Below are 57,823 nucleotides of genomic sequence, written 5' to 3'. Positions count from 1 at the left end.
TGCCAACTATAAGTGAGTATACCCAACTGGTGTGAAAAAAGAAGAGAGGAACCCCTATCCTACATCTCCGTATTATCTCAGGGGGCTCCGTGACGCTGTGTAGAAAAGAAGTCTCCAGTTCCAAAATGTAAAAATCTTCAAACTTTATTCCATCATATAAAAGCTAGGATATCAACATCCAGTAAAACAGTAAGCCTATGCATTTCGGGGTTATGGCATGACTAAGGGGTTGCACCCTGAAACGCGTAAATAGCCTATCTTACGGGATGTGGATATCCTTGTTTTTTATATGATGGAATAAAGTTTGAAGAATTATACATTTTGGAACTGGAGACTTCTCTTCTACACAGCTGCTTGCAGTCACCAGGGATCGGCCTGGTTGTCTAATGTCTACTGTGCTCCACACTAAAGGAACCCACCTGACTCCTGCACATGGTGAGCTGGCTTTGCTTGTATGTTTGGACTTTAGGCTCCCATACTCTGGTCTATATATTGGAACTGCGACTAAATTTCTGCCAGATGCAACTGCACCAGCGATTTCCAATGTTGGAATATGGGACCTCGCTCAACTCTGCCTTACTGTGGCTGGATGTGATTCTGTGGTGTGGTGGATGACTGGTCACTTGCCAGATGGTGAATTCTGAGTCCACTAGTGTAGTGGGTAGTCAGGGAATAGCTCAGGTAGGTGTTATGCTGTCGTGATGCCAGTGCCAATTGGGCACACATGGTTGGTGGCACACCTGCTTTTAGTTAAGTGAAGCTGGCTATAACCTTTCCCCTGTGGTCAGTGACCTGGCAGGCTTTGAGGGGGTCCCTTGAATGCTTATCACGGTGGTCCGGAGTGGAGTTATGACCCACCCGTACTATTGGTACTGCCACCTACAGAAAGGGGAGATGACTCAAGGAAGGTGCAATGGTTGTGTAGCTGCTTAGTTAAGAATCACAGAGTCCCATTACAATAAATAAACTCTTATTTACTGAAGGAATATTTGATATAAGGATATACAATAGACTTCTGACTTGATCATATATTTTAGACTTTGGACACAAGATCTGTACTGAGAGCTTGTAAAGTAGTGCAGCCGATCTGACTGAGTTGCGTGCTGAGAGGTAGAAGAGGTTCAGAGAAGTAGAAAGGATGATGTCAAGAGAGTCCCAACCCAATGTAATACTGTGCTCTGCCAGAACTTGAGAAGTAGACAAAGTAGAATACTTGAGAGTAGAGAGAATTCTTGTGCCCGTGCTTTGACTTTTTGGTCTTTGCTCCACCTATTGCTTCCAAGTGTTGGGTGACCCGTCCTAGAGGGTGACACAATCCCCAGATCTTGTTACCTGAGTTGAACAGAGTGTTCAGAGTTCTCTGGTTACACCCACGATGCGAGATAGAGTACGTAGGCTTCTAGCAACTTTGCTCTATCCGGATCAGTTTATCTTTCTTCAATATACTGTCCTGCACCTTTAGACTTGTTCACGGTGTGGGCTGGAACGTTCTCTGACTTGTCCTTGTGTGAAAGTGCTGCTTTCAAGAAAAAGGTGTCTAAGTCTCCCATAAAAGTCTGCTCTGTTCAATGTCTAGACTAAGAGGGACATTAATTAAGTCTGGCGTTTTTTATGCCGGGCTTACAAATGTCCCCGCAGCTACGGAGCTCAGGGGATTTATGAAGAGGTGTACTGCCTCTACATAAATCCCCTGTGCACGGAGCCAGTCAGTGTGAAAATTTAGAAACCTACGCCAGCTCAGAGCTGGCGTAGGTTTCAGTATAATTTTTCAGCTGGAAAAATGTTAAATGCGGCACACACAGAGGCCGCGCCCCCTCTGTGTGCTGTTGCACCCTCCCTAATGCTCCCTCCCCACCCCCCTGGCATAGGTGGTGCAGATGGGGCAGATGTGAAAAAAATATTTGCAAAAATACCTTTTGCAAATATTTTTACGTCCCATCTGCCCCATCTGCGCCTAAAAAAGACATTTTTGCCTTTTTATACATGTCCCTCCTCTGGGGTCCTGGCAGGAGCCAGGGCCCAACTTGACTGCTGTAGAGACTGTGCTGGCTTGCGTCCTTCCTCTACAGAAACCAGAGTAAGACTCACTAAGTGTGTGGCTACACCTCCACTCCCCATGTGACTTCCTTCTACAGCATATGTAACATGTGCTGTGAGTGGGTGAGAAGAGAGTGCAAGAGAAGAAAGGAGATAGGCAGAGAAGAGAAAGAGCTCTTGGTGCACAATTCACAGAAAAAATAACCCTTTAGTTACCTACAGCTGTGCAATACTTAGGTATACAATACACATAATAGCCACATCTAGTGGTAAAACTTAGGTATTACTTAATTACCACTGCTACTTGAAGTACAGGCTTTTGCGAGGGATGTAAAGAGAAGTAACACCCGTGGTGGGACACCACAGTACTACTAGGCTGAGCCACCCCATAGGTTCTTTTCTTCTATCTCTAGTAGCATTGCCCTGTGGCATTGTCTTAGGTCTATACAGAAAGTCTTCAGCAGCACCAGAAATAATAGTGTGGGTGCACGTTTCACCAAACCGGACCCAGCTTTGTATAAAGTACCAGAATAGACGAAGGAGACCGCGCTTCCAAGGAAATTTCACTTTTAATCACATTTGATTAAAAGTGAAATTTCCTTGGCTTGTCCTTGGTCTGCTACACACTGACCTCGGAGGACATTATCAATCAACCCTGTCGGACTGGGGTAGCTGGGGCCCACCAGAGAAAATGATTCTAGGGGCCCACCAATGAAGAACCAGTAAGATACGACATGTCAGTCTATGTTAGTACAGGTTTTAAAGCTGGGGGCCCACCGGAGGATCCTCCGGTCCTCTGGTGGGCCAAACCGACACTGGAAATTTATACTTACTATGTCAATAAAGTTGATAAGTTCCCCGGGAACAGAGGGGCCCCCAATAATGCGGCTTCCCCGAGCAACAACTGCAAAATAGAAAATAAAGCAGCAGAATTCTGAGGCCATGATATCATATGTAGAATCCTGATGACAATACAGTGTACTGGATGGGTGACTGGCAGGAGAAGGGGCTCCCAACAATAATGGAGACACTTACCAAAGAAGCTGGAGAAGACCCCAAGGAGGAGAACGGTGATGGCCTTCATGGTGGAGATGAGTGGATATAACCTCAGCTCAGCCGCACATACCCTGCACCGGGTGATGCCGCCGTATATATACAGCCAGGATACAGCACAGGTTGGTGACTTGGCAAACAATAAAGAACACCGAGATCCTAACCTGAAGCTTCAAGGTGTTTGCTGAAATTTGTCAGATGATCTTAATACCTAGAAACAATGTTCCTCGTATGATGTTTGCTTTAGTGCCGATTTTGTGAATGATCTCCCTTTATATAATCTACAGATTACATATATACTGTATATATCGCTCCACAGCTTCAGGACAATGAGAAATGACACGATTTTGACAATAAAATTTCTGTACATTACGTTAATGGGAAATACAGTGTAGCTGTTGTTGGTGACTATGATATGTAGAAACATTTAATTGTGGGAGTCCTGTATCCCTGGCTGATCAGAAGGGGCGGCTGCCCTTTCCGATTGCTGTAGCCCTTCACTACCTACCAGACACAGCTCTGTACATGAGGTAGAGACGGTACCTGTTATTGCAGTAGGGATAGGGGACTCTGCCCATGAGGGCTTACAATCTACAAGGTGAGAGGAGGGGAAAGTAGGAGAGGGGCATCTCGTTGAAGTGAATGAGATGAGCCGCTATCCGATGCACAACACGTCCAGGTAAACAGTAAAGGGGACATAGAACACAGCTGCCCCTGATCAGCCAGGGGTAGGGATTGGCCTATGTCTCTCTTAGATGCTAACATTGCACAATAAAGAACTCCAAGGGGAGCAGAAGAGGTCTTATCTGTTCAGCTTCCTGGTGACCACTTCCACCCTCTACACATCTTGGAGGTATACCTGAAGGGTGCCAGTCACGATCATTGTGTGTGGGCAAATTCACCCCTCAATATTGGCAGGCCTTTCAAAAGTTTTGAGTCTTTAGGGTTTGGGTACTGAATCTATTAAGTCATTTATAAGCCCATAGAGCCCGTATCCTGCAATCAGAGGGACCTAGTGCCAAGCTAGAAAGTGACAACCACAAGTTTCTTCCTAGTGTCTCTAGAGATCAAAGGGGTCTCAATACTGAGACACCAAGTGATCAAAGCCTTTGACATGTCTATGTGACATAAGACGCCTATACTGACCATACTGACATGTATCACTGTATCTGGATAGTCCAGTTTTTGGATTCCCAACCACCTACAATGGCCGCAAACAGACTACAGAGGGCTGAGCCCAAAAACACTAGTAAGTATGCAAATAAGGGCAATGGCACACCAATATAGAAAGGATAAATATCTTTATTTAACAAATCACAGAGTATAAAGAAAAAACACTTGGAAAAGGTTAAAAACACTTAAAAAGCATGACAGGAGACCATGATTGTAGTCATGTACTCAGAGCCAATAGTGGAGAGTAATCTACTCCAGAAACAAATCTCCAACCCCCTCCAACACCAATATGTAAATCCCTGTTAGCCACAGGGTAGTCGATCTCAAAAAAGCACATAAACAGAAAAAGCGCACACATGTGAAAGGAAAGAAAATAAATAACGATAATAAGAAATGTGTGACAAGCACAACAGAACAAAACGAGGACTACCATGCGACACCTAGATGTAATGAAGTGCAAGAGATCAAAACAAAATGTGTGGACAAAACAGGGGGGGGGGGGGGAAGAGGCAAGTAACCAGTAGCTATGGCTCAATGATGTCCCACGCGTTCCGTCCTGCTCCCAGGACTTCCTCAGGAAGTCCTGGGAGCAGGACGGAGCAGGACGGAGCAGGACGGAACGCGTGGGACATCATTGAGCCATAGCTACTGGTTACTTGCCTCTTCCCCCCCCCCCCCTGTTTTGTCCACACATTTTGTTTTGATCTCTTGCACTTCATTACATCTAGGTGTCGCATGGTAGTCCTCGTTTTGTTCTGTTGTGCTTGTCACACATTTCTTATTATCGTTATTTATTTTCTTTCCTTTCACATGTGTGCGCTTTTTCTGTTTATGTGCTTTTTTGAGATCGACTACCCTGTGGCTAACAGGGATTTACATATTGGTGTTGGAGGGGGTTGGAGATTTGTTTCTGGAGTAGATTACTCTCCACTATTGGCTCTGAGTACATGACTACAATCATGGTCTCCTGTCATGCTTTTTAAGTGTTTTTAACCTTTTCCAAGTGTTTTTTCTTTATACTCTGTGATTTGTTAAATAAAGATATTTATCCTTTCTATATTGGTGTGCCATTGCCCTTATTTGCATACTTACTAGTGTTTTTGGGCTCAGTATTCTGTTTGGTATGCGGGCTCTGTGCACCCACTTCTCTTTTTGATATTTACATATATTCTGAATATTTAGAGCAGTGCATCTCCAGCCTTTGTTTCTCAGAGACTACAGAGGGCTGGAAACCCTTGTTCTGAAGATAGGTGATGTCCCAGTGGTGAAACCCACATCTAGGGGGCTGTGGATATGCTATAAGTGTCTTAAATGGGTATTACTCCTTTAGGGCAAAATTTGACCCATTCCTGCAGCGGTTAAAACTAGAGATGAGCGAACCAAATTTCCCGAACCAAGATTCTTTACGAACTTTGCAAAAAGTTTGGTTTGCGAACTAACTGAATTTTTTTGAAAAGTTTGTACGAACCCAGTCCAAAATGGGGGCTGCACATGCCACATTACCCCACATCAAAAGCCCGGGTGAAAGCGGTTATCAATAACCCCTTGCAGCACTATATTCTTCTATCTATCTATCTATCTATCTATCTATCTATCTATCTATCTATCTATAAGAGAGAAAGAGGGCAAGTCAGCTCCTGTACAGTGAACTTAACACATATATTTACACCAGTTGGAAAGAGATGGGGGGGTGGGGGGGGGGGGTAGATTAGGTATCAGGGACAGACAAAAGATATTGTGAGGGTAGTAGTGTAAGTATGATTGTGGTGGATCTTGTGGAACTGCCTCCTCATCGCAGCTGGACTTAATAGCCTCCCTGTACCTGGGCGGTGGTGACGCCGATGTCATGTCTAGTGATGATTGAACAGCAAAATGTTCGGGTTCAAGTCGAACCTCGAACAGTAGTGATGTTCAGTTCGAGGTTCGGCTCGAACTCGAACCCCATTAAAGTCAATCTGAGATGTTCGGGTTAATTTTTATACCAATACAGGTGAGGAGAAGCTGGAATTACCATCCAGAAGAATAAACTGGATACATGGAACAACTTAGTGAAGAAAATTTGGCTCTAAGAATGACAGAAAAAACTATTTAAGAGGGTAAAATACTTTATTTCTTTTAATGGATAACTGAGGTGGCAGAGTTGAGATAGTGACATAACAGAGCTGAGGTAGTAAAGTAGTGATGTAGCAGAGGTGAGGTAGTAAGATAGTGACATAGTTGAGTCGGCAGAGATGTAGCAGAGTTGAGGCGGTAGTGACGTAGCAGAGTTGAGGTGGCAGTGAAGTTGTAGGTCACTCAGCTTTCCTAGCATGTTGTATAGTAGTCAGTATAATAGCGGTAACCCAGCTTTCCTAGCATATTGTAAAGTAGTCAGTATAATGGCGGTCACCCCGCTTTCCTGGCATCTTGAATAGTAGTATTATGGAGGGTGCCAGCTTTCCTAACATCTTGTTTAGTAGCCAGTATATGGAGATCACCCAGCTTTCCTAGCATACTGTATTAGTAGTTAGTATAATGGAGGTCACCCAGCTTTCCCAGCATCTTGTATAGTAGTCAGTATATAGAGGTCACCCAGATTCACTAGCATCTTGTATAGTAGTCAGTATATGGAGGTCACCCAGCTTTCCTAGCATCCTGTATAGTAGTTGGTATAATGGAGGTCACCCAGCTTTCCCAGCATCTTGTATAGTAGTCAGTATATGGAGGTCAGGCAGCTTTCCTAGCATCTTGTATAGTAGTCAGTATATGGAGGTCACCCAGCTTTCCTAGCATCCTGTATAGTAGTTGGTATAATGGAGGTCACCCAGCTTTCCCAGCATCTTGTATAGTAGTCAGTATATGGAGGTCAGGCAGCTTTCCTAGCATCTTGTATAGTAGTCAGTATATGGAGGTCACCCACCTCTCCTAGCATCTTGAACAGTAGTCAGTATAATGTTGGTCACCCAGCTGTCCTAGCATCTTGTATAGTTGTCAGTATATGGAGGTCACCCATCTTTCCTAGCATCTAATATAGTAGTCAGTATAATGGAGGTCACCCAGTTTTCCCAGCATCTTGTATAGTAGGCAGTATAACGGAGGTCACCCAGCTTTCCCAGCATCTTGTATAGTAGTCAGTATATGGAGGTTACCCAGCTATGTTATTGGAAAGATGGAAAGCTATTAATGCAAAAAATGATTTTTATGGGGAGTAGCCCTGTGATAATTACACCTTTTGCCATTGAGAAAGATTTAGCAACAGAGAGAACTCTATTCCTGGATATATATCTGTATGACTATAACACATGGTGTATATATATATATATATATATATATATATATATTTATTTGTTTAGTTGCAGTTGCTATTACAATGAAAAAAGTGGAAAAAAAATCAAAGTGCAAAAATGAAAAAAAAAATGAATAAAAAAATAAATATATATAAATAATAATAATAATAATAACATAGTGAATAAAAGTGCAAAAATAGTGAAAAAAAAAATATTGAAAAAAAAAAGTTGAGGAGGATGCGGCAGCACTTGATTGCACCCAGGCCAGTATTGTTGAGAGGAGACAAGTTGAGGAGCAGGAGGAGGCAGCAGCTGATTGCACCCAGGCCAGTATTGTTGAGAGGAGACAAGTTGAGGAGCAGGAGGAGGCAGCAGCTGATTGCACCCAGGCCAGTATTGTTGAGAACAGACAAGTTGAGGAGGAGGAGGCGGCAGCACTTGACTACACCCAGGTTTTGCTGCTATACGTTACTTCACCTATAACAGCTTATGAGAAACAAACTTTTTTTGGTGCCGCTAAACAAAGTTGACAGCACCCAGCAAAGCAGCAATGTGTAGCGTGTACTTTCAGTCACGGGACAGGAGCTGGTTCAGTGCTACCTGTCCTCTTTTCTCACTTTTCTCTCCCTATTTCTTTTTTTATCTCCCTAACTCTCCCTAGTAGTGATGAGCGAATACTGTTCGATTAAATAGATATTTGATCGAATAGTAAGGTATTCGATCTATCGAATATTATCAAATAGTTCGCCGAATATTCGATAAGCGTTCAAATCCCCCAGCTTCCGTTTTTTTTACCTCCAAGTGGTCGAATAGATGTTTTTCAATAATCGAATACTTGTTCTCATAGACTTTAATGGAATCGAATATTCGATTGAATTTTCAGGAGATATTCGTACGAATATTGAAAATTCAAATATTTCACTCTTCGCTCATCACTACTCCCTAGATCTCACAATTTTTTTTATTTAGATGCCTATCTCTACCTACCTACCTATCTTGATTTCTCAGCCTTTTTCCCTATGTATCACCTTATCTTCTATATCTAGCTTTCCCTGGATCTTGCTATTTTTTCCTCTCTCCTACTTCTCTCACTAACACTTTCTATTCCTTCTCTATCTCTCCCTGTATCTATCTCTTTTCCCTCTTTATCTACTGATAGAGAGGGAAAAGATTTCCTCTCTCTCTCTCTGAAGTCTTGCAACAAAGCTTTACCAAACCCAAGTATTGCTGTCTATAGAGAGGAATATGCTAAGTCAATGCTTGTCCCTAAGTCCCTGAGCTTAACTTAACCTCTCTCAAACAGTTCAAACACTAGTCATATCTTCATATTCTCATTAGGTCCTGCCCAAAGCGTTGGTGGAGGGCCTGACTCAGGGTTGTCAACTTGTGGGGGAGCACCTTGCATCATGATGCCAACAGGTCGCCATACTTGTGTATTTTCCTATTGACTTTCAGACAGACAAAAACATTAAAAGCACCTTTTTTGCAAAAAAAAAAAAAAAAAGTTTAAGTGCGGTTCACTTAACCTCTTAAGGGCGGAGCCCAAAATGGCCTTAAGGACAGGACCACATTTCAGGAATATGAAATGTGTCACTTTATCTATTAATAACTTGGGGATGCTTTTACCTATCCGGCTGATTCTGAGATTGTTTTCTCGTGACATGTTATACTTTATATTTCTGGTAAATTTGAGTCGATACTTGTAGCCTCTCTTTATGAAAAACCCCAAAATAACGAGAAAATTGCATTTTTCCAACTTTGAAATTTTCAGCTTGCAAGAAAAATAGTTCTAGCACATAAATTAGATAGGAAATAGCATTAGCAACATGTCTACTTTATGTTGGCGCCATTTATTAAACTTGCCTTCAATTTTTTAAGACAATAGAAAGCTTCAAAGTTTAGCAGCATTTTTCCAAATATTCGCAAGAATTTCAAAATCAGATTTTGCAAGGGACCAGTTCACGTTTGAAGTGTATTTGAGGGGACTTTATGTTTTTCATACAGAAAACCTATTTCCAGAGAAAGGCACCACAATTTTTAGCCCCATTTCTGCAGTTTATAATCCTGGAAAAAGACTTTAACAGACATTTCCATCACAGCCATAAACCAATTGACCACAGAACTTAATGTGCTGATCTCTTCTACTTTATTGGCTGTGAGACATGGAGGGAAGGGAAATCATGAAGAATATGAGAATATGAGAATATGATGGGTCAGGAGAGAAGAGGAAACAAATCATCAGAGGGGAAATCCATCCTGAGGACTCGGCCTGTCCTGGTCTGGAATCCATTGTGGGGGCTGGAAGACAAAGTGAAAATTCAGAAATTAGTCACTTATTTACTATTAAAAATTAGAAAAGCTGTTTGGGTCACATTGTGGGTGTGGTTTATGTGGTTGTATCTACCGCCATGTAGGTGAAGTTTATATGGGTATGTTTCATGTAAGTGTGGATATGGGTGTGGTCATGATCACCTGACTGGAAGGGCACTCACACCCCAGTGAGCAGAGGAAGGAGGTTGCACGTGTTGCTGTCACTTTTGTAGCCTGAGCAGCACAACAGGCTTCACTAGAGAACTGAGACCTACAGGTACAGTGGGACTAGTATCCCCAGTAGTGATGCTCAAGGAGTGTGGCCCATAAGTTTTTGGATTAAAGTTTACCCATCATAATAAACGACAGGTAAATTGACATGTGATGCCAAAAGTTTTGAACTGTCCACGTCTGTGTTCAGACCCGTTGCGATAGGGAGCTAAGCGTGGTCCTTTCCCGTCACTCGATAAGTCAGACTCATAGTGCAAGTCTATGGAGCCTGATTCTTTATTCCTCACACAGAGCGGGGAGCGGACGTGCTGATCGGTACAGATCTCAGGTACACTCAGACCCGGACTGTTCAAAACTTTTGGCATTTTTATGACATGTTAAAAGTTTCCTATAATGACAGTGACACTTAGAATTAAAGCATGAGCTAAAGAAAGAAGAAGGGTCGACCCTACTGCCCTGGTGATGGTAGAATACCCCAGTGTGGATCCATAAGCTCCAGCAGATTCGGCCTTAATATCTAAATGAGCCTCGGGTGATGGAAACAACTGACTAGTATACAGCATGGCTGTCTACAAAATACTACTTTTTTCCATGTCACCAAAAAGACATCTAATATGGAGTCCAATATGGTGGAGGTAAAATGTGGCTGCACGCCAGAAGGCCACCAATCCCAGCTGACAGACTTATAGCAGCTTTATAGGAAATAATACAACAGCATCCATAGATAGTACAAGGTCTTTATCAAGCAGACATAATGGGTTTAGCATTGCACTAGGTATGTATTTTTGATAAAGACCCTGATGGATCAAGAAATCGCACTTATGTATCATTGGATCTTTTCTTTGACGTCACTGAGATATTTCAAAACTTTGTGCCTGTCTATGTTGCATTGTTCACATCCTGGAATGAGCAGGGCGAGACGCTTGGTGCAATGTGCCTTTCTCTCCCCGCTCTGTGTCTGTGTGAGCGAGACTGCCCCATAGACTTTAATTATGTTTAGGTCACATGGCTCACAAGTCGGGAGAGAAAATGCTACGTGTAGACTTCTCTCGATTCGTTCTCCTCACCTGTTGCGGTCTGAAGAGTCACGACAAGACCCTGATCAATATAAACTCTTTCTCTGGTGACAGTGGCCATATGCAGTAAGTAAATTGACAAAACCACATCTCTTCCTGCACCTTCTGATCTTGACTTGTCATCTGGTGATTTAGGACTAAGACTTGATACCATTCCCACTAATGGTGTACCATAAAATGCCCAAATAAAATCCTTATACATATAGTTTAAGGTACTGTACTTAATACCTCTCACATTTTTCTGCTGTTTCGGGGGATTTGCCCTCTTCCCAAGAGTCTTTTGGAATTGACCTTCTGGGAGTATTGAGACGTTTGGTTACAATGGAGAATGCATACATGAAAATTAATGATAGAGTCAGGTGTCGAAATGTAAATCTGTAGCCTCCATGTAGACGTGTCCCCGGGTCACCGTACTAGTGACCAGCGCTGCCCCCCGCCCCACCATGCCGAACATGTGTAAGCGTTATATTAGATAATAATTGTGAATAAATAATCAGATTTTTACCTGGATTTGGAAGTGAAATTTAGTGTTTATAATTGTTTGGAGTATTTCTTCTGCTGTTGAAAAAACATTGCCAGAAGCTTCTCCTACACTCCGGGATTGGATAGGAATTAGATCTCCAAGTTCAGGAATTAGTGCGTCCTGTAGAAACAATATCCACCACACACGTTATGTTATTCAGGTAGCAGAGTTGAGTTTGTTTTTTACAGAACTTTCCGAGACATTACAATGTGCCCCCTTTCCTGGAGGCTGCCAGGGACTAGTTTTAACCATTGGTGAACAAAGGGGCAACCATCCCTATGGGCACAATGTCATTCATGGTGGCCTAGTTGACAGATCAGAGTGGTGGGAGAGGAGGAGAAATCTGGGGAAGAAGGTTTTCGTTTTCCCAGAAACTGCATTAGGCCATGTTCACATATCGTAAGAGACCGGCCGGTACTGCAGTACTAGCTAGATGATATTTCATGCCGCAGAGTTCTGATGGGGGCGCATCTGTGCCCGCTCGCATAAGAACTACCCACAGCACACTATGAAGCTTGAGGCCGCAGCCGCTCGCTCCATAGTGTGCACTGACATGGTTTTCCAAGGCCACTATTCACTGAATAGCGGCTGCAGAAAACTGACATGTCAGTTCTTTGCGGCACTGCCGGGGATCCCGGCCAAAGCGTATACACTCCGGACGGGATCCCATAAAGAAACAGGACGTAGTTTTACAAAAAGATACAGTGTGTGAACATAGCTTTATACTGTATATCTTTATAAAGACATGACTCTACTAACCTTCACAGAGCAATAGAATTACAGGAATTATCTAGTCTTAAAAATATGGCTGTCTTCTTCTGCTACAAACAGCACTACTCCATTGAAGTGAATGGAGCTGAATTGTAATACAACCTGAGGACAGTATGCAAGAAAGTAGCTATGTTTTTCTAATCTTGAATCACCCCTTTAACGTGAATCTACCACCAGATACTTTGCTTTGTGTTTTTTACATGAACAGACCAGGGCCAACGCAGGGTTTCTGGTGCTGCAGTCCTTTTTTTTGAAACGCTGCTCTGTTCCCGCACACGGCGATGGTATATTTCCGAGCACTGGCCGGACATGAAGCACTGGGGGTAGGCCCGCCGCCCCCCCCATGTGACAAAACACCCTTCCCTCTGTGACGCTGCTTCTAGAATCAATGAGAGAGGAGGGGAGATCGTCACACTGGGGGTCAGTGGGCTCGCCTTCAGTGCTTCATGCCATCCGGTGCTTTGGAATAAACCGGCGCTGTGCACCAAAACTGGGTGGCATTTAAAACAGCTCCGGTCTGTTCATGTAAAAAAAAAAAAAAAAAACACAAAGCGAATTGCCTAGTGGTACATTCACTTTAAGTGAATACATTTTGGCTTCTTGTAGCCACCACAAGGAGAAGCCAACTAGCACCTCACTGTGTGTTATCTGTTTCGTCTTACTCTGTTAGTTGTGCTACCCCCGTGGTTTGCACCTTTATGTAACGTTTTTAATCCATGTAATTATTAGTGCTTGGAGCTACAGTCCCTGAGAAGTATTTAAAATTGCCAAGGACTGCCAGGACTACCATTGCCTAGGAAGAAGGAAAAAGGGAGAGTTATCTAGCCATTGGTGATAGGCTAAACAACATGGAAAGAAAGGAGAAAAGAAGTCTCCAGTTCCAAAATGTAAAAATCTTTAAACTTTATACCATCATATAAAAAACAAGGACATGCACATCCAGTAAAATAGTAAGCCTATGCATTTCGGGGTGTGACCCCTTAGTTATGGCATCACTAAGGGGTTGCACCCTGAAATGCGTAAATGGCCTATTTTACTGGATGTGCATGTCCTTGTTTTTTATATGATGGAATAAAGTTTGAAGATTTATACATTTTGGATTTAGAGACTCCTCTTCTACACAGCTGCTTGCAGTCACCGGGGATCGGCCTGGCTGTTTAATGTCTACTGTGCTCTACGCTAAAGGAACCCACCTGACTCCTGCACATGGTGAGCTGGCTTTGCTTGTATGTTTGGACGCTAGGCTCCCATACTCTGGTCAACCACTGTCTATATGTTGGAACTGCGACTAAATTTCTGCCAGATGAAACTGCATCAGCGATTTACAATGTGGGAATATGGGACCTTCCTCAACTCTGCCTTATTGTATGTGGTACTACTAGGCTGAGCCTCCCCGCAGGTTCTGTTCTATCTCTAGTGGCATTGCCTAAGGGCCCTATTCCACCGGACGATTATCGGTCAAATCTAAACGATAATTGTTCAGTTGAAATGAAGTTAACGATTAACGACCGAACGAGAAATCATTGATCGCTTTATAGGACCTGGACCTATTTTTATCGTTGCTCGTTCGCAAAACGTTCGCATTGAATAAGACATCATTCGGTCGTTCGCAATAGATACAAACGCAATAGCGAATAAATAGCGAAGAAAAAAAACGATCGCAATTACAATCGTAAGTAACGATGATTGTTCCATGGAAATGAGTGAACGTTTTAAGGTAGTTAATGATAATGCAAACGATAATCGTCCGGTGGAATAGGGCCCTTAGGTCTGCTACACACCGACCTCAGCTGTCAGTATCAGTCCCCCCTGACCGTGTGTACAATATAGACATTTATACTTACTGGGTCAATAGGGTCTCCAGGAACAGAGGATTCCCAGATAATGAGGATTCCCCGAGCAACAGCTGCAAAATAGAAAATAAATGTAATGACCAGTCAGGTACAAGAGCAGAGACAGACAAGTGAGCCCTGAACTGACCCAATCCAGTGGCCCTACCTACTTACCACAATCTGCCCTAGATGACAGCGGGTAACTTGGAGACGTTCCCTACACTGAATAGGTGAAACACAAGACAAAACAAACACAATAAAGAAATCAGTCAGTAATCCAGGTCATACACTGTCAGGTAGCAGAGGTACTGAGTCACAAAGCCAAAGCAAGGTCAGAAGACAGACAGGAGATCAGGGCAAGCAGCAAACAAGGAAGGTCCCGGAACAAGCCAAAAGGTCAGAAACAGGAGACAATCACAAAACAGAGAGCTGATACACACCAAAATACCCAGCAACTCCTGCAGACACAGACTGTGTTATATGAGGAACCAGGGAACTGGTCCAGCCCCTAATCTCCAACCAGAGACACCTGGAACACACACAGACTGGGAGCAAACCTGCCAGTCACAGAACACAAGCCAAACCATGGTTAACCCTGCGATTGCCAGAGAACACAACAGAGGCAACCTGAGCAGAGAAATAGGCCAGTGTACAGACTACCCAGTGCATAACAAATTTTTACCATCAGCGGCGTCTTGTCCGCGCGCCCTGAGCCCAGGAGACCGGTGCTGATGCAAAGTCAGGTAAGTTGCTAACAATAAAGCAGCAGAATTCTAAGGCCATGATATTGTATGTAGAATCCTGACGACAATACAGTGTACTGGATGGGTGACTGGCAGGAGAAGGGGCTCCCAACAATAATGTAGACACTTACCAAGGAAGCTGGAGAAGACCCCAAGGAGGAGAACGGTGATGGCCTTCATGGTGGAGATGAGTGGATATAACCTCAGCTCAGCCACACATACCCTGCACCGGGTGATGCCGCCGTATATATATACAGCCAGGATACAGCGCAGGTTGGTGACTTGGCAAACAATAAAGGACACCAAGATCCTAACCTGAAGCTTCAAGGTGTTTGCTGCAATTTATCAGATGATCTTAATCCCTAGGAACAATGTTCCTTGTATGATGTTTGCTTTAATGACGGTTTTGTAAGTGATCTCCCGTTATATAATCTACAGATTACATATATACTGTATATACTGCTGCAGAGCTTCAGGGCAATAAGAAATGCCAGGATTTTGACAATAAAATTTCTGTACATTACGTTAATGGGAAATACAGAGTAGGTGTTGTTGGTGACTATTATATGTAGAAACATTTAATTTTGTGCCGCAATATAGCCACTATCTGATGCACAACACGTCCAGGTAAACAGTGAAGGGGACGTCGCACACAGTTGTCTCTTCAAAAAACTGATCAGCCAGGAGTAGGGATTGGCCTCTATGTCTCTCTTAGATGCTAACATTGCACAATGAAGGACTCCAAGGGGAGCAGAAGAGGTCTTATTTGGCTTCCTGGTGATGACTTCCACCCTCTACACATCTTGGAGGTATACCTGAAGGGTGCCAGTCATAATCATTGTGTGTGGGCAAATTTACCCCTCAACACTGGCAGGCCTTTCAAAAGATTTGAGTCTTTGGGGTTTGGGTACTGAATCTATTAAGTCATTTATAAGCCCATAGAGCCCGTATCCTGCAATCAGAGGGACCTAATGCCAAGCTAGGAAGTGACAACCGTGATATTCTTCCTAGTGTATCAAAAGATTGAAGGGGTCCCAACACTGAGACACCAACTGTATAACTGTCCCACGATAGTCCAGTTTTTGGATTCCCGACCCCCTACAATGGCCTCAAACAGACCACAGAGGGCTGAAAACCCTTGTTCTAAAAATATTTGATGGTCCCTGTTGTGAAACCTGCATTTAGGGGGGCTTTGGATACGCTATAAGTGTTTTAAATGGTTATTACTCTTTTAGGGAAAAATTTGACCCATTCCTGAAGCGCTTAAAACTAGAGATGAGCGAACCAAAGTTGGTGTTCGATTCGAGGTCCAACTCGAACTTGAACTCGAACCCTATTAAAGTCAATAGGAGATGTTCTGGTTAATTTTTATACCAATACAGATGAGGAGAAGCTGAAATTGCCATCCAGAAGAATAAACTGGATACATGGAACCACTTAGTGAAGAAAATTTGGCTCTAAGAATGACAGAAAAAAAAATGTAAGAGAGTAAAACACTTAATTCCTTTCAATGCATAACTGAGGTAGCAGAGTTGAGATAGTGACATATCAGAGCTGAGGTAGTAAAGTAGTGATATAGCAGAGTTGAGGTAGTAAGGTAGTAACGTAGCAGAGTTAAGTTGGTAGTGATGTAGCAGAGATGAGGCAGCAGTGACGAGGCAGCAGTGACGTAGCAGAGTTGAGGCGGCAGTGACGCCAGTTGTAGGTCACTCAGATTTACTAGCATGTTGTACAGTAGTCAGTATAATGCAGGTCACTTAACTTTCCTAGCATCTTGTATAATGGAGGTCACCCAGCTTTCCCAGCATCTTGTATCGTAGTCAGTATATGGAGGTCACCCAGCTTTCCTAACATCTTGTATAGTAATCAGTATATGGAGGTCACACAGCTTTCCTAACATCTTGTATAGTAGTCAGTATATGGTGGTCAACCAGCTTTCCTAGCATCTTGTATAGTAGTCAATATATGGTGGTCAACCAGCTTTCCTAGCATCTTGTATAGTAGTCAGTATATGGTGGTCAACCAGCTTTCCTAGCATCTTGCATAGTAGTCAGTATAATGGCAGTCACCCAGCTTTGATATTGGAAAGATATAAAGCTATTAATTCAAAAAATCTGCATGACTATAACACACGGTATATATCTATCTGTATGACAACAACACAGTATATATATATATATATATATACATATATCTGTATGACTATAACACACTGTATATATATCTGTATGACTATAACACACTGTATATATATCTGTATGACTATATTCCACGGTATATATATATCTGTATGACGGTGTATTTGAATGGTATACCCCCCCAAAAAACTGGCAAAAATGAACTTTTACCAACTCAGGACAAATGTAACTAAGCAACTCCTATGTATGTCCACAACCAGAGAATGGTGGCACTACTGTTCCCAGCAATCCTCTTGCTCACAGTCCGTAAACAGCAATAAAATCAGGTGGTGCTAGCTTAAAAAAAATGTATGATTGATAGATGTGTATGACAGATGGGGAGATGGTTTTTATACTATTAGTCAGCAATAAAAACTGACAAAAATAGACTTTTGGGCACTGAGTGTGAATAAAAAAATAATGGAGGTCACCCAGCTTTCCCAGCATCTTGTATAGTAGTCAGTATAATGGAGGTCACCCAGCTTTCCCAGCATCTTGTATAGTAGTCAGTATAATGGAGGTCACCCAGCTTTCCCAGCATCTTGTATAGTAGGCAGTATAATGGCAGTCACCCAGCTTTCCAGCATCTTGTATAGTAGTCAGTATAATGGAGGTCACCCAGCTTTCCCAGCATCTTGTATAGTAGTCAGTATAATGGCGGTCACCCAGCTTTCCAGCATCTTGTATAGTAGGCAGTATAATGGCGGTCACCCAGCTTTCCCAGCATCTTGTATAGTAGTCAGTATAATGGAGGTCACCCAGCTTTCCCAGCATCTTGTATAGTAGTCAGTATAATGGCGGTCACCCAGCTTTCCAGCATCTTGTATAGTAGGCAGTATAATGGAGGTTACCCAGCTTTGATATTAGAAAGATGGAAAGCTATTAATGCGAAAAATGATTTTTATGTTTAACACCCCTGTGAACATTACACTTTTTGCCATTGAGAAAGATTTAGCAACAGAGAGAACTCTATTTCCTGGCTATATATCTGTATGACAATAGCACACGAGATATATATCTATAACACACACAGTATATTTCTGTATGGCAATAGCACACGGTAAATATATAAAAATAAATATATATCTCTGTATGACTATAACACACGGTACATATCTGCATGACTATAACACAATATATATCTGTATGACTATAACACATGGTATATATATATCTATATGACTAACACACGGTATATATTTATCTTTATGACTATAACACACGGTGTATTTGAACGATATTTCATCCCCAAAACTGACTAAAATGAATTTTTAACAACTCAGGATAAATGTAACTAAGCAACTCCTGTGTTTGATCGATTGATGCGCATGACATATGGGGAGATGGTTTTTATACTATTATTCAGCAATAAAAACTGACAAAAATTGACTTTTGAGCACTGAGTGTGAATAAGAAAATAATGGAGGTCACCCAGCTTTCCCAGCATCCTGTATAGTAGTCAGTATAATGAAGGTCACCCAGCTTCCCCAGCATCCTGTATAGTAGTCAGTATAATGGAGGTCACCCAGCTTTCCCAGCATCCTGTATAGTAGTCAGTATAATGGAGGTCACCCAGCTTTGATATTGGAAAGATGGAAAGCTATTAATGCAAAAAAAAAAAAATTTTTTGTGGGGAATACCCCTGTGAAAATTAGACTTTTTGCCATTGAGAAAGATTAAGCAAGAGAGAACTCTATTCCTGGATATACTGTATATCTGTGTGACAAAAACGCGCAGTATACATCTATCTGTATGACTATAACACACTATATATATATATATATATATATATATATATATATATATATACTTGTATGACTATAACACACGGTATATATTTATCTGTATGACTATAACACGGTATATATCTGAATGACAAAAACACACGGTATATACAGTATCTGTATGACTATGACACATGGTTTATACATATATATTTATATATCTATATCTGTATGACTATAACACACGGTATATATTTATCTGTATGACTATAATAAACAGTATATATATGTAACGATTGGAGTCGTGGATCCACTGGACCGTCACTAGCGATGGCGTAAGGCGCACCAGGGAGCGGAGTCTAAGGGGCCGCTGGTCTTCACCAGAGCCCACCGCAAGGCAGGATGGACTTGCTGCGGCAGGTGACCCCCAGGTCGCTACCCCTGGCTTGGCTTGCTAGTGACGGTGGACGAGGTGTAGCAGGAACAGTAGGCAAGCAGTCAGACAGGCAGGTAGGCAGCTGGATACAGGGAACCGCAGGTGGCAGAAACAATGTGCAGGAACAATGGATACAACAGGTAGCTGGGCCTGAACACACTAGGAAGCATGCAGAGGCTCCAACACCTGTGGTGGGGCAGGGCTGCAATTTATAGGAGAGCCTCAGAGCGGCAGCCAATTATTATAGGCACACTGACCCTTTAAATTATAGCAGAGCCGGCGCGTGCGCTCCCTAGGAGACAGGGACGAGCGCGTGGAGCTGACAGGGAGCTGGAGGAGGAGGAGCCCCGGCACAGAGCAGGAAATGGTGCAGCAGCGGCGTGGAGAGAGGCATGTGCCGCGGCTGCGGATGTGACAATATATCTGTATGACTATAACACACGGTATATATATACATATATATATATATATATCTGTATGGCTATAACACACGGTATATATATATCTGTATGACTATAATACACAGTGTATTTGAACGATATTTCACCTCCCAAACTGACAAAAATGAACTTTTACCAACTCAGGATAAATGTAACTAAGCAACTCCTATGTATGTCCACAACCAGAGAATGGTGGCACTACTGTTCCCAGCAATCCTCTTGCTCACAGTCCGTAAACAGCAATAAAATCAGGTGGTGCTAGCTTAAAAAAAATATATAGGCACATATATAGTATTGCAAGCAGAGAAGGAAGATGAAACTGCACTCACCCGTTTAAAATTTCTTCATCTTTATTAGCACATCGTAGTAAAAATTGGACAAGGTGCAGACACAGCGGCGGCAGACGCCATGGAGGTGAGGTTACAGGCTGTTTCACGCCCTTACGGCGCTTCTACGGACCAACCTCCTTCAGGACGTCATCACGTAGCTTAAATAGACTAACTATTAGTGCCGTCAGTATCGTGAACACAATAATAAAAAACACAAACGTATACACACAATTTAAATGTGACAACATTATACTCAATGAGTTACAACAAGAGACTGCGATCTATCGTTCAAGCCTCCTGGGCCCTCTGCCTCCGTACGAATGATCCATGACAGCTCCGTTTTCAACAAGGTTTTTCGTCTGTCTTGTCCTGCTTTGGCTTGAACCCTTTCTATGCCAGCAAAGGTCAAGACAGAGTAATCATTACCATGACTCTCCTGCATGTGATTAATTAGCCGAGTAGCTCCTACCCCAGTCTTCAGGGAGTATATATGTTCCCTGAATCTGGTACACATGGCTCTTTTGGTTTGGCCGATATAAAATCGGCCACACGGGCAACAAATACAATAGATCACATAATTAGGCTTACAACATATAAACTCCAGCATTTGTTTATAGTACTGCAGATCTGTGGGGCCATCGGAGATAACTTAAACGTAAACGTAAATCTATTGTTCTTTTTATTTCGCTTGCGGTTAGAAGTACCTGAGAGGAGGAGGTTTCCATCTTTCATTTTAGCTCTTTGACATGCTTCATCAAGTAGTGCTCTCGGGTATCCTCTCTGAAGAGCTAAAATGAAAGATAGAAACCTCCTCCTCTCGAATTAAATTTTTCTTGAACAGTTCGATCAACACAAGTCATGTCTTCATATCCTCATTAGGTCCTGCCCAACAGGATTCCAACAGGTCGCCATACTTTAGTGTTTTTTCCTATTGACTTCCAGACACACAAAAACATTAAAAGCACCTTTTTCACGAAAAAAAAAACAAACTGTTATTTTAAGTGCGGTTCATTTAACCTCTTAAGGACGGAGCCCAAAATGGCCATAAGGACCGGAGCAAATTTCAGGAATATGAAATGTGTCACTTTATCCCTGCTTTTACCTATCCGGCTGATCCTGAAATTGTTTTCTTGTGACATGTTATACTTTATATTTCTGGTAAATTTGAGACAATACTTGTAGCCTATCTTTATGAAAAAAACCAAAATAACGTGAAAAATTGTGGAGAATTGCATTTTTCTAACTAAATTAGATAGGAAATAGCATTAGCAACATGTCTACTTTATGTTGGCGGCATTTATTAAACTTGCCTTCAATTTTTTAAGACAATAGAAAGCTTCAAAGTTTAGCAGCATTTTTCCAAATATTCGCAAGAATTTCAAAATTAGATTTTGCAAGGGATCAGTTCACGTTTGAAGTGTATTTGAGGGGACTTTATGTTATGAAGCCCCATAAAGCACCCCATTTCAGAAACTGCACCCCCCAAACTATTTAAAATCAGTTCCAGAAAGTTTTTTTAACCCTTTAGGTGAGTCACAAAAATAAAAACTTAAGTGTCTAAGAAAATTGAAAATTTCAATTTTCTTTGCAGAAATTATATTATGATCCAATATCTTTCCTAATAGAAAACCTATTTCCAGAGAAAGGCACCACAATTGTTATTGCCCTGTTTCTGCAGTTTATAATCCTGGAAAAAGCCTTTAACAACATTTACAACACAGCCATAAACCAAGTGACCACAGAACACAATGTGCTGATCTCTTCCACTTTATTGGTTGTGAGACATGGAGGGAAGGGAAATCATGGAGAGAGAATATGATGGGTCAGGAGAGAAGAGGAAACAAATCATCAGAGGGGAAATCCATCCTGAGGACTCGGCCTGTCCTGGTCAGGAATCCATTGTGCGGCCTGGAAGACAAAATGAAAATTCAGAGATTAGTCACTTATTTACTATTAAAAATTAGAAAAGCTGTTTGGGTCACATTGTGGGTGTGGTTTATGTGGTTGTGGGCTATGTAGGTGTGGTTTATATGGGCGTGGTTCATGTAAGTGTGTATATGGGCGTGGTCTATGTATGTGTGAATATGGGTGTGGTCATGATCACCTGACTGGAAGGGCACTCACACCCCAGTGAGCAGAGGAAAGTGGTTGCACATGTTGCTGTCACTTTTGTATCCTGAGCAGCACAACAGGCTTCACTAGAGAACTGAGACCTACAGGTACAGTGGGACTAGTATCCCCAATAGTGATGCTCAAGGAGTGTGGCCCAAAAACTTTTGCATTAAAGTTTACCCATCATAATAAATGACAGGTAAATTGACATGTGATGCCAAAAGTTTTGATCGGTCCGTCTGTGTTCAGACCCGTTGCGATAGGGAGCTAAGCGTGGTCCTTTCCCGCCCCTCACTCGATAAGTCAGACTCATAGTGTAAGTCTATGGACTCTTTTTTCCTCACACAGGTACAGGTCTCAGGTACACTTGGACTGTTCAAAACTTTTGGCATATCTCTATGACGTTAAAAGTTTCCTATAGTGACAGTGACACTTAGAATTAAAGCATGAGCTAAAGAAAGAAGAAGGGTCGACCCTACTGCCCTGGTGATGGTAGAATACCCCAGTCTGGATCCATAAGCTCCAGCAGATCTGGCCTTAATACCTAAATGAGCCTCGGGTGATGGAAACAACTGACTAGTATACAGCATGGCTGTCTACAAAAAACTACTTTTTCCATGTCACCAAAAAGACATCTAATATGGTGGAGTCCAATTTGGTGGAGGTAAAATGTGGCTGCACGCCAGAAGGCCACCAATCCCAGCTGACATCCTTATAGCAGCTTTATAGGAAATAATACAACAGCATCCATAGATAGTGCAGGGTCTTTATCAAGCAGACATAATGGCTTCAGCATTGCACTAGGTATGTATTTTTTATAAAGACCCTGATGGGTCAAGAAATCGCACTTATGTATCATTGGATCTTTTCTTCTTTGACGTCACTGAGATATTTCAAAACTTTGTACCTGTCTATGTTGAACTGTTCACATCCTGGAATGAGCAGTGCGAGACGCTTGGTGCAATATGCCTTTCTCTCCCTGCTCTGTGTCTGTGTGAGCGAGACTGCCCCATAGACTTTAATTATGTTTATGTCATGTGGCTCACAAGTCGGGAGAGAATGCGCTAGGTGTAGAGTTCTCTCGATCCGTTCTCCTCACCTGTTGCGGTCTGAACACTCCCGACAACCCTGATCAATATAAACTTTCATTTTCTTTGGTGACAGTGGCCATATAAGTAAATTGCCAAAACCACATCTCTTCCTGCACCTTCTGATCTTGACTTGTCATCTGGTGATTCAGGACTAAGACCCTTCCACCTGCCACCTGCATTTCTTGGTTTTCACACATTGATGCCATTCCCACTAATGGTGTACCATAAAATGCCCAAATAAAATCCTTATACAAATAGTTTAAGGTACTTGGCACCTCTCACATTTTTCTGCTGGTTCGGGGGATTTGCCCTCTTCCCAAGAGTCTTTTGGAATTGACATTCTGGGAGTATTGAGAAGTTTGGTTACAATGGAAAATGCATACATGAAGACTACCGGGAAATTAATGATAGATTGAGGTGTCGAAACGTCCTAAATTTGTAGCCTCCATGTAGAGGTGTCCCCGGGTTACACTACTAGTGACCAGCGCTGCCCCCTGCACCACCATGCGGTCTGTATATTCTCAGCAGATTTACTGGTAATAATACTGAACATGTGTAATCGTTGTATCAGATAATAACTGTGAATTAATAATCAGATTTTTACCTGAATTTGGAAATGAAATCAGCCGCCAGTTGTTTGGAGTATTCCTGCTGGTGTTGGTAAAACCTTGTTGTCATCAACATCTTCATCTCTCTCAGACTGGATAGGAGATATATCCTTAAAAACAATATTCACCACATACGTTTTTTTATTCAGGCGGCAGAGCTGAGTTTGTTTTTTGCAGAACTTTCCGAGACATTACAATGTGCCCCCATTCCTGGAGGCCGCCATAGACTAGTTTTAACCACTGGTGAACAAAGGGGCAACCATTCCTATGCGCACAGTGTCATTCATGGTGGCCTAGTTGGCAGATCAGAGTGGTGGGAGACTATGAGAAATTGGGGGAAGAAGGTTTTTGTTTTCCCAGGAACTGCATTAGGCCCCGTTCCCACTGAGCAAAGCTAGCGGAATTCCGCGATGGAATTGTCCGCCGCGGAATGCCGTTAGCCTCCCGCTCATAATGGGATACTGTAAATCTTTAAAAGACATGACTCTACTAACCTTCACAGAGCAATAGAATTAAAGGAATTATCCAGGCTTAAAAACATGGCTGCCTTCTTCTGCTACAAACAGCACTACTCCATTGAAGTGAATGGAGCTGAATTGTAATACAACACACAACCTGGGGACAGGATGCAAGAAAGTAGCTATGTTTTTCTAATCTTGGTCCGGTCACGGTCCTTTTTTTGAAACACTGCTGTGTTCCTGCACACGGCACCGGATGGCATGAAGCACTTTATTCCATCAGGTGCTCGGGAATAGATTGGCGCTGTGCACGGAAACTGGGGTATTTAAAAAAAAGGACTGCGCTACCGGCATCTCAATGCCAGTCCCTGTCTATCCATGTAAAAAAACACAAAGCGATCTAACTGGTGGTACATTTACTTTAAGTGTATAAATTTTGGCTTTTCGTAGCCACCACAAGTCAGGTCAGGTCAAGTGAGTTACGTCCTTACATTAGCTAAGAGCTTACAATGGGAGAAAGCACTAGAATTTTGGAGATCTTTTACTTTCTTCCCCGGGGGCGCTTGAAGCTACAGTCCCTGAGAAGTATTGAAAATTACCCAGGATTACCAGGACTACCATTGCCCCGGAAGAAGGAAAAAAGAAAGAGGCTGAACAACATGCCCCATTGCATTCTAGGACCTACTGGGTCTGGGTATCAGGCCGGGCCTAATTATAACACATGGTCGGAAAGCTACACCTCATGTTTTCTGCACCCTGTAGATATGAGCATTGCCAACTATAAGAGAGTAGAACCCCCACCCTACATCTCAGTATTATCTCAGGGGGCTCCGTTACACTGTGTTGAAAGGAAGTCTCCAATTTCAAAATGTAAAAATCTTCAAACTTTATTCTATCATATAAAAAGCTAGGACATCAACATCCAGTAAATTAGTAAGCCTACGCATTTCGGGGTGTGACCCCTTAGTTATGGCATGACTAAGAAGTTGAACCTTAAATGCATAGGCTTACTATTTTACTGGATGTTGATGTCCTAGCTTTTATATGATGGAATAAAGTTTGAAGATATTTACATTTTGGAACTGGAGACTACACATCTACACATCTACACATCTGCTTGCAGTCACCGGGGATCGGCCTGGCTGTTTAATGTCTACTGTGCTCCACACTAAAGGAACCCACCTGACTTCTGCACATGGTGAGCTGGCTTTGCTTGTATGTTTGGACTTAAGGCTCCCATACTCTGGTCAACCACTGTCTATATGTTGGAACTGCGACTAAATTTCTGCCAGGTACAATGGCACCAGCGATTTACAATGTGAGAATGTGAGACCTCCCTCAACTCTGCCTTACAGGGGCTGGATGTGGTACTACTAGGCTGAGCCTCCCCGCAGGTTCTGTTCTCCTATCTCTAGTGGTTGCCTTAGGGTCCTATTCCACGGGCCGAGGAGGGCCCAATCAACGATGTAAACGAGCGGCGATCTGCGGTCTGGCCCTAAATGAACGATCAGCCGATGACACGATCATCGGCTGATCATTCTCTCTATTTCACCGAACGATAATCTGCCGAATCGGGCCAAATAGGGCCAATCCGGACGATTATCGTTACTGTGGAATAGGGCCCTTAGGTCTGCTACACACCGACCTCAGCTGTCATTATCAGTCCACCCCGACCTAGTGTGTACAATATAGACATTTATACTTACTGTTTTGATAACCTGGCTAAATATTCTAAATATGGGCTCCACGATAATGCGATATCCCAGAGCAACAACTGCAAAATAGAAAATAAAGCATCAGAATTCAAAGGCCATGATATTGTAGTGACCCACCAGGCACTACAAAGTTTTATCTGCAATATGACATGTGCTCTGTATAAAGTAACTGTATAATGCTTTATCATTGGTGTCCAGCAGGTGGCAGTGCATTGCCAACATGTTGACAGTGAGCATTGGGACCCAGCAGCCCTCCACCTCAAGTGGGTTGCCTAGGCAACAGTAGGAGGTCTGACAGGTCCTGAGAGGAGTTGAGTAGATGTAGTCGGTGAGGAGGAGCAGACAGTGCTCTCCATCATAGTCAGATATAAGCAGTCGTGTGCTGACTAAAACCTTCAAGTAAGTGAAGTAACCTGCTGAGTGCAGAGCAGGCAAAGCAAGGAGAGAGAGGAGAGATTCTAACCAGCCAGATAAAGGCTATAACCACTAAGGCAGAGGGAACCCAACGCTCACTTCATGCAGCCTGACTGGAGAGTGACTGAACACCATTCCAATGTGCTGTATTACTGTGTAAACCAGAAAGTAAAGTCCCTCAGTTATATCACCGTCTATTCATTGTCTCCAATCACTGGAAACCAACCACCTCATTGCTGTGACGACCGCCCGGGGCCTTAGGAGAGCCAGGACCGCTAAGGTAGGAGTAAAGCACCGTGACACTATTGCCCCTGACAACACCACCGGCACCCTATCTGGTCCTAATAGAGCCTCCAGTCCACCGTGCGGACGTTGCAAAATGGCGTCACGAAACAGGATCGAGACTTCTGCGCCTTGATCCATCAGTACCCTACTAATATCCAGGGGTGCCCCCCTGACAGAGACTGAGATTAGAAACCCCAAAAGTGACTTTTACCTGCTTAAAACAGCTGAATACTGCATTCACTAATTCACACTGGCAGAAGAGGGGTTAATCGGCCATTTTAAGAGATTAGACTGCCCTCCTGCTGCCCATATATGGAGAGAGGCTGTGTGCTGGACTGTGGTATTACATGCTGTGTCTGTGTGGATTGCTTACAAGTCGCCCTGTGAATAAAATCTATGCTAAAGCCCCCTCTATAAGTGTCTCTTACAGAAATAAGGGTTCAGCAAGCTGCTTGACCAGAGGAGCCAACCTTCTTCAAGGGGGAGCACAAAAATACAGCCGGCATTGTGTGAAAGGAACCCAGCTAGGCTGTACACTCAGCAAGCTCCTAAGTCCCTGGAGTCCAGGATTTCATGCTGTGGACACATGAGTGAGTACTATTGGGGGAATAAAGCAGGGAAAAGTCTGTTTGAAGTATTAGCTATCTCCCTGAGTGGCCACATTTTCCATAAACAAGTTGCTGCATTTATTATTAAAGGCGCCACGTCCCACTTTCCTGCCCGTTGCCCATAGCAACGCTCCCAAAAAATATAAGTTAGCTCAATTTAAATCTGCTAGGCTGGTGCAGAATGTTGAGGACAATGTCGGACAGCGAAGACAACACCCAAGTGGGCCACAGCAGTTCTTCAGCTCCCATTACACCCATCTGCATTATGCAAATAAGTATGCCATACTATCCAGGTGCATCATGGTATCCTCATTATGATGGAACACCTCGTACCCTTCAAGAATTTAGAGAAAAAATGCAAAGTCATTTTAAACTGTGCTCTGTTACTGAAGAACAGAAAGTTGAAATTTTGATCAACCAACTACAAGGACCTGCACTCCGTGAGGTCAAGTCCTGGCCTGGACATGAGCGACAAAACAATAAACAGATTCTAGACCGACTGAGTGTTATCTTTGAGTCTAGAACTGCTTCTGAGCTGAAGAAGCGTTTCTTTGGGATGAGACAACGCCCCAAGGAGTCGCTTAGAGACTATTCCCTGACCCTGCAGGAAGCATGACGAGCTGTTATTTGGGTCGATCCTCATGAAGCAGTAGGTCAAGATCAAACCCTTCGTGAACAGTTTATTGAAGGTGTGTTAGACAAGACTTACAGGAGCCAGTTGAAAATGTTGTCTGTACAACATCCAAATGCTTCTTTCCTAGAATTTAAAGAACTAGCCATAGAAATACTAGAGGAGAAATCTCTGCCAGAATGGCAAGAAGATAACAGAAGTGTGACGACTCCCATACCAGCACCTGTAAGTCTGATGGTTGAACAGAGTGCTCAGTCCCCGACTGCTCAAGTCTCACATTGCGCTAAAGCTATGGAAAAAGTAGAGAATGAAGCAACACTGGCTAACCAAATATCAAACCTCACTGAAGCAATGGAAAGAATGATGAAGCGGATGGATCGACTAGAAAACCCCTCTAGACAAGGAAGAGAAAGTCCTCCCATACGGAACCGAGAGCGACCACCACCACCTACAAGAGAAAGACAGTGGCAACCACCGGTTAGACTCTCAGATACCTGGTATCAGAGTACCAGAGGATTACAGTGTAAATATTGTCACCGCAAAGGGCACCGTGAGGAAGATTGCTGGCAGTTAAACGACAATCCCCTGAGGCTGCGGGACACCCCTCAGGTGGAGAGGCGATAGGTCCCAGAGAAGATCCAGATTCACAATCCTGGCTGTCCGAACTAAGTATCGGTGATGACACCACCTCCACTGAACAGATTCAAGGTGTGCTGGAGGTAGCCAAGCAACATCATCAAGTCTTCAGCAAACATCCTATGGACTATGGACAGACCAGTTTAATCCAGCATACCATACTAACCGGTACGCATCCTCCTATCAGGGAGAGATACCGGCCTGTGCCTCCTGCCATGTACCAACAAGTGAAGAAAATGGTCCAAGATATGAAAACCACCAACATTGTCCAGGATAGCCACAGTCCCTGGGCTGCTCCCCTAGTCCTAGTAAGGAAGAAGGACGGAACAATCCGCTTCTGTGTGGACTATCGTAAGGTCAACAACATAACGCATAAGGATGCCTATCCATTGCCTCGGATAGAGGAGTCACTTGCAGCTTTAGGCTCTGCAGCCTTCTTCTCAACTCTGGATCTGACCAGTGGCTACTGGCAAGTTCCCATGGCACCAGAGGACAAAGAGAAAACCGCCTTTACTACCCCGATGGGCCTCTTTGAATTCAACTACATGCCATTCGGGCTCTGCAATGCTCCCGGAACTTTTCAGAGATTGATGGCGAGATGTCTAGGACATTGGAACTTTGAGACAGTCCTATTGTACTTGGATGACGTAATAGTGTACTCCAAAACCTATGAAGAACACCTACAGCATCTGGCGGAAGTGCTTGAAAATCTTGCGCGGCATGGGTTGAAAGTTAAGCCTTCAAAGTGTTACTTGTTGAAACCACAAGTGAAATACCTTGGTCATGTTGTGAGTGCCGCTGGCGTGCAATCTGACCCAGACAAGATAGCTCCTGTGAAGAATTGGCCTGCACCTGGAACAGTCAAGGAAGTTAAGCGTTTCCTTGGGTTCGCTAGCTATTACAGAAGATTCATTCCAAAATTTGCCCAGATAGCTAGTCCTCTCCAAGAGCTCCTCAAAGGGAATCCTAAAGATCGTCAGAATTCACGGATCCCTGTGGAATGGACTAGTGAGAGAGAAGCTGCATTCCAGCAATTAAAAGGCAAGCTTACTGAACCACCGATACTGGGATATCCGGACTATAGCCTGCCCTTCTGTCTATACACTGATGCCAGTAAGAAAGGCCTTGGAGCAGTGCTCTCCCAGACACAGAATGGAACCGAAAGAGTAATCGCTAACGCAAGTCGATCATTGAGAGAACCTGAGCAAAATGATCAAAACTATAGCTCCTTTAAGTTAGAGCTTCTTGCTTTGGTATGGGCAGTGACTGAAAAATTCAAAGACTATCTAGCAGCTTCTACATTCACTGCCTACACGGACAATAACCCATTGGCGCACTTGAACTCAGCTCGCTTGGGAGCCCTAGAACAAAGGTGGGCTTCTCGACTAGCTAGTTTCAACTTTACCATCAAATACCGGTCTGGTAAGGCCAATGACAATGCTGATGCTTTGTCCAGATTACCCGCAGAGAAGGAACTTAAATCCATTGATGAGCAGTGGGAAGATGTGGAAATGCCCGCTTTCTACGCTCGATTTGCACGGCAAGAGGCTCAACAGATAAAGCATAATGCTCTCAGTAGTCCCCAGCAGAGTGATCTTGTTCCTCCAGTTGAAAAAGAATGCTGGCTAAAGCTTCAGGCGGAAAGCAGAGTAATCGGTGAACTATTGGATTACTTCTCCAGTGGGCGAGTTCCAGAGAGAATCCGAAAACACAGAGCCGACACAGAACTGACACTGCTTTGGCGACTGAGAAAATCCCTCTTCATGTTGAGAGGTTTGCTTTATCGCAGAATTCTAGACCCAGTCACTTATGAACAAGTCTTCCAAGTGGTGATACCCAGAAGAGATGCCAAAATCGTCCTGGACATGTATCATGACCAATCTGGCCACTTTGGAGTTCAAAAGACAGAAACTACCATCCGAAAAAGATTCTTTTGGGTCAATATGAGAGCTGACATTGAGGATTAGTGTCGTAAGTGCCCCACTTGTGTAGTGAACAAGAGTGAAAGACAGGATCAGCGTGCACCACTCCATCCAATTGTGAGTAAAAGTCCCCTTGAAATTCTAGCCATTGACCATGTGAAAATTGGACCAAGCCGATCTGGATACACCCATGTCTTAACCATGGTTGATCATTACACCCAATTTGTTGTAGCTGTTCCTGTAAAAGATCTTACTGCCAAAACTACAGCTGCCACCTTGTGGAAAAGCTTCATCCTACCCTATGGCAGCCCTGACAAGATTCTCACTGACAAAGGATCTTCTTTTGAATCTGAGCTGTTCCAAGAGTTGTGTGCTCTGTACAGTTGCAAAAAAAACTGAGGACAACAGCATACCACCCTCAAGGAAACAGATTATGTGAGAAAGTGAACCAAATCCTGATTAACAGAGTCAAAACCCTCTCCACAGAGAAGGCGGCAGATTAACCAAAGTTTCTTCCAGAACTAGTGTTCCTTTACAACAATATTTCCCATTGTTCCACAGGATACACTCCTTACTATCTAATGTTTGGAAGACATGGAAGACTACCTGTAGACGTTGCTCAAGACATCTCCATGCCAGATTCAGAACCTCTTCTTCCTCAATCAGATTGGGTTAAAGAACATCAGAGACGTCTAGAAGATGCCAAAGAAATTGTTGACTCTAGAATTGAGAAAGCTCAACAAAAACAGAAGCAGGATTATGATCTACATGCCTGTGCTGAACCCTTTCAAACAGGAGATTCCGTATGGTTGAAAAACAATCATCCTACTAGTAAGCTAGATAGCCATTGGGAGCGTGAACCGTACATTGTGCAAAATATTCTTTCTCCAGAAGTGTACGAAATTTATCGTGAAAATCACGGTACTCAGCGAGTACATGGCAACAGGCTAAAGAAATGTTTGAGGGAACCTGATCCTCAACCGCATTCAAGTAAAGAGCCTGAACCTTTTGCACAAGCATCAACCCCTCAGCAAAGTACCACTACTGAAGTACTCCCTGGATTAGATCCGTTCCAGTGGTTCCTCCAACCTCATATCAAGATACTGGTTCAAGGGCCTGCAAACCCTACTTCAGTGGAGACCCAACAGAGTCCTCTGCCTATGCCTCCTTTACCAACTGAAAATATTGACACTCCAGAGAACTTCTCTACTTCGCTTCATGGCTTGGAAGAAGAAGGTACAGAACCAGAAGGAAGTAACCAAAACACTTTGCGAAGATCCCGAAGGGAGAATCAAGGAAAGCTTCCCGCTCGTCTGAGAGATTATGAACTGTTACCACCGCCAAGGAAGTTATCCTGTGCAACAAAGACTTTCTTGATTTAAGCTAATAACAAGTAAAAGACTCCACATCTGCTCAGGATATTACCCCAGTTGCGCCATGTTTGCGCCAAAGTCCCTTGCTTTTCCCCTTCTCATGTTCAGATGAACTGTTCATTATCCCTGAAAGGAACTTACTCTATGGATCGCAGTCATCGCCTTGTGGATTACAATTATTTATATTTTTGTGTTTTTCCTATGGAATAACTTATTTTTGAGAACTATGCTATTCCCAGGATGTTCTTGTTGATGCAACGTTCAAGTTGACCGCCCAGAAAAGAGACTTAGACCTATACTTGAGCTCTCTGTGTCCATTTTTGCACTGAAAAGTGATACGTTGAAACATTATTTTTGCATATTTTTATAATTTTTCGTTGGACTTCTCATGGTAACATGGACTCTTCACTAATGTTTTGCATTGCCTTTACTTAGTTTAGTCAGGATTTGCAGGTACCCCGAGCAGTCCTCACCCATTGGTCCAGGCGACCCATTGCCTAGTGTCTGAAAGACGATCCAGCTGCTCCAAGTAAAGAACATGTATAACTGTGTTTATTAAGTGTAACTGGTTTTTACTTCCTGTGTAGTTAGTTAGAGACGTCTCATTTATATTTTTGTAAACATGTTTCACTCTACCCTGTCATCCTTTTCCTCTGGCGTCTCAGTTTACGTGCATAAACTGATTGACTTTGATTTGAACTGTAAGAAAATTGACTCTGAGGGCCGTTATATTTTTCTTTATGGTAAGCTTAATGGGGTGGCGGTGATCTTGGCATTTATTTATATTGCTCCTCCGTTTAGAACGGCGGTATTGGAGGCTTTGGTTGGGTTCGCGAACAATAAGGAATATGCTGTCCTCTACTCAATGGGAGATTATAATTGTGTATGGGACTCTCAGAGGGATCGTAGAGGACGGTCTGCTGGCTGGGGCCTTGGCCCTACCCCTCTCAGGAGATTTTGCTCCGAGGCGGGTTGGGTCGATGCATGGCGTAGGATGTACCCTGTTGTTACGGGTTTTACCTGTTTTAGCGCTTCCCACCAAGCGGCCTCCAGGATAGATCTGGTCATTTGTGAAGAAAACTCCGTACCCTTTATAAAGAAAATTAAGTTGGAACCTAGGTCAGTGTCGGATCATTCTCCGATTTTGTTGGAGCTTGATTTGAGTTTTAAAGCAAGGGCTTGTGGCCCATTTCGGATAAATCCACACTGGTTTAGTGTCCTTAATAAGAATGAAGAGTTCTGTAAGGAAATATCCTGGTTCTGGTCAGCTAATAAATCCACCACTCCGGTTACAATTGTCTGGGATGCTATGAAAGCATATATGAGAGGTATTATTTTTAGGGATATCTTGATTAAGAAAAAGGAGTTTAGAAAGAAGGAACAGACTGTGCTGGATGATGTAGAGGCTAAAAGGACTCGCAGGAGTCCTGGCTGGCTCTACAAGCTGCTCAAAAGAATTATGAGGTTCTCTTAAGGGAAAAAGCTCAGCAGAAAAAAAATTTTCAGGGTCAGAGTAATTTTATTGCAGGGGGTAAACCCAATAAGATCCTTGCAAATATTCTTAAGGTTAACTTAGAGAAGACTTCCATCTGTGCTTTAAAAATACAGGGAGGGGCAATGGTAGACACCGATTTGGAGATTGAGGAAGAGATTGTCTCCTTTTTTTCCAAACTTTACCAATCTGAGGCCCCCTCTAATATAGAGGAACAATTACTATTTTTGAGCAAGTTGGAACTACCAGTATTGACTTTGGAGCAGAGAGAGTCTCTGTGCGGAGACATTACCCTGGCGGAACTTGGTGAGGCGCTTGGCTCTTTTGTAGGTAATTCCTCCCCCGGCTCCGATGGGTTGCCGACACAATTTTATAGGGATTTCTCTGGTGTCGTCTTGCCCATTCTTCTGGATGTTTTTAATGAATCCTTGAAGGGAGGGAGGCTGCCACAATCAATGAGGGAGGCCCATATAGTGTTGATTAAAAAGAGGGGAAAGGATCCAGCTGAGATATCGTCTTATCGCCCCATATCTCTCCTTAATACGGATGTTAAGTTATTAGCGAAAATTCTGGCTCGGAGGTTGAACTCCGTTATTACCAAAATTATAGGGGAGGAACAGGGAGGCTTTATGCCGAATAAAACGGCTCATGATAACATCTTAAAGGTATTTGCTGCCATTCAGTCGGAATGTTCTGGGCCTCGCTCCATCCTGTCACTTGACGCGACTAAAGCGTTTGACAGAGTGGATTGGGGGTTTTTGTGGTCAATTCTTGAGAAAATGGGTGTTAGCGGGTCTTTTTTAGATTGGGTTAAGTTGTTGTATGCTGATCCTACGGCTAAGCTGATTATCAATGGCTCCCTTTCCCGTTCTTTTGATTTGTCTAGGGGAACTCTTCAAGGGTGCCCTCTCTCCCCTTTATTATTTGCAATTTATATGGAGCCTCTGGCGGAATGGGTGAGACGGCATGCGGAATTCCAGGGTTTTGGCCTTTGTGGGGAGTCGAATAAAATCCTGCTATATGCAGATGACGTCCTGCTGTTTATGAGGGAGCCGGTGAAGTTCCTTCCTGGTTTGGTCTCCGCACTAGAGAAGTATGGTCATTTTTCAGGTTTGGAAATAAATTGGGGGAAGTCCTGCTTGTTTCCACTAGATGAAGAAATAGAAGTTCCCTTAGGGAAAGTTAGGATTCTGAAGACATCCGATTCATTAGAATACCTAGGGGTGCTGATCACTAGGGATCCAGGGAAATATGATCCAGCTAATCTTGCTCCTTTTGAGCGAAATTTAGAGAAGCGTATTAAAATATGGGCGAAACTTCCCCTTGCCATGGTAGACAGAGCTGCAATTATAAAATTAGTAGTGTTACCTCAGCTGCTGTTCTTCTTTGGAGCTGCTCCAATTTGGATTAGCAATGCCTGGATCCACCGGATCGAAGTAAAGCTTGGGAGTCTTATATGGGGCAGGAAGAGAGTTAGGCTGAAATATTCGGCCTTTGCTGCTCCAAGTAGTAGGGGTGGCTTTGGCATGCCGAATCTCCGACTTTATTTTGTTGCTGCACATTTTTCACGTATTCTTAGAGGGATTAATTATGAGGTATTTGCACATTTATTGTCATTGAGTAAACACGATAATTGGTTTGAGTTGTTGGAATCTGGAAATTTGTTGGAAGGAACCTTTAAAAGGATTGTGCTTTGTTCACTTATTAATAAAGTTTGGGTTTATATTAAAGATATATGTGGGATTGGGGGGAACACTTATCTCACTCCTCTTTGGAATAATTCTTTTTTGCACCATTTTTCTAATATCCCTAGTAGTTCATTTTGGATAGGGAAAGGTATCACTCGGTTAAGTCAATTATTTGAAAATGGTTCACTTATTAAGTTTCAGGCACTTCAAGAGTTATACGGTCTGGACACCAGTCACTGTTTTTTCTATAAACAATTAGAATTTGCAAAAATTCACTCGGGGGCGGTTCATGGTTTTCAAATATGTAATTCTGTTTTGTTTAATAGATTTGTCGCTGATCCGGCATGCAAGAAGTCCCTCTCATTCATATATAAGTCCCTGGTTATGGTGGTCCCCTGTAAAGCCACGGATAAATGTTGGGCCAAATGGAGTGCCTCCCTGGGTGATATAGGAGAGGAGAGTCGTGAGCGGATTTTGGGAAACCTAAGTAGAGTATCTCTTTGTGAAGCCCATAAATTTATACAGTTTAAACTGTTGCATGTTGTTTATTACTCACCTAGACAATGGGGTAGAATGGGTATTTCCGAAAAAGCTCAATGTCCCAAGTGTAATTTGGAAGATGCTGATTTTTTGCATTTGTTTTGGTCCTGTCAAAGTGTTGGGGAGTACTGGAGGGAAGTTTGTGACACACTGGATGGGAAGCTCAAATATAAGGTTCCCAGGGATCCGCTTACGTTAATCCTGGGGGACTCCAGTAAAATTACGAAACACGAGAGGCTTATCGTAAAGGTGTTGTTTTACGCTAGGTTGGTTATCCTTAGAAATTGGATAGCGGCAACTCCTCCCTCTGTTCAAGAATGGATAAATACGGTTAACAAAATCATGTTGTATGAACGAATTTGGTATTTAAAGAAAAGAAATGGTATTCACAAGTACCAGTGTTTTGGGGGAAAATGGGCTTAGGAGTGACATGTTTTTTTTTTTTTCTTTCTTTCTTCTTCAGTCCAGGGGTGGGGGGGGTGGGATGTTTTTTGATATGCCGTATGCTTTGACATTGTATTTTGTAAAATAGTTTTTTTTATCTTTGCATAACTGTGAAAAAGTTTTCATAAATAAATATATAAAGAAAAAAAAAAACATGTATTGATCAGCATGTTGTGACACAGTGAAGGCCTACACTTAGTTTGGTAGTTTGACACTAGTAGGTATCTTGGCGATAAAGCGTTCTGAGCAATTAAAGGCCTTGATACTCTTGAAGGGAAAACAGGATTAAGCCACCCTTCTAACGGTAGATTAGCCAACTTGTTAGGTGGTTGGGATAATTACCCCCACACTTTCTGTGTTTCCTGGCCAGAAACATCAGAAGGTTCAAGACTAGTCTTCGCCTTTAGCACACTAGCATTAGAGAGAAGAGTAAAACACATTAGCCACAGCATAGTCAGGGAACTGGGTATGAGTCTGTGGTAACTTTAGGTAACATTGGAGCTACATGCAGCATACAGAATAGCCTAGTCAATCTAGGTCCAGCTCGCATGACAATAGGAACATAGACACTGTAGTATACGTTACATTAGAACCAAGGCGTTCTTTACAGGTGCACTCCACCAAAAGCCTGGGTGAACATGGTACAATGCCCCGACATACGGGTAGTTTCGTTAGCACAAGCCGGGGGCGGCTTGGGTCTTCTTTAAGGGGGTATGTAGTGACCCACAAGGCACTACAAAGTTTTATCTGCAATATGACATGTGCTCTGTATAAAGTAACTGTATAATGCTTTATCATTGGTGTCCAGCAGGTGGCAGTGCATTGCCAACATGTTGACAGTGAGCATTGGGACCCAGCGGCCTTCCACCTCAAGTGTGCTGCCTAGGCAACAGTAGGAGGTCTTACAGGTCCTGAGAGGAGTGGAGTAGATGTAGTCGGTGAGGAGGAGCAGACACGTGCTCTCCATCATAGTCAGATATAAGCAGTCGTGTACTGATTAAAAACTTCAAGTAAGTGAAGTAACCTGCTGAGTGCAGAGCAGGTAATGCAAGGAGAGAGAGAGAGGAGAGATTCTAACCAGCCAGATAAAGGCCATAACCACTAAGGCAGAGGGAACCCAATGCTCACTTCATGCAGCCTGACTGGAGAGTGACTGAACACCATTACAATGTGCTGTATTACTGTGTAAACCAGAAAGTAAAGTCCCTCAGTTATATTACCGTCTATTCATTGTCTCCAATCACTGGAAACCAACCACCTCATTGCTGTGACGACCGCCCGGGGCCTTAGGAGAGCCAGGACCGCTAAGGTAGGAGTAAAGCACCGTGACACTATTGCCCCTGACAACACCACCGGCACCCTATCTGGTCCTAATAGAGCCTCCAGTCCACCCTGCGGACGTTACAATATCATATGTAGAATCCTGATGACAATATAGCGTACTGGATGGGTGACTGGCAGGAGAATGGGCCACCAACAATAATGGAGACACTTAACAAAGAAGCTGGAGAAGACCACAAGGAGGAGAACGGTGATGGCCTTCATGGTGGAGATAACCTCAGCTCAGCCGCACATACCCTGCACCGGGTGATGCCGCCGTATATATACAGCCAATAAAGGACACCAAGATCCTAACCTGAAGCTTCAAGGTGTTTGCTGCAATTTATCTTTGATCTTAATCAGCAAGCTTAGTGTACGTCGGCCGGGACTTCTGGCATAGGGAGCGTGTGTTAGAGACGCTCCCTGTACCGTAAGTACCGGCCCCGGTGCACACTAAGCTTCATGATGTGTGCGCCGCATGGGAATCCCCAGGACACCCCAAGGGAGCGGAGCAGCAGCTGGGGGAGAAGAGAGCAGAGACGGGGGAATGATTTGTTAGGAAATCAGGGAAACAAATTGTCAGCTGCTTTTCTCATCTCTGGAAGGCACCAGAAATATATGAAAGTGACCAAGGGGTGTAGCTAGGATTTATGGGGCCCCATAGCATAGAGGAGGCTGGTGTGAGCTGCTGTCTGGGGGTGGGGGAGTTAGGGGATTCTTGCTACCAGTGCCGTAGGTAGAATGCTGGAGGCACATCACACTTCGTCAGGGACCCCTTGCCGCATCGGTCCTGTAACAGTTGTTTGGTCTGCCTCCACTGCTGTTGACTGGTCTAGCCTCTTCTCCATAAACTTCAAGTGTTTTTCTATTTCTGCCCATGGGTTTTGTCTAGTATTGCAGCTCTGCTCCATTGTAGTAAAAAGGAATGAGCTGCAATACCACCTGCAAACTGAATCCCAGTGTGGTTCTATTACAAATAGAAAGTAGCCATGTTTATCTAATCCTGAAAAAAAAACCTTTACACACATCCATACACAGCCATAAACCAAGTGTGGATATGGGCGAGGTCCATGTAGGTGTGGATATGGGCGTTGTCATGATCACCTGACTGGAAGGGCACTCACTCCCCAGTAAACAGAGGAAGGAGGTTGCACGTGTTGCTGTCACTTTTGTATCCTGAGCAGCACAACAGGCTTCACTAGAGAACTGAGACCTACAGGTACAGTGCGACTGGTATCCCCAAAAGAGATGCTCAAGGAGTGCATTAAAGTTTACCCGTCATTATAAATAAACTTTTGACATGGATGAAGACATGCCAAAAGTTTTGATCGGTCCACGTCTGTTTTCAGACCTGTTGTGATTGGGAGCTACTGTAAGCGCGGTCCTCTCCCGCCCCTCACTTGATGAGTCCGGCTCATAGTGTAAGTCTATGGAGCCTGACTCTTTATTCCTCACACAGAGCGGGGAGCGGACGTGCTGATCAGTACAGGTCTCAGGTACACTCAGACCTGGACCGTTCAAAACTTTTGGCTTATATCTATGACGTGTTAAAAGTTTCCTATAATGACAGGGACACTTAAAAGAATTAAATCATCAGCTAAAGAAAGAAGAAGGGTCTAGCCTACTGCCCTGGTGATGGTAGAATACCCCAGTGTGGATCCATAAGCTCCAGCAGATTCGGCCTTAATATCTAAATGAGCCTCGGGTGATGGCAACAACTGACTAGTATACAGCACGCCTGTCTACAAAATACAACTATTGACTTGTCACCACAAAGACATCAGCTCGAATGCAAGAGTCTAATATGGTGGAGGTAAAATGTGGCTGCACGCCAGAAGGCCACCAATCCCAGCTGACAGACTTATAGCATCGAAGAGGAAATAATCCAACGGCGTCCATAGATTGCATTAGGTATGTATGTTTGATAAAGACGCTGATGGGTCAAGAAATTGCACTTATGTCCTCAGCTTATTGAATAAACCTTCTCGAGGATTGGTCATGTCAAATGTTTTTACCTGTCTATGTTGGACTGTTAACAACCTGGAATGAGCAGGGTGAGACGCTTGGTGCAATGTGCCTTTCTCTCCCCATTGAGAGAATACGCTAAAGGTCCTATTCCACGGGCTGATGGGGGCCTGATAAATAATGGCTCATTTACTGGGCCTATTCCACGGGCTGATGGGGGCCTGATAAATAATGGCTCATTTACTGGGCCTATTCCACAGCCCGATAATCGTTTAGCATGGGCTGCAGGGACATCGTTAGCGATGCTTAGGTAATGTATGGTGCTTCTGAAATTGACGGTTGCCCGCTGTCCATCGCTATTCCATGCAGCGATACGCGGTGGGTGCCCAATGATTTTAGGTTGGAACCTAAATAAAGGATCAGCTGATGACGCTATTATCGGCTGATCGTTGTCTCTATTCCACGGAGCGATAATCGGCCAAATTGGGCTTATTCGGCGGCTTATCGCTCCGTGGAATAGGCCCCTTAGTGTAGACTTCTCTCGATTCATTTTCCTCACCTGTTGGTGTTTTGAGTGCTTCCCCAGCTGTTGTTAAAACCTTGTCATCTCCAACGCTCCAGAATTGGATAGGACATAGACCAGAAATTTGTTCGTCCTGTAGAAACAATATCCACCACACACGGTATTTTATTCAGGCAGCAGAGTTAGGGTGCCTTCACACCTACCAGATCCACAGCGGATCTCACTTCTGTGGATTCGAAGTGAGAACCGCTGCGGATTGGGTATCAATTCACCCCTATGATAGGACAAATTCGCAGCGGGATTGACATCCCGCTGTGAATATGTGCTTTAACTCCCTGGTGCCCGCAGCCCCGCCGTCGCATCCCTGGCGCATCCCCCCATCCCGGCCACATCACCCCATCAGCCCACCCCCAGCCCTTTCTGAGACATTACAATGTGCCCCCATTCCTGGAGGCTGCCATGGACTTGTTGCAACCACTGGTGAACAAAGGGGCAACCATCCCTATGCGCACAATATCATTCATAGTGGTCTAGTTGGCAGATCAGAGTGGTGGGAGTTGATGTGAAATTTGGGAAAGATTATTTTCGTTTTCCCAGAAACTGCATTAAACTGTTAATCTTTAAAAGACATGACTCTACTAACCCTCACAGAGCAATAGAAAGAAAGGAATTATCCAGGCTTAAAAACATGGCTGCCTTCTTCTGCTACAAACAGCACTACTCCATTGAAGTGAATGGAGCTGAATTGTAATACAACACACAACCTGGTGACAGGATGCAAGAAAGTAGCTATGTTTTTTCTAATTTGTGAATGAAGTGAATGTACCACTAGGTAGATCGCTTAGTGTTTTCTACATGAACAAACCAGCGCGAGGATATTAGTGCTTTTTTTTTAAACACTGCTCTGTTCCTGCACATGGCACCAGATGGCATGAAACACTTCATGCCATCAGGTGCTCGGGAATAGATTGGCACTGTGCACGGAAAATAGGGCATTTAAAAAAAAGGACTGCGCTACCGGCATCTCAGCGCCAGCCCCGGTCTATCCATGTCAAAAACACAAAGCGATCTAAGGGTGGGTTCACACTGCGTTTTTGCAATCCGTTTAACAGATCCGTTTTTTTAAATGGACAAAAAAAAAAAGTGTGTCAGCAACGTTTTTGTGTCCGCCAAAAAAAACTGATCCTTTTTTTTTTATAATGGAAGTCAATGTAAAAACTAATCAAAACGGATGCACACAAATGCATCCGTTTTTTGCAATCCGTTTTTCATCCGTTTTTTTTTTGCAAAAAACGGATTGCAAAAACGCAGTGTGAACCCAGCCTAACTGGTGGTATATTCACTTTAAGTGCATAAATTTTGGCTTCTTGTAGCCACCACAAGGAGGAGCTAACTAGTGTGTCACTGTGTGTTATCTGTTTTGCCCTATGTTTGTCAGTTGTTTTACCCCCGTGGTTTGCACCTTTATATATTGTACTTAATTCATGTAATAATTTGCAGTGATAATGTATGACTAATGTCCTTATGTGCTGAGAATGTTGCTGCCATTGGGTTAATATTCAGATCAACTGAGCTACGTCCATACACTAGCTGGAAGCTTACAATGGGAGAAAGCACTAGAATTTAGGAGATCTTTTGCTTTCTTCCTCGGGGGCGCTTGGAGCTACAATCCCTGAGAAGTATTGAATATAACTCAGGACTACCAGGACTACCATTGCCTAAGAAGAAGGAAAAAAGAGACAGGCTGAACAACATGCCCCATTGCATTCTAGGACCTACTGGGTCTGGGTATCAGGCTGGGCCTAGTTGTTACACATGGTCGGAAAGCTACACCTCATGTTTTCTGCACCCTGTAGATATGAGCATTGCCAACTATAAGTGAGTATACCCAACTGGTGTAAAAATAGAAGAGAGGAACCCCCACCCTACATCTCCGTATTATCTCAGGGGGCTCCGTGACGCTGTGTAGAAGAGAAGTCTCCAGTTCCAAAATGTAAAAATCTTTAAACTTTATTCCATCATATAAAAGCTAGGACATCAACATCCAGTAAAATAGTAAGCCTATGCATTTGGGGTGTGACCCCTTAGTTATGGTATGGCAAAGTTTGAAGATTTATACATTTTGGAAGTGGAGACTTCTCTTCTACACAGCTGCTTGCAGTCACCGGGGATCGGCCTGGTTGTTTAATGTCTACTGTGCTCTACGCTAAAGGAACCCACCTGACTCCTGCACATGGTGAGCTGGCTTTGCTTGTATGTTTGGACTCTAGGCTCCCATACTCTGGTCAACCACTGTCTACATGTTGGAACTGCGACTAAATTTCTGCCAGATGAAACTGCATCAGCGGTTTACAATGTGAGAATGTGAGACCTCCCTCAACTCTGCCTTACTGCATGTGGTACTACTAGGCTGAGCCTCCCCGCAGGTTCTATTCTCCTGTATCTAGTGGCATTGTCTTAGGTTTGCTACACACCGACCTCAGCTGTCATTATCAGTCCACCCGACCTAGTGTGTACAATATAGACATTTATACTTACTGGGTCAATAGGGTCAATAGGGTCGATTCTCCAGGATTCTCCTGGAACAGAGGAGTCCCAGATAATGCCGCTTTCCTGAGCAACATCTGCAAAATAGAAAAAAAGCAGCAGAATTCTGAGGCCATGATATCATATGTAGAATCCTGATGACAATATAGCGTACTGGATGGGTGACTGGCAGGAGAAGGGGCTCCCAACAATAATGGAGACACTTACCAAAGAAGCTGGAGAAGACCCCAAGGAGGAGGACGGTGATGGCCTTCATGGTGGAGATGAGTGGATATAACCTCAGCCGCACATACCCTGCACCGGGTGATGCCGCCGTATATATATACAGCCAGGATACAGCGCAGGTTGGTGACTTGGCATACAATAAAAGACATTAAGATCCTAACCTGAAGCTTCAAGGCGTTTGCTGCAATTTATCTTTGATCTTAATCCCTAGGGACAATATTCCTTATATGATGTTTGTTTTAGTGCTGGTTTTGTAAATGATCTCCTGTTATGTAATCTACAGATTACATATATACTGTGTTAGAAGGAAAAAATTATTTTGTATGTTTGCTACACCCCTACAATATGGTGGCTAAACCCTGACTCCGAGTGCACTACTGTCTCTGCGCCTGAGGGTAAACAAGGGAATAAATTAGTAAGTAGGCTCTCTAGGAATAGGAATATCGGCTTGCATAGAACATTTGGGTTTTCAAGGGCAGATATAGCAGATAAAAGCATATATTCAAATGTTGATGGTGGATCATCCACCTCTCACCCGACTTCCAGTGGTTTGTATAGATGTTAGTAGCCGGGCAGAAGCAGCAAGAAACCAAAGAAGAAAAATAAACGGATAGAAAAACGGATGCTGACTGATGCAAACGGATGCAAACTGACGTACAAAAGTCAGTTTTTTTAAGCCAAAATACAAATGGACCATTAAAAAAAGATGAACATTTTGCAATCAGTTTGCATCAGTCTGCTCATCAGTTTATGCTCATCCGTTTAATTAATATAGACGGATCCGTTAGAAACAAAGAAAAACGCTAGTGTGTCCGAGCCCTTAGCAGTTCATGTTGACATACTACGGCTGTAGGATTGTTTGATAAATAGTATGCATATGGCTCGGTTATCCTCTTTAAACGCGTTTCTGGAGCTTCCTCACCCCTTTCCTCAGTAAAGTATGGATAACTATACAGAACTGGTGATAGTTCGGATTTATATATCATTTAGGATTTCACAAGACCTGGACTGGATCCTTCCTGGAAGGTTTTCCATGTTTTCCTAAGGTATTGTGAATGGTTCATTTTGCTATGTTATTAATTAATTAATAATAGTTAATTAGTTATTAATTAATTTTGTTATAAAAATTCTTCATGTTTGCAAAGAGATTGTTCATTTTGTCTTAAACGGTGACATGATTTCTTATTACATAAAATTATTTCTATCTTAAATGGGTGCATGCTTTTTTGGTTGGAGAATTATATGTCTCTTTGTGTGTTAGCCAGTTACCAAAATGTATACAGTATTACAAAATTAGTATAATAGTTATGATATAACTCAGTTTGTACAGTATAATTACAGTAATGTCACATATGCATATTGTTCATCATCACATAGTACATTAGTTCTATATTGATTTAAGACATCGTATAATATAGTAATTCACTGTAGCCGTGACCATCATCTATATCAAATGTGTCAAATATCATTGTTTAGTTGTTATGATGTTATTGCGAGGATTCCCTTTATGTATTTCCCCATGTTGCATGGATACACGCTATATTGTGCCGTGCTAGTCTGAACCAGGTCTTGGATGGTATATGCTTTTTTCTAGGTTCTACTTCTAGGTATTCTTCACAGTAGTCATAACATAATTTGATGGTATGGACACCGCCTTGGTGTAAATTCCGGACTTTATTCGTATCGTAAAGCTAGTGTATACAGATGTCATCGTTATCTTGGTATATACAACGTAGCTTATGATTTCTATTGTGATCTAAATATGGGCTAGCGTTAGTATGTTAGACGCCAGCAATCTTGTTGGGTAAACATTGATTGTTTTTGTACTTATTGGTCTTATTTTCGGATCACCTGCCGCGCTTGAGAACATGGGGAAATACATAAAGGGAATCCTCGCAATAACATCATAACAACTAAACAATGATATTTGACACATTTGATATAGATGATGGTCACGGCTACAGTGAATTACTATATTATACGATGTCTTAAATCAATATAGAACTAATGTACTATGTGATGATGAACAATATGCATATGTGACATTACTGTAATTATACTGTACAAACTGAGTTATATCATAACTATTATACTAATTTTGTAATACTGTAAACATTTTGGTAACTGGCTAACACACAAAGAGACATATAATTCTCCAACCAAAAAAGCATGCACCCATTTAAGATAGAAATAATTTTATGCAATAAGAAATCATGTAACCGTTTAAGACAAAATGAACAATCTCTTTGCAAACATAAAGAATTTTTATAACAAAAATCATGTTTATTGTGTATAATTAAAAATTATGCAAACAATAAGTCCCTTGTACTGTGGAGATACAGAGCCATATATACAGAGATAATTAACGCAATTGAACTCCACCATATACAAGCGCTACGTCTCGAAAGGAGCGCTACCGTATCACTATACTAATAATTATTATCTAATTGACTGATATAACTACAGGCTATATGTTATTTACAATACAGATATATTATCTTATCAGCTGCCTGCGCTAAGGGCCCGGCACGGACAGCTGAACTTGGCTCTACATATTATACAATCGGACACTATATGAGCTCATCCGTGAGAGCTCTGATTCTATGAATTGCACCTTTTTATGTATTTTATATCATGTATATGAATTTTTAAATTATACTATATATTATATTTTATTTTACATATTAAGTCATGCTTTTGTATAAGTATTAATTACTGTATATCTATTCTCCTACTATCCCAATACTTTCCTGACAGTATACACCACTATTCATAAGCAACATATTTACTTGACCATATATACTATATCATATACCTATTCCTAGAGAGCCTACTTACTAATTTATATACATATATACTGTATTTACTGCTGCGGAGCTTCAGGTCAATGAAAAATGCCAGGATTTAAAAAATAAAATTTCTGTACATTAAGTTAATAGGAAATACAGAGTAGGTGTTGTTGGTGACTATAATATGATGGCTGATCAGAAGGGGCGGCTGTGGGGTCCCAGCCGGCGCACACATCAGCAAGCTTAGTGTACGTCGTCCGGGACTTCCGGCATAGGGAGCGTGTGTTAGAGACGCTCCCTGTACCGGAAGTACCGGCCCCGGTGCACACTGAGCCTCCTGATGTGTGCGCCGCATGGGAATCCCCAGGACACCCCAAGGGAGCGGAGCAGCAGCCGGGGGAGAAGAGGAGAAGAGAGCAGAGACAGGGGAACGATTTGTTAGGAAATCAGGGAAACAAATTGTCAGCTGCTTTTCTCATCTCTGGAAGGCACCAGAAATATATGAAAGTGACCAGGGGTGTAGCTAGGATTTATGGGGCCCCATAGCATAGAGGAGGCTGGTGTGAGCTGCTGTCTGGGGGTGGGGGAGTTGGGGGATTCTTGCTACCAGTGCCGTAGGTAGTATGCTGGTGGCACATCACACTTCGTCAGGGACCCCTTGCCGCACGGGTCCTGTAGCAGTTGTTTGGTCTGCCTCCACTGCTGTTGACTGGTCTAGCCCCTTCTCCATAAACTTCAAGTGGTTTACTATTTCTGCCCATGGGTTTTGTCTAGTATTGCAGCTCTGCTCCATTGTAGTAAAAAGGAATGAGCTGCAATACCACCTGCAAACTGAATCCCAGTGTGGTTCTATTACAAATAGAAAGTAGCCATGTTTATCTAATCCTGAAAAAAAAACCTTTACACACATCCATACACAGCCATAAACCAAGTGTGGATATGGGCGTTGTCATGATCACCTGACTGGAAGGGCACTCACTCCCCAGTAAACAGAGGAAGGAGGTTGCACGTGTTGCTGTCACTTTTGTATCCTGAGCAGCACAACAGGCTTCACTAGAGACCTACTGGTATCCCCAAAAGGGATGCTCAAGGAGTGCATTAAAGTTTACCCGTCATTATAAATAAACTTTTGACATGTGATGGAGACATGCCAAAAGTTTTGATCGGTCCACGTCTGTGTTCAGACCTGTTGTGTTGTGGGAGCTACTCTAGGCGCGGTCCTCTCCCGCCCCTCACTTGATGAGTCCGGCTCATAGTGTAAGTCTATGGAGCCTGACTCTTTATTCCTCACACAGAGCGGGGAGCGGACGTGCTGATCGGTACAGGTCTCAGGTACACTCAGACCCGGACCGTTCAAAACTTTTGGCTTATATCTATGACATGTTAAAAGTTTCCTATAATGACAGGGACACTTAAAAGAATTAAATCATCAGCTAAAGAAAGAAGAAGGGTCGACCCTACTGCCCTGGTGATGGTAGAATACCCCAGTGTGGATCCATAAGCTCCAGCAGATCTGGCCTTAATATCTAAATGAGCCTCGGGTGATGGCAACAACTGACTAGTATACAGCATGGCCGTCTACAAAATACAACTATTGACATGTCACCTCAAAGACATCAGCTCGAATGCAAGAGTCTAATATGGTGGAGGTAAAATGTGGCTGCACGCCAGTAGGCCACCAATCCCAGCTGACAGCCTTATAGCATCGAAGAGGAAATAATCCAACGGCGTCCATAGATTGCATTAGGTATGTATGTTTGATAAAGACGCTGATGGGTCAAGAAATTGCACTTATGTCCTCAGCTTATTGAATAAACCTTCTCGAGGATTGGTCATGTCAAATGTTTTTACCTGTCTATGTTGAACTGTTAACATCCTGGAATGAGCAGGGTGAGACGCTTGGTGCAATGTGCCTTTCTCTCCCCATTGTGTGTCTGTGTGAGCGAGACTGCCCATAGACTTAAATTATGTTTAGGTCACGTGGCACATGAGTCGGGAGAGAATACGCTAAAGGTCCTATTCCAGGGGCTGATAGGGGCCTGATAAATAATGGCGCTCATTTACTGGGCCTATTCCACAGCCCGATAATCATTTAGCATGGGCTGCAGGGACATTGTTACCGATGCTTAGGTAATGTATGGTGCTTCTGAAACTGACGGTCGCCCGCTGTCCATCGCTATTCCATGCAGCGATACGCGGTGGGTGCCCAATGATTTTAGGTTGGAACCTAAATAAACGATCAGCCGATGACGTGATTATCGGCTGATCATTGTCTCTATTCCACGGAGCGATAATCGGCCAAATTGGGCTTATTCGGTCGCTTATCGCTCCGTGGAATAGGCCCCTTAGTGTAGACTTCTCTCCATTCATTTTCCTCACCTGTTGGTGTTTGGAGTGCTTCTCCAGCTGCTGTTAAAACCTTGACATCAACATTTCCAACCCTCCAGAATCGGATAGGACGTACACCAGAAATTAGTTCATCCTGTAGAAACAATATCCACCACACACATTTTATTCAGGCAGCAGAGTTAAAGTGTCACTGTCGTGAATTTTTTTTTGCAGAAATCAATAGTCCAGGCGATTTTAAGAAACTTTGTAATTGGGTTTATTATCCAAAAAATGCATTTTTATCATGAAAAAGCAGTTTGAAGCTCTCCCCCCTGTCTTCATTGTTCTCCTATGGAGAGAGCTAAAGAAAAGACTAAAACAGGACAACAAAGAGTTAATCTACAAATCCCTCACGGGATATCTCCTGTGACAGTCACCAGTGACCTCTCTGAGCTCGGATTACAGCTGTCACCCAGCTCCGTGCCTGTAATCCTCTGTTATCTGCTTTCTGCTGCCGGCTAACTCCCTCCTTCCTCCTCCCCCCTCCCCTCTCCATAGAGCAGACAGGGGACGTCTCCTGCAACAAGTCACAATTTTCAGATTTTTCAGAGTGGATGAAAAAGAGGAAGGAGGGGGGGACCTGGGAAAAGGCTTTTTACATGCAGATAATGGCAGATTTGGCTAATAAACCCAATTACAAAGTTTCTTAAAATCGCCTGGACTATTGATTTCTGCAAAAAAAAAAAAAAAAAATACGACAGTGACTCTTTAAGTTTGTTTTTTGCAGAACTTTCCGAGACATTACAATGTGCCCCCATTCCTGGAGGCCGCCAAGGGGCAACCATCCCTATGCGCACAGTGTCATTCATGGTGGTCTAGTTGGCAGATCAGAGTGGTAGGATTTGATGTGAAATTTGGGAAAGATTATTTTTGTTTTCCCAGAAACTGTATTAGGCTGGGTTCACACTATGTATATTTGAGGCTGTATTTGTGAGGCTGTATAGCAACCAAAACCAGGAGTGGATTGAAAACACAGAAAGGCTCTGTTCACATAATGTTGTAATTGAGTGGATGGCAATCATTTAATGGCAAATATTTGCTGTTATTTTAAAACAACGGCTGTGGTATTGAAATAATGGCCGTTATTTACTGTTATATGGCGGCCATCCACTCAATTTCAACATTGTGTGAACAGATCCTTTCTGTGTTTTCAATCCACTCCTGGTTTTGGTTGCTATGAGGACCTGACATGAGGACCAAATACTGCCTGAAATATACATAGTGTGAACCCAGCCCCCTACTGTAAATCTTTAAAAGACATCACTCTACTAACCTTCACAGAGCAATAGAAAGAAAGGAATTATCCAGGCTTAAAAACATGGCTGTCTTTTTCTGCTACAAACAGCACTACTCCATTGTGTATCACCCCTTTAAAGTAAATGTATCACCAGCCTAACTGGTGGTATATTCACTTTAAGTGCATAAATTTTGGCTTCTTGTAGCCACCACAAGGAGGAGCTAACTAGTGTCTCACTGTGTGTTATCTGTTTTGCCCTATGTTTGTCAGTTGTGTTAGCCCCCGTGGTTTGCACCTTTATATATTGTACTTAATTCATGTAATAATTAGCAGTGATAATGTATGACTAATGTCCTTATGTGCTGGGAATGTTGCTGCCATTGGGTTAATATTCAGATCAACTGAGCTACGTCCATACACTAGCTGGAAGCTTACAATGGGAGAAAACACTAGAATTTAGGAGATCTTTTGCTTTCTTCCTCGGGGGCGCTTGGAGCTACAATCCCTGAGAAGTATTAAATATAACTCAGGACTACCAGGACTACCATTGCCTAAGAAGAAGGAAAAAAGAGACAGGCTGAACAACATGCCCCATTGCATTCTAGGACCTACTGGGTCTGGGTATCAGGCCGGGCCTAGTTGTTACACATGGTCGGAAAGCTACACCTCATGTTTTCTGCACCCTGTAGATATGAGCATTGCCAACTATAAGAGAGTATACCCAACTGGTGTAAAAATAGAAGAGAGGAACCCCACCCTACATCTCCGTATTATCTCAGGGGGCTCCGTGACGCTGTGTAGAAGAGAAGTCTCCAGTTCCAAAATGTAAAAATCTTTAAACTTTATTCCATCATATAAAAGCTCGGACATCAACATCCAGTAAAATAGTAAGCCTATGCATTTGGGGTGTGACCCCTTAGTTATGGTATGGCAAAGTTTGAAGATTTATACATTTTGGAAGTGGAGACTTCTCTTCTACACAGCCGCTTGCAGTCACCGGGGATCGGCCTGGCTGTTTAATGTCTACTGTGCTCTACGCTAAAGGAACCCACCTGACTCCTGCACATGGTGAGCTGGCTTTGCTTGTATGTTTGGACGCTAGGCTCCCATACTCTGGTCAACCACTGTCTACATGTTGGAACTGCGACTAAATTTCTGCCAGATGAAACTGCAACAGCGATTTACAATGTGGGAATATGGGACCTTCCTCAACTCTGCCTTATTGTATGTGGTACTACTAGGCTGAGCCTCCCCGCAGGTTCTATTCTCCTGTATCTAGTGGCATTGTCTTAGGTCTGCTACACACCGACCTCAGCTGTCATTATCAGTCCACCTGACCTAGTGTGTACAATATAGACATTTATACTTACTAGGTCAGGAGGGTCGATAGGTTGTCCTGGAACAGAGGAGTCCCAGATAATGCGGCTTCCCCGAGCAACAACTGCAAAATAGAAAATAAAGCAGCAGAAATCTAAGGCCATGATATTGTATGTAGAATCCTGATGACAATATAGCGTACTGGATGGGTGACTGGCAGGAGAAGGGGCTCCCAACAATAATGGAGACACTTACCAAAGAAGCTGGAGAAGACCCCAAGGAGGAGAACAGTGATGGACTTCATGGTGGAGATGAGTGGATATAACCTCAGCTCAGCCGCACATACCCTGCACCGGGTGATGCCGCCGTATATATATACAGCCAGGATACAGCGCAGGTTGGTAACTTGGCAAACAATAAAGGACACCAAGATCCTAACCTGAAGCTTCAAGGTGTTTGCTGCAATTTATCAGATGATCTAAATCCCGAGGGATGTTGGAACTGCGACTAAATTTCTACCAGGTACAACGGCACCATCGATTTACAATGTGGGAATGTAAGACCTCCCTCAACTCTGCCTTACAGTGGCTGCATGTGGTACTACTAGGCTGAGCCTCCCCGCAGGTTCTGTTCTCTTGTATCTAGTGGCATTGCTTTAGGTCTGCTACACACCAACCTCAGCTGTCATTATCAGTCCACCCCGACCTAGTGTGTACAATATAGACATTTATACTTACTGGGTCGATAACCTGGTTATTTATTCTAACTATGGGCTCCAAGATAATGCGATATCCCCGAGCAACAACTGCAAAATAAAAAATAATGGAGACACTTACCAAAGAAACTGGAGAAGACCCCAAGGAGGAGAACGGTGATGGCCTTCATGGTGGAGATGAGTGGATATAACCTCAGCTCAGCCGCACATACCCTGCATATGTATACAGTGACTGCTGGATATATATATACAGCCAGGATACAGCGGAGGTTGGTGACTTGGCAAACAATAAAGGACATTAAGATCCTAACCTGAAGCTTCAAGGTGTTTGCTGCAATTTATCTTTGATCTTAATCCCTAGGGACAATATTCCTTATATGATGTTTGTTTTAGTGCTGGTTTTGTAAATGATCTGCAGGAGAAATGTAGAATCAGCTCACCCCTTTAGCGTGGCACATGTGCTTTGCAATCGCTCGAGCACGCAGAGTGGTATGGCGGGCCGTCATTCGTTCAGAATTCAGAAAAAAGGTAGTTTCTCCCAGCTCCGTAAAAAACTTTTACGGAGCTGGGAGAAACTACCTTTTTTCTGGTTTGTAAATGATCTCCTGTTATGTAATCTACAGATTACATATATACTCTATATACTGCTGCCGAGCTTCAGGTCAATGAAAAATGCCAGGATTTTAAAAATAAAATTTCTGTACATTAAGTTAATAGGAAATACAGAATAGGTGTTGTTGGTGACTATAATATGATGGCTGATCAGAAGGGGCGGCTGTGGGGTCCCTGCCGGCGCACACATCAGCAAGCTTAGTGTACGTCGGCCAGGACTTCCGGCATAGGGAGCGCGTGTTAGAGATGATCCCTGTACCGGAAGTACCGGCCCCGATGCACACTAATCTTCCTGATGTGTGCGCCGCCCAGGAATCCCCGGGACAACCCAAGGGAGCGGAGCAGCAGCCGGGGGAGAAGAGGGGTAGAGAGCAGAGATTGGGGAACGATTTGTTAGGAAATCGGGGAAACAAATTGTCAGCTGCTTTGCTCATCTCTGGAAGGCACCAGAAATATATGATTGTGACCAGGGGTGTAGCTAGGATTTATGGGGCCTCATAGCATGGAGGAGGCTGGTGTGAGCTGCTGCCTGGGGGTGGGGGATGGTGTTGTTTGGTTGCTGTCAGTGCCGTAAATAGTATGCTGGAGGCACATCACACTTCGTCGGGGACGCCTTGCGGCACGGGTCCCATAGCAGTTGTGTGGTCTGCCTCCACTGGTGGTGACTGGTCTAGCCTCTTTTCCATAGACTTAAAGTGGTTTACTATTTCTGCCCATGGGTTTTGTCTAGTATTGCAGCTCTGCTCCATTGAAGTAAAAAGGAATGAGCTGCAATACCACCTGCAAACTGAATCCCGGAGTGGGGGTATTACAAATAGAAAGTAACAATCTAAAGTCTGTGTGTAGAAGCAGCTACCGGCACTACCACCTCCATGCAGTAGGATACGTTCTTAGGAGGATGGGCGTTATACTTGTAATGATTGTACAGCTTTAGTGGTGCTCTGTGCGAGTTGCATTTAGCGTATAAGTAATCAATGAAGAAAGAAGTATGCCAGGGCACTCACCAATCGATGTGCTGCAATCTGTATTGTATAAACTTTATGTTCATAGCAAGTTAAAAAGCAGGTGGCGGGGAGGACGCCAAGCCTCTCAGCAAGACAGCTGTTTCACGTTTCCACGCTTCATCAGACTGATGAAAACTTTTGGCATATCTCTATGACATGTTAAAAGTTTCCTATAATAACAGTGGCACTTAAAATAATTAAAGCATTAGCTAAAGAAAGAAGAAGGGTAGAATACCCCAGTGTGGATCCATAAGCTCCAGCAGATCTGGCCTTAGTACCTAAATAAGCCTCGGGTGATGGAAACAACTGACTAGTATACAGCATGGCCGTCTACAAAATGTCACCTCAAAGACATTACCACAAATGCAAGAGTCCAATATGGTGGAGTCCAATATGGTGGAGTCCAATATGGTGGAGGTAAAATGTGGCTGCACGCCAGAAGGCCACCAATCCCAGCTGACATCTTTACAGCAGCTTTATAGGAAATAATACAACAGCATCCATAGATAGTGCAGGGTCTTTATCAAGCAGACATAATGGGTTCAGCATTGCACTAGGTATGTATTTTTGATAAAGACCCTGATGGGTCAAGAAATTGCACTTACTGTATGTATCATTGGATCTTTTCTTCTTTGATGTCACGGAGACATTTCAAAACTTTGTACCTGTCTATGTTGAACTGTTCACATCCTGGAATGAGCAGGGCGAGAGGCATGGTGCAATGTGCCTTTCTCTCCCCGCTCTGTGTCTGTGTGAGTGAGACTGCCCTATAGACTTTAATTGTTTAGGTCACATGGCACACGAGTCGGCAGAGAATGCGCTAAGTTTAGACTTTTTCTTTGGAGACAGTGGCCATATAAGTAAATTGCCAAAACCACATCTCCTCCTGCACCTTCTGATCTTGACTTGTCATCTGGTGATTCAGGACTAAGACCCTGCCACCTGCCATCTGCATTTCTTGGTTCTCACACATTGATGCCATTCCCACTAATGGTGTACCATATAATGCCCAAATAAAATCCTTATACAAATAATTTAAGGTACATGGCACCTCTCACATTTTTCTGCTGTTTCCGGGGATTTGCCTTCTTACCAAGAGTCTTTTGGAATTGACATTCTGGGAGTATTGAGAAGTTTGGTTACAATGGAGAATGCATACATGAAGACTACCGGGAAATTAATAAAATGAGTCAGATGTCAAAACGTCCTAAGGCTGCGTTCACACTACGTATATTTCAGTCAGTATATTTCAGTCAGTATTGTGGTCCTCATATTGCAACCAAAACAAGGAGTGGATTAAAAACACAGAAAGGCTCTGTTCACACAATGTTGTAATTGAGTGGATGGCCGCCATTTAATGGCAAATATTTGCTGTTATTTTAGAACAACGGCTGTTATATTGAAATAATGGAAGTTATTTACTGTTATATGGCGGCCATCCACTCAGTTTCAACATTGTGTGAACAGATCCTTTCTGTGTTTTTAATCCACTCCTGGTTTTGGTTGCAATACTGACTGAAATATACTGACTGAAATATACGTAGTGTGAACGCAGCCTAAGGCTAATAGTGAACAATAATAACTCAAAAGATATGTGAAACTTAAAAACACAGTGACTAGCAGTAACTAATCAGTATTTTCTGTATTTGGATTTTTTGCCTAGCGTACACTCTGTGGGCAGCCTGTTATATCCTCAATAATCACAGCTGATATCAACAGCTATAGTATCCCAGCTAGCCTGGGGTGACTGTGGGGCCCGTAGGCCACCTGGGGTCACTACCCAATATCGCTAATGAACTCAGACGCGTATAATAGAGGTTAGAGCTAACCCAACAGAGATTATATTTTGGCTAGTGCCAGATGTTACTGCAGTCACTGCAATTTAAAACGCTGACACACTCGGCCCCCTCTAAGATGGGTCCATTGACAATGGTAGGCCAACAGGTGGTTCATTCTGACCAAGGTAGATGCACAGGCACAAGTATTCTCTCTTAAGTATTCTTACATCTCTACCTCATCCTCCAACATCCTGGCAGAGCACATTACTACTTGGGTTGGGACTCTCACAACATCCTCCTCTATGCTCCTCTGATTCTTCTTCGTCAGCACGACTGTACTCCTTGCTATACTCCTATTACAGATTTGGATCCTGTATTGTCAAGTCTATTATCAAGTGTAACGTATCCTGTCTAGGCACAGTTGTATGTTCTTGCACAGTTGCACACAAGTACTTTCAGATTAAACAAGAGATTATTAATGGTAAAGAGACTCTGTGATTCTTCGCCCCCACCAACACAGTATACACACATTCCTTGGGACATCTCCCCTTTCTGTGGGTGGTAGTGCCAATAGTCGGGGAGGGTCACTACACCACTCCAGCCCACCCTGACATTAGCCTAAGGGACCCCTCAGCAGCCCGGCAGGTCACTGACCACAGGGGAACAAGGTGTATCCGGCCCTCCAAAATAAAAGCAGGTGTGCCACCATAACTGTGTGCCCAACCGGCACTGGCGTCACGACACAACACCCTAAGGTCCGGCTACATCTCGGCCAACCACCACAGGAGTGGCGTCACACTCTACCATCTGGCAAGTGACCGTCTGTACCTCCGCCATAGCATTGAGGGACCTCCCTCAACTCTGCCTTACAGTCGCTGCATGTGGTACTACTAGGCTGAGCCTCCCCGCAGGTTCTATTCTCCTATATCTAGTGACATTGCCTTAGGTCTGCTCCACACCGACCTCAGCTGTCATTATCATTCCACCCCGACCTAGTGTGTACAATATAGACACTTATACTTACTTGGTCGATAAACTTGATAGGATCCCAGATAATGCGGCTTCCCCGAGCAACAAATGCAAAATAGAAAATAAAGCAGCAGAATTCTAAGGCCATGATATCATATGTAGAATCCTGATGACAAAGTAGCGTACTGGATGGGTGACTGGCAGGAGAAGGTGCGCCCAACAATAATGGAGACACTTACCAAAGAAGCCGGAGAAGACCCCAAGGAGAAGAACGATGATGGCCTTCATGGTGGAGATGAGTGGATATAACCTCAGCTCAGCCGCACATACCCTGCACCGGGTGATGCCGCCGTATATATACAGCCAGGATACAGCACAGGTTGGTGACTAAGCAAACAATAAAGGACACCGAGATCCTAACCTGAAGCTTCAAGGTGTTTGCTGCAATTTATCAGATGGTCTTAATCCCTAGGGACAATGTTCCTCGTATGATGTTTGTAAATGATCTCCTGTTATATAATCTACAGATTTCATATATATTTTCTATATATACCGCTCCGCAGCTTTAGGACTATAAAAAATGCCACGATTTTGACAATAAAATTTCTGTACATTACATTAATAAGAAATACAGAGTAGGTGTTGTTGGTGACTATTATATGTAGAAACATTTAATTGTGGGAGTCCTACATCCCTGGCTGATCAGAAGGGGCGGCTGCTCTTCTCCGATTGCTGTAGCCCTTCACTACCTACCAGACACAGCTCTGCACACGAGGTAGAGACGGTACCTGTAAAATACGACATAGAGAGAAAGGAACGGCTGCACATCCCATCTATGGCTATTTTAAAAACCAACGCCAGGATGTCGGTATATAATTTGATCAAACCATATTGCCCCATGTACCATGTGCAGGTCTCCTGGTTCACACGGGTACCTACGCTCACTCCACACTGTGTCGGTCAGCAACTGCCAACCCCGCAAAGCGTGCACATGCAGGGAAGGGAGGCCATGGAATGGCCCTACAACCCCAATGTCACAGGACCAAACCCAAAGTGCCCCCCCAAAACCTGTACCTGTTATTGCAGTAGGGACAGAGGGCTTACAATCTACAAGGTGAGGGGATGAGACAGTAGGCAGGGCCGGGACAAAGGTTAGGCAGGGGTAGGCGATGGCCTAGGGTGCCATCTGGTGGTAAATGACAGGGGGTGCTATTCTATCCAGCACATAGGGGCTTCCACAAACCTGAACCCAGTGCCAGGGTTTGTTCTAGAAAAGCAAAGAGTAGAGGATGCACAACATCACTTACACTGTGGGGTGTGTATCCTCCACTGTCTGCTGCTGTCCCTGAGGTTGCTCTTGCTGTCAGGTCCGGGGGATGGGGGAGGAGGGGACATGCAGCACAAGCCTGCACAGCGTCATCAACAGGAAGGCCCCATGCAGAGCTGTCCCCACTGCCTGACAACACTGTCCTTATCTGAGGTCCTGACCCTGCACAGGCAGGATGTCTGCCAGTGAGGAGACCAATATCAAGGAGGTTAGTGTATAACTGAGCATGTGTATGTGCATGTATGTGTGAGGGAGTGAGGGAGTGAATGTATGTATGTATGTATGTATGTATGTATGTGTGAGTGAGTCAGTCAGTGAATGTATGTATGTATGAGTGAGTGTGAGTGTGTGTGTGTGTGTGTGTGTGTGTGTGTGTATGTATGTATGTATGTATGTATGTGTCAGTGAGTGAGGGTGCATGTATGTATGTATGAGTGAGGGTGCATATACTGTATGTATGTATGTATGAGTGAGTGAGTGTGCATGTATGTATAAGTGAGGGTGTATGTATGTGTGTATGTGTGAGTGAGGGTGCATGTATGTATGTATAAGTGAGGGTGTATGTATGTGTGTATGTATGTGTGAGTGAGGGTGCATGTATGTATGTATAAGTGAGGGTGTATGTATGTGTGTGTATGAATGTTTGAGTGAGGGTGCATGTATGTACATATGTATGTATGTATGAGTGAGTCAGTCAGTCAGTGAATGTATGTATGTATGAGTGAGTGTGAGTGTGTGTATGTATGTATGTATGTGTCAGTGAGTGAGGGTGCATGTATGTATGTATGAGTGAGGGTGCATATACTGTATGTATGTATGAATGAGTGAGTGAGTGTGCATGTATGAATAAGTGAGGGTGTATGTATGTGTGAGTGAGGGTGCATGTATGTATGTATAAGTGAGGGTGCATGTATGTATGTATAAGTGAGGGTGTATGTATGTGTGTATGAATGTTTGAGTGAGGGTGCA

At 43.4% G+C, this 57,823-nt stretch overlaps 1 protein-coding gene across 3 annotated transcripts; it reads right to left on the bottom strand.

Annotated features, from left to right (window-relative positions):
- Positions 1–21,872: 21,872 nt before the first annotated feature.
- On the bottom strand, positions 21,873–55,823 carry LOC138772356 (uncharacterized). Of its 3 annotated transcripts, none has more exons than XM_069952701.1 (8): positions 55,767–55,823; positions 50,503–50,573; positions 47,887–47,989; positions 42,485–42,570; positions 39,983–40,079; positions 26,097–26,164; positions 23,929–24,042; positions 21,873–22,029 (listed from the first exon to the last, which is right to left on the bottom strand). In XM_069952701.1, exons 1-7 carry the CDS (start codon positions 55,813–55,815, stop codon positions 23,947–23,949), a joined length of 570 nt encoding a protein of 189 aa, XP_069808802.1. In that variant the 5' UTR covers positions 55,816–55,823; the 3' UTR covers positions 21,873–22,029; positions 23,929–23,946. The 3 variants fall into 3 exon arrangements, with proteins under 3 accessions (XP_069808802.1, XP_069808800.1, XP_069808801.1); XM_069952699.1 differs by lacking the exon at positions 55,767–55,823 and adding an exon at positions 51,286–51,485; XM_069952700.1 differs by lacking the exon at positions 55,767–55,823 and adding an exon at positions 50,705–50,833.
- Positions 55,824–57,823: the final 2,000 nt, after the last annotated feature.

Source organism: Dendropsophus ebraccatus, chromosome 14 (assembly GCF_027789765.1).
Source record: "Dendropsophus ebraccatus isolate aDenEbr1 chromosome 14, aDenEbr1.pat, whole genome shotgun sequence".
Taxonomy (NCBI): domain Eukaryota; kingdom Metazoa; phylum Chordata; class Amphibia; order Anura; family Hylidae; genus Dendropsophus; species Dendropsophus ebraccatus.
The sequence above is the reverse complement of the archived record's forward strand: the minus strand, read 5'-3'. Positions and strand labels throughout refer to the sequence as shown.

What these genes read in the sequence shown, in the direction of transcription:
- LOC138772356 (XM_069952699.1), bottom strand. Translation starts at nt 51,463, where the DNA reads ATGTCCTTTATTGTTTGCCAAGTCACCAACCTCCGCTGTATCCTGGCT. An exon ending in CTATCGACCCTCCTGACCTA is followed by an intron (nt 47,990 to 50,502) that starts GTAAGTATAAAT and finishes TTGTTTCTACAG; the next exon opens with GATGAACTAATTTCTGGTGT. An exon ending in AGCACTCAAAACACCAACAG is followed by an intron (nt 26,165 to 39,982) that starts GTGAGGAAAATG and finishes TCTATTTTGCAG; the next exon opens with TTGTTGCTCTGGGATATCGC.